The sequence below is a fragment of the Prionailurus bengalensis genome, chromosome B1, assembly GCF_016509475.1.
Source record: "Prionailurus bengalensis isolate Pbe53 chromosome B1, Fcat_Pben_1.1_paternal_pri, whole genome shotgun sequence".
NCBI classification, from domain to species: domain Eukaryota; kingdom Metazoa; phylum Chordata; class Mammalia; order Carnivora; family Felidae; genus Prionailurus; species Prionailurus bengalensis.
In genome coordinates this window covers 8743150-8815238 of record NC_057344.1, presented here as the reverse complement: position 1 = coordinate 8815238, position 72089 = coordinate 8743150, and the positions used below count along the sequence as shown (strand labels likewise).

The following is a 72089-nucleotide window of genomic DNA, read 5'->3' as shown; positions in this document are numbered from 1 at the left end:
CAGTTTAAGTGTCTTGATTTTATTTCGTCTAAAGACACCTTATTTCCTTTAAATATTTTACCTGAAAATATTTCAAGGTTTCAGTGAATAGGAGGAATGTCTCAAGCATTATGCTGCTGTAATAAATCACTTAAATTGCCAGGTTATATGTTACAGCTTTGGTGGTTTGAATATTTATTGTAAAGCACCCAGTCTCATGATTTCCATTTTTATAATTAAGAAGAAGACCCGGAAAAAATCATTCTAATTGCTAAGGCAAGAATGATAGCAATGTATTCTCAGAATTTTGTCAAAGTCCCTAGGTATTATCCTCTTTGGTGAACACACTTTAATTAGAAGATCAGAGGAAGAATGATTACAAGAAGCTAAGTCCCAGACACTTTAATGTGACGGGGGCTGGGTCCTATTAGGCAGGTCCTAACTTTCAATGCACAGCCATCTTCGTTGGTGCGTTTTTCTATAATTGTTAACATATTTCTCATTCTTAACCCACAAAATACTTCCTTCACGGGAGGCAAGGAAGCCTGGGTTTGGAGGTCCCGGTATAATTCTGATGTCACTATTGAACAAGAACACTGGTCTCAAACCTCTTCTATCTACCTCTTCTCTTTAGTTTGAATCTGTTACCTTCCTGAACTTTTACGTCAATCCACTCTTCACTCTTGAAAGACCGCAGTCCACCTACTAGTTATGCTAGACAGTAATTTGATTTTGCTTTTTCCCTCCAAAGTGTCTCATTTTATATTGCTCCCAAGACCCCAAACAGCTAAGTGAGCCTTGACGTGAACTCACCATTTTCTCCTCTGCCTTTCCATCTGTCATCCACTCCTGAACATCTCCAATATACGCCCTCACCAGAGTCGTGCCTACACTGGGGCTCTTACTTACATTTTAATCATTTTCTCTATCAAATCCTACGTCTACCCCATTTATAGCCTTCTTAAATCTTTAATCTGCGAGCTTCAGAAGATCCAGAATTCGGCTGCTACACTGTGTTACCTCTGCATTTTTCACAGCTCTATATTCTCGACCTTTTCCTATAACCTTTGATGGCTTCTTCATCAGAAACTCTCAGTTAGCAGCTCCTGTGCTCCATTCTTGCTGTCTTTTTAACTTCCTCACACCCTTCTATGGAAACAGCCCCATCAAAGAAATCACAGTGCAATGTACCTAATTTCATTGTGTTTCCGTGAAGCTTGTCTCACCGAATCACCCAACATAAAGCCCGAGTCTGTGCCAGAAATTGTATTGGAAACAGCATACAGAATGGTATACTGTAAACAGGACATCTACCATTAAATGTTTACTGAGTTGGTCACCCGAGGTTAATGTCGCGAACATGAATTACTATTCTATGCTGTAATAAGGGCTGACTTTAACACAGAATGAGACAGCAAGGCCCCCTACGTTTGGAAATCTTCATCTCTGCTTTTTGCAGTTCTGGCATTTACGTTTTCTTGCTTTTACCAGTGTGGATACCAAGAAGCTCCCTCCCACCCTATCTCTCATTTCTGCTTTTTTTTAAAATTTTAATTTTTTTAGTTTATTTCTTTTCGAGGGAGAGAGAGCAGAGGAAAGAGAGAGAGGGAAAGAGAGAATTCCAAGCAGGCTCTGCACTGTCAGCGTAGAGCCTGATGCAGGGCTCAAACTCAAACACCGAGAGATAATGACCTGAGCCACAAGCTCAACCGACTGGGCCACCCAGCTGCCACCCCCCCCACCCCGCCCCATCATTTCTGCTTTTGTCTCCTAAGGTCTGGAGCACTGGGCAACCAATTTTATGAAAATAATGTACAAAAAGTAAATAGGCTCAGAATCTGATCCTCATCTTTAGGGTAGTAGGAGTTCATCCTGAAGGCAAGTTGTAGAAACGTAGTGCCTGGATTTGGGGACCCATATTTTATCTCCTCAAAAGCACATTTTGTATTCATAGTGCACACCCTTTGTTTTCTGAATGCAGATGTTATTAAATCTGTCAGTGAGGTATCTAAAGATATACTAAAACTTTTTTAAACTTTTATTTTTGTTTTTGAGAGAGAGAGAGAGAGAGAGAGAGAGCACGCACATGAGTGAGATAGGGGCAGAGGGAGAGAGAATCCCAAGCAGGCTCTGCACAGAGCCCAAGGTGGGGCTCAATCCCATGACCCTGGGATCATGACATGACCTGAGCCAAAATCCAGAGTTGGTCGCTCAACCAACTGAGCCACCCAGGCGCCCCTAGATATGCTAAAACTCTATTCCACTTCTGAAATGCATGACCACTCATTTTGATAAAGAGAATAACTTGAAGCCTTTTGGGAATGGTGATATTCTATAACAAAAAAGTTATTTTTGAAATTTCAAACAACGGAGTTATTTGTATTTTTGTTTATCCCTTACAAGTAAAGTACTGTGGGCTATATGTCAAGAGATTACATTTCCTGTAGGCTAGAGATATTTGAGGAAATAAAACAAAAATGCGTTTTGTGCACACTTAACTTTGTAAACCTGTACTTCTCATCTCTTGAAAGCAATTAGAAGTAGGCCTGGAGCCAGAGCATAGGGGTGGACCTGAATGCACACATGGAAGGTTCCGGAAATTCTGGAAAACTAGGACTCCCAAGCATTAACTTTTTTTTTTTTTTCAATTTTAGAGAGAGAGAAAGAGAGAGCTCACCCAAGTGTGAGAGAGGAACAGAGGGAGAGGGAGACACAATCTTAAGCAGACTCCAAGCTCAGTGCAGAGCCTGACTTGGGTCTCAAGTCCCCAATCCTGGCATCATGACCTGAGCCAAAATCAAGAGTCAGACGCTCAACCGACTCAGCCACCCAGGCGCCCCAGGACTTCCAAGCATTAAATTAATTCCACAGTACACAAGGAATATAAAGCCAATGCATTCATTATTCACAGACTAAAAGAATGTCAATGTTTACCAGGAGATCCTTCACACTCTATTGAATCTTTTGGGGGAAACATGTGCTTTGACAACAGCTAGCTACACTATAATGTTTCTGGAGCTGCCATAGGGAAGTCTCTGATATTTGGTTTCCCTGAAAACCAAGAGAAGTCTTCTCATGACTCCTCCGAAGGAGAAATCTCTGTAAAGCCAAATATGTACACGAGCGTAGCCTACTCCGCTGCTGACCTCCTGGGACAACAAAGAGCCCAAGTTCTTCTAACTGGAGTGTTGCTGAGCCCCGGTGTCTCTGACCTGTCGTGGCCACTGTGAGGAAGGCTGGAAGGCGGTGTGGCTGGAACGGTCACCTGACCCCACTTCACCTTGCAAAACGTGAACCTGAGTATCAGTGCTTGGATACAAACTGAGTTGTGTTTCTTCAGAGCCTGTAACACTGAGCCATCAGAAACGTCTTATTATTACCAAACTGCTTCTGCCTGCTCTGTGCTCCTCTGAGATCTGGAAGGCATGAACATGAACTAACATTCTAGGCCCCCAGTGAAAAGTTCACGAAAAAGCTCTCCCACTCTTCGTCAGGAGCTATCTACGAGGAAGTCTCGGCCACCAGTCTCTCGAGACAAGAAACAGACAGCAGGAAAAGAAGAGAAAGCGGGGCTGGGGTTTGTCAGCTCCGGGAGGCCCAGGAGTTCGCGTGGTTAGTAGTGGCAAGGACAGGAGTCACCCCGGCAGTTTGAGATGAAGTCGCCCTCCAGGAAGAGAATCAGGAAGGTCCCAAACATGATGGATGAGATTAGTTATCTGTAGAAATGACATGCCCTAAGGACTAGCCAAAAAGACCGTGTGCAGAAATTTAGAAACACCCTGAGGAATTCGACAATAGCAGAAGCTTGATGGTATCCATATATTTCCGGCAACAATCTAATCAAAGTAAATGGATGAAGCCGTAACACAATCAAGCGGTAACTTAATCAGTTATAGTGAATAGATGAAGTACTCTAATCACAATCAATTGTATTGTAGAGCACCTGAAGAAAGAGCAGCCAGAAGGAAGTGGGAAGCCCGGGATTTGTCCGTGACTCCGGCTCCCTCCAGTGTGGGAAACGCAGCCTCAGCAGTCAGCTCAGGAAAACGGGTAGGACCAGGGGCTGTTTCCATGGTAATGTGGATTCCGAAGGCTGGGGCACCTGTCCTTTCGTCCGGGAAGAGAGAGCACTTGTCAGCAGAGCAAGGAGTCCTTAGCAGTTTTGAGGCCAAAGGAATCCAGTTTTAGAATTACAGGGACAGCTGAAGAACAGAATTAACAAGGTAACTGGATAATATTGGCTCAGTAACCCTTTATGGAATGCCAGCTGTATTCAAGCCGCTGGCCTAGGAGCTGGGGAGTTCGTGGGGAACAAGGAAATCCTTGCCCGCATGGAGCACGTGTCGTAAGGAAGACAGATCTGAAACAAGTGACTATACAATAAATTATTTTGTTAGAATTGTGACTACTTCTAGGAAGAAAATACACAGAATTTACTTGAACGGAAAAATATTACAGGCCTTTGAACGGACGGGACATCCAGAGATAGCTTTTATGAGGCTCCGTTAGGCCTATCTCACAAAGGGAAGGAGATGGACAAAGACAAGATAAATACAGGCCGAGGAGTAAAATCAGACTAACGGCGTGAGTAAAGAGGGCAACAGGAAGTAGCTCGAAAGTGATCTGTGGCGAAACAATTACTCACAGAGAGACCATTTAGGAAGACTATTGCTAATGTTCCCTTGAGAGTAATCCACGTCCCAAAGACGATCTACTATTTAGAAATGAACAGTTTCGCTATTTTTAGAGCTGGGAAGAGCTGGGAAGATTTTACACCCCTGGCATTGACCATGGATCAAAATTACCTGCATGCGCTCCAGAAACAAGAGTGCGGGAAACGTGTTGTGGCTCGAGTCCCAAATCGCAAAGAACTGGACAGTCACCTACAGCAGTTAGACCCGCATGGGGATGGAAGTCCATCAGGCATACGGTAGAATGACTGCAGAGCGACGCTGACTGACAGAGAGCGTTACCCTGTAATTCCGTATCTGAGGCAGAGAAGGGTTATGGAAAAGTTTTCGAAGCAGAAATTGGGCAAATCGAAACCCCGTACGTTCTCGCAAAAATACAAGTAAAATATTTTGGAGAGAAGCTCCAGGGATTGTAAAGAAAACCAATTCATTGACGGGGGCCAGTAAGCATCAGGCATTATAAGCCTTAAGTAAGCATTGATTCTTTAAGTCTGTGCTCCTTAAGCTTGTATTAATTATTTATTTAGGGTGTTATGCTAAATGTTATGGAGGGTTCTTACCAAATCTTGCCTTTTGGAAGTTTACGGTTTAACACATGCAAGATTTGGCGAGGAAGCAATTCAACCCAAAGAAAGTCTGCAAAAAAGGACTGTAAAAATGAGAAGGAAAGAAGGAGGGAAGGGGGGTGGGAGGGACAGGAGGGAGGGAGGGAGGGAGGGAGGGAGGGAAGGAGGGAGGGAGGGAGGAAGGAAGGAAGGAAGGAAGGAAGGAAGGAAGGAAGGAAGGAAAGAAGAAGGAAGGAGGGAGGGAGGGAAGGAAGGAAGGAAGGAAAGAAGAAGGAAGGAGGGAGGGAGGGAGGGAGGGAAGGAAGGAAGGAAGGAAGGAAGGAAGGAAGGAAGGAAGGAAGGAAATTCTAGGGCGCTGTGCACAAAAAAACCCAGCTAAATTCTTTTCCCTGGGTCTCTAGCTTCTGAAATCTTAACTTCAGTGAATGTTTTCTTCTTCATTCCCATCCCTTGTGAATTTCTCAATTTACATTCAAGACAGGATGTTTCACACTCTGAGGTGCTATTTGCTTTGTTTGCATCTAAAAGTCTATTAGGGAGTTTTAGACAAGGAGCCTTCGTGGGAGTTATGGAGAAAAGTAAGGGTATCTCATTTGAAACGACTGTGTAAGTGAACCCACGGCTGCCCCAAGGAGGGGGAAGCAGGAATAAAAGGAGGTCTAAAAGTGAGGGATGGAAACACAGCGGAGAGCAGGCTGGACGGCTTTCAAAAGGCACTAGAGGCGAAAACAATGGAAGGGAAGCTGCAAGGAGACCGCTGCGATTATATTATTCAGTTAGGCAAGTAAGTAATGTTGAAAACCATTCAGAGTCACAATGTTTTCGACTTGGAAAGGGGTTTTGGAGCTCTGCCCACACAAGCTCCTTGTTTTATGTCTGAAGACACTGAGGTCCAAGAGAGTTCAGTCTCTTACCCGGGTTGCACATTATTTAGCAGCAATTTTTATTATTATGTAGTGCAGGCCCAGCATTAGAAACCAGGTCGCCTGACCATTCATTGCTCTCTCCCCCGCCTCACATTCCCATTCTATTTCAAATTAAGTTATTATTACAGCACATTAAAAAAAAAAAAAAAAGCACGACACATTGATTCTAATATAGTAGATTAAAAAGTTTTCTAAAACACACGAAAATAGTCCATTCTGGAACAGTGGTTCACAAACTTGAGCTTGCTTAAGAGTTACCTGAGGGCTTCTTACAGCGAACATTCCTGGGCCTTGAACCTGGAAAGTCTCCCAAGCTTTCGGGTGATGCTGATGCGGCTGGCACTCATTTTTAGTAGTAGTTTGCTTAGCAGGGCTCCAAGAAATGGCTGGTATTTTCTTTTATAATTTAATGCCTATTTATATTTGAGAGAGAGGGAGACACAGACTCTGAAGCAGGTTCCAGGCTCTGAGCTCTCAGCACAGAGCCTGACCTGGGGCTTGAACTCAGGATCTGTGAGATCATGACCTGAGCCGAAGTCGGACACTTAACCAATTGAGCCACCCAGGCGCCCCTGGCTAGTGTTTATGAAATCGGGGTGAGAGTAACCAACAATTTGCAATGAATGAACAACATGAAAATAATTACCACGACCCAAGTTGGCTAACTTGGGCTGGAGTCACCTTCCATAGGTATAATACAGTAAATAGCCTCGCCCACGCCAAACACCTTGTACAAACTCTCCTGGGACTGCAGGCTCCTCTTAATCTCTCCCTACCTGTTTGCAGCTGGCAAACTCCTCACCTCCAGTGTTTCCTCCTACAGGAAGCCTTCCTGGCATCCCTCAGGTTTCCACGGGAGCTCTTTTTCCGAGTTTCTCTTTGCCCTTTCCATCTCTCTGCAACAGCTCTTGCCACACTGGACTATAACTATGATTGTTGCTTTGAATACCCACTTCCCCCCAAGACTTTAAACAACTTAGTCAAGCACAGCAACACACACATATTTGTTAAGATGTTACAAAAATGAGGATAACCAGACAGAAAATATAGAATATATACCATAGAACTAATTCTCTGTGAGTGAAATTTGTGGTTTTTAATTCAGTATTTATTACCTTCCATGTATTATGTATCTATGTATTTATATATCCATTCTATGTGCCTATCTCATCTATGTGCATATCTTTCTATCGATTATCTATCATCTATCTATCTATCTATCTATCTATCTATCTTCTCCTTGGTAGACTTGTAAATAAAATGAAAACCTCTGTCAACAAAGAATAATAAACATGTTAAATGTAATGTTACATGCATCTTCCATGCAAATATTCACAAAGTGCCACCCATAACTTTACCGCCATCAATGATCATTCATTTATTGCCAAATCATTTCCTTCAGAGGTTTAATTCCTAGGATTTTACAATGGGAAGGAGCCTTTGTTAGAACCTAAGGTCCTTTCTAACCAATCTGCCCTTGGAGGAGGTCAGTCACTGAATTTATTTGATGACATCCGGGCAGGACCTAAATATCTCACTGTACCCAGTTCAGTTTTAAGACCTCTAATTTTGGAAATTTTGTCCTTTCTATTAAATCCATAATCCCACATCCCTTAGTTCTGTTTTTTGGACCTGTGTGAAACAACATAATTCTTTGTCATATCAGTCCCTCAGAACTTTTTATTTTACTTTAGAGAGAGAGAGAGAGAAAGAGAGAGAGAGAGAGAGAGAGAGAGAGAGAGAGAGAGAGAGAGAGAAGCCCAAGCAGCTCCACAACTTTGGGCTGGATCTCACGACCCTGGGATCATGACCCGAGCCGAAATCAAGAGTTGGATGCCCACCGACTGAGCGACCGGGCACCCCAGTCCCTCAGATTTCTAAAGATAGTTATCATGTTCTGTTCAGCAGGGGTTTTTTTTAGTTAAAAAAAAAAAAAAAAGATCGAGAAAAAGGAAACTCATTTGTTAAGAAATACTTACCAAGTACATTTATTGATTCAAATGCAACTACATATTTACTGTAAAAATATGATCAGAGATAGATACCTGAATATAAGCTCATTCAGAAGGGACATGTGGGAGTGTGCAAATCAAGTGTGATGTAAAAGTAAAAAAAAAATACACACTCATTGAAGGAATTTTACTAACTGATTTCCCTATTCTATTTCATAAGTGCTTTTTGGTCATTGGTAATATCCTTGTTTGTATAGGTTTTTCACTTACGGAACTTTATTCATGTGAACATTAGCAGTACTATCAAAAGAAAATTAAAAACGGCAATATGCCATCAAATGTGAGAATCCCGTTCCTAATCTCGTTTCAGGGGGACATTCCCACCCAGTTCAGGACAGAGCTGATAAACCTCCCTTCCCCTGGAAGTCTCCATGTCTGATAAAAAATGGAATACTTGAGTTTGTGCAGCTGTTCACGAGCTAATTATCTGCAATCATTTCTGATTACTTAATAGGCCGTGGTAGGATGTGTGTTTGTTGCTATGTTGAGTTTAGACATTAGGCTTTAATGTGCTGATATGGTTAATTGTTGCACTCACTGCCGCCTGCTAATAGACCATTCCTGAAAATGAGACCATATCTCAATGGAATTTGCTTGTTTATTTTAAATAAGTCATAACTACAAACTCAGATCCTAGATCCAGTGTTTACCATTTTAAGAATGCACTTTTTAATGCTGTATCATTTCTAATGCATTTAAATTATTCAAGTTGGGAGAAAACGCGTTATTAAACTAATGAGTCAATAACCAACTCAAATACTTAGATTTCACATTCTTCCTGCTCCGTTCAGCTTCCTGAATTGTTTTCTGCCATTGATAGCTAAATAAATTCTTCTTAAATGCGGCCAAACAAGCTGAATGTAATAACACAATAATGAGGAAAATATGCCTATTAAAAGCCCACGAGTATTTATTAACATGGAAACCAAGATGCCAAAGCTAGTGGTTGGGTGTGACCCAGAGGCGTTAACACGGAAGGTAGATGAGGAATTGTGGCAAGGACAATGCTAATTTGCTTTGCAGTTTCCATTTCATGATGGAGTTTCGTCCAAAAAGCCAGTGTGTAGTGTTAAAAATTTAGAAGGCTGTTCTTTTGTTGACTATCCGTATATTTGTGTTTCTGATTGCCAACAATGGATGCAAAGGGCCCATGCAGATGCTTTTGGAGTCTCTTCCTCTTTGCCTTGCTGTTCACAAGCTCTACTTTTATTCCTATCATGTTTTCATTTCTTCATCTCTTTTAAACTTCTTTTTCTGTCTCTCGCTACTCTTTCATTAGAGAAGCCAACAGGATCCATATAACAAGTAGAAAGCGTTTCAACCCCCAAACCCTCGGCTTTCCTCCTGCATCTTCCAAGAACAGGGTCCTTCCATCCTGTGCCTGCCCCAGGCCTTGTTCAGCACCGGATTTACCCCTTTTAAAGTTGACTTCAAGGAACGGGACCCTGCGGACTGTGCGGATCCATCGCGCTGGGTGAAATGGTGCGATCCTATGACCTGCTTTCTCAGAAACACGACACACACAGAGCTTCAATGCACTTAAACCCAGGTCTCTTCTGCCATCAAAGAAACAGGGGGAGAAAAGACTAGAGTAATTGTACAGTGATTTATACTCCTTATTGGCATGTACGATTTCCATGTAGAAATAGAACACGTGGATTTTTCCAAACCTTTGCATCTCCTTCACAAATTAAGGTTCTTAGTTCTTTTGTGTTTTCTATGTCTAAATTTTTGGTGTGTCACTGGAAACATAAAACTCATCCCAGCATCTCCTTTCTAATACCTTTTTTTTTTTTTTTTTTTTTTTAAGTTCTGGGCTCTCTGTTCCCCAAACACAACATGTATTTCCTGAGGTGCCCACACAGGTCTCTGGTGAAATCAAATCCTTCGGGCCACTGCCATTGCTGTTTCCCCTCTGAAACCTCCCACAATAGTTGCAGGGACACTAGTAAGAGCATCACTATAAATAATGACAGTGGAATGAACTTGCGTCTTTCACTGCCAGGTGCTGTGCCAAGCCCATTAAATGGATGCAGCACTTTATCTTCAAAACAGCGTTGTGCGGTGGGCCCTTTCGTCCCGAGACTCATCCGATGAGTGAACCGGGGATTAGCACTCAGGAGCCAAAGCTTCAAATGTGTTCAGAGTCACATGGTCAAGGTCTAGGTAAGGGAGAGGGCAGGTCTTTAAATCGGCAGTCTTGAAGAACTCCATCTAATTCCAGACTCTGCGTAATTAAACACTGTAGCTACCCTTTCTCATCACACCCACAGAATAGATTCCTTACGTGTTCAAAACGCCCTCTGTTTGCATCGCTAATCTAGCACGGGTCCCAGGGTACCCTGGCTTGCTCGCTGCCTGTGGGCTCCTTCAGGGGAGAGAGCGACTTCTCTATTTTCACATCCTCAGGACAAAGAACTGGCCCTTCTCAGAAAATCCATTTGTAGCGGTGAAATGGAATTAATTCTCCCTTTACAGATTTCTCTTCCTGTACGTGCCCTATGTCCATTTTTTTTCCCTGTACATACCGTTCCTTCACATACACGATTTCAAGCCAAATGGGACGATTTGCTATTCCCCGCACACCCTGTGCCGTTGCTGTTAGATACCTCTGTGTGTGCTGTGCTCACGCCTGAAATGCCCTTCTACTTATGCAAATCTTCACCAAGGAGGAAATCCAATCGTCCGCTCTTTCCTGGAGCGCGTCTAGCTCCTGAATCGGATGGGAGCTCTCCTTCACTGTGCTTTCTGCACCTGACTTGTGGGGCTCTCATTCCTTTCAATTTCCCACCTCACCTACAGATGGGCAGGTGCTCCTTTCAGCCCACCTACTCTTGAGTTTTCTCCATCGTAGGTGCATGATAGAGATTAAATGAATTCAAAACTAACAAGGTATTTAAACCAGTCGACTTAGTTTCCTATAAAATGAAGAGGTTCAAACTCATGGCGCGTAGTTACATTTTTTCATCTTTATGTTATTAAATACAGTGTTGGAGTAAGACAGCATTACCTTTACCTTTTTTTTCCTTCTCAATGAATGCATACTCTTTGATCTGATTAGTTTTGGCCTGTCCATTTGTAAGCAACTATCTATGGAATGATAAAAAAGAAAGAGACAGAGACAGAGACGGGGGGGGGGGGGGGGGAGAGAGAGAGGAGACTTTCATTTAAATTGCTGCAAAGATTTAACAGCTTTTAGACACTGAGGAATTTCTCTTTTATGATAAACCTGCAACACTCTTGTCAATGACATTTAAGTGCACTCGTGTTTGAGTAGCAGTAACAAGGTTAAAAATGTTTAACAGACTGACATTATATTAAACTTTTATCCATTAAATTCAACAGATGTTTACCAAGTTTCTACCGTGCACAAGGCACAATACTTGGTAAGATTCTGTGGGGAAGAAAAAAGAGGTATATATAATCCCTTAAAGAGGTGAACATCAGGAATGCTGCCAGGACAGGTAACTGAGCCTGAGACACAGTATAAGCTCCAGAAGAGACAGCAAGTACTGTGCAACCCACGAAGGAAAAAGAGGTTACGTCTTTTGGAAACTCATTAGAACATCTATTCTTTGATTTCACATGCCAACCTGCGGGCCACGGTGACTTGGAACATGTAGCGACAGGTGCCTTGACCAAGTACACGAAAACAATGGGTTTAAAAAAAATTAATGGAAATTAAATAAATGAAAACAACAGAAGGCAGTGGCAATTTAACGTAAGTTTATAGACATTTTCTCTTTTTCAAGTTTATTTATTTTGACAGGGAAAGAGAACGCATGTGTGTGGGTGAGCAGGGGAGGGGCAGAGAGAGAGAGAGAGAGAGAGAGAGAGAGAGAGAATCCCAAGCAGGCTCTACACTCCCCTCTGACTTGGGGCTCCACTCTCATGACATGAGACCATGGCCTGAGCTGAAATCAAGAGTCAGACGCTTAACTGAGCCCCAAGGCGCTTCATAAATTTGTAGACATTTTAATATTGCACATTTAACAAGATAGGTTTTAGGGAAAACATTAGCATAATTTTATCATCATACCACAGTTGTTTCCATTTGTGTATCTTAGGTATTTGTACATATTTAAGATGCGCAATTCTGAGAAGAGCACTTTTCTTCAATGCATAGAAAGGAGAAGAGTTTATCTCAGAGTGTGCACATGAGCACGGCCTGTGTGACACACGCACATCTCCTACTTAACCTACGTTAACCAGGTTTCCTAAACTGGGAAATGAGAAATAACAATGAGTAATAAAGCCTATTTCATGGGTGGTTGAGAGGATAAAGTGAAACGCTCTAGGGAAATGACAGCAGCTGTCACAAAGTAAGGGCTCAAGAAACAGTGGCTCTTTTTTTTAATTTTTTTTTTTTAACGTTTATTTATTTTTGAGACAGAGACAGAACATGAACGGGGGAGAATCAGAGAAAGAGAGGGAGACACAGAATCTGAAACAGGCTCCAGGCTCTGAGCTGTCAGCACAGAGCCTGACGCGGGGCTTGAACTCACGAACCGCAAGATCATGACCTGAGCCGAAGTTGGACGCTTAACCGACTGAGCCACCCAGGAGCCCCAAGAAACAGCGGCTTTTAAAACCATCTTCCTCATTTCGCTTCCTACCTCATCCCCAGTTCTCCCCCATCTCCAAAAGCCTTTATATTCATACGATATTGGTTTGAAAGACCAAGAAACAGACAGACGAACTCCAAAGACACGAAAACCGGGAGACCACACAGCATCTCCTGAAAGTCTGGCACGAGGATGAGCAGACACCGGCTCTGAAGGCTGACAGCCGTGTCCCGGTCCTGCTGCTGCGGGCATCAGAGCCACTGATGTGGGACAACAACGGAACCTGCTTCCCTCGACCTGGAAGCATCAGAAGTCAGAGACACAATGGCTTCTGCCCTCGCTCCCCCTGCGGAAGATGGCCTAGGAGCACCGGGCAGCCTAGGGAGTCACCTCTTTGCCCGACCAGAAGCATGGAGCAGGGGCCACGGCAGGAATAGCATGAAGTGGACCGGAATCGCATCGCAAGGGCTCTGTAACCTACACTGTCCCCGGGACTGAAGCCCGAAGTGTAAGGCAGAACCTGCACATTCAGTCGAAGTGGAGCAGTAGCAGGCTCGGGCAGACAGGCTCCAGGGATTCCTCACCTAATCACCAAACACCCAGGAGACAACAAAAACATCACCTCTCGTGCCCCAAACCAGGAGAGGCCCAATGGAAAGAAGACAAGACACTCAACCGGTGGCAATAATGAGGTGAACCAGATGTTCGGGTTATCCAACAAGGATACCAAAAGTGCTTCCGGAATCAGTGATAAATTCTCTCGAAAACAATGGAAAAAATGGAAAATCTCCGCAGACAGAAGTTTCGCAAGAGAACCAGGTACAAGTTCCACGACTGAAAAAGCACATTCACCAAAATAAAAAAGCTTGCTGGAGAGTCTCCCTAGTGACGAACACAGAAGAGACTCGGGGACAACAGCAATCTAACGAGCTAACTAACATCTGTATCATCGCAATCTCCAAAGGAGATGGGGGGAGCGTGGGGGATTGAGAAAATACTGGAGGAGTGATTGAAAATCCGTCGGTATTACAGCTATCGCCTCTGACAACAGAGATAAAATGGCACCACTTTGCATAAAATGTAGGCAACCTGCATCTTAGCGTTCCTTCGACACCTCTCTCTTCATGATACGGTCATTGTAATCTACCTGCATACAGTACGACTCTTGCAGGACAATGTTATATTGCTTTCAACAGTCCCATGTAAAGAAACCACAAGAAAATACGAAATACTTTGTGTTCTAGGTATTTGCCTTTTCAGGTTCTTAACGATTTGCATTTCCGTCTGGCATCATGTCAACAACCAAGGGCACAGTTACTCTCGCTGCTCTAAAGTCCTCGTTTGCTAATTCCCACATCTCAGTCATTGTGGCATCGGTCTTGGTTGGTTGTCTTCTCTCTGAAACTGGGTCATGTTATTCTGGTTCCTCTTAGGTTGCATAATTTGGATAGAATCCTAAATATTACATGGAGGCGGGTCTGGATTTGGAATATTCCTCTGGAGAGGGGTGATGTGTTGGTCTCAGCAGGCCACTAATTTGGTCAGACTCAAACTGCAAATTCTCTTAGGCAATGGATTAAATCTTGGTTGGGTTCTTGTATGCTCAGCTGTTCTGTGTTCAGTCGGCCCCCACACACGAGTGCGGTTCAGGGGTCAGGCGAGGACAAGGGCAGAGCTGAAGCACAAAACTTGGGGCTCGCCATCTCAGATCTCTCCTATTCCCCCCTTTTCCAGCGGCCGTGGTTGGCCAGAATGACCGTGGCCTCTTCAGGCCCCCTTTCTGCCAGACTTTGGCGTGCCCACTGGGTACTGATTTTGTTCTGCCCTCAGGAAAAAAAACTAAAAAAGAAAAACAGGAGGTTACCTCCAGCTGGTCTCTCCTTCCAAGTCTTACATCAATCCAGAATCTGCCTGCTTTCGTTCACTCTCCAGTGTTGTCTGATTGTGGGCGGAATCTATTGACCAGGTTGTCCAGAATCTAGAGCTGGGCTCAGTTACAGCTTGCTCCACAATGGAAACATAAACCTCCTCGAGGTTTTGAGGGGAAATTTAGTCAAAACCCAAAATGAGGTTTGAATGAGTGCCATTTTTCAAGCATTCTTTCCAAAGAAGACCCTGTTCTGCTTATCCATTTGGTTCATTGATGCTTCCCGGTACCATTTTCTTCATATACATCCTGTATATCTCTTATTAGATAAGTATCAAATTGTATCAGACTGAAATTGATTATCATTAAAAAGTTTCCTTTGTAATGTTTATTTTTGAGAGAGAGAGACAGAGCGTGAGTGGGGTAGGGGCTGAGAGAGAGGGAGACACAGAATCTGAAGACGGCTCCAGGCTCCCAGCTGTCAGCACAGAGCCCGATGGGGGGGCTCAAACTCGCAGACCTTGAGATCATGACCTGAGCTGAAGTTGGACGAAGTCTGAGCACCCAGGCGCCCCTGGTTGTGTTTCGTTTGCCTAGATTTCCTTGGCATTAATTTGCTAATTTATGGAAGCCTCATTTGAGAGGTGCCTTTCCCTCCCTGTGGCACAAAGAATCCAGTTTTTTTCTGAATGCACAACACTGTGTATTTCACTTCAGATCAGCTGAGATCACCCGTGGTCCAGCTCAGTTCCCGGTCTGCCTTGTGGTCACTGTCCTGTTCAGTTCTTCAGGTAGGATCACTGATTTTAGGTTGGTTCCAAATCTGTGTCTTCAGCATAGAGCTCAAACGCTGGCAAGATGATACCTTATGTTCTGCCCTTGCTGATTTCATATGCTGATGATTCTCAAAATTCTGCACGGACAATTTAGTGACAGAATGGGAGACAGGTTCAAGCTATCTTCTCTGCTGTCCTTTTTTTTTTTTTTTTTAATGTTTCAGAGAGAGACACAGAGACAGAGACAGAGAATCCCAAGCAGGCTCTGTGATGTCAGCCCAGAGCCCAACAAAGGGCTGGATCCCATTAACCATGAGATCATGACCTGAGCCAAAATCAAGAGTCAGATGCTTAGCCAACTGAGCCACCCAGGAGCCCGTTTTTTTTTGTGTGTTTTTTTTTTTAAGTAGGCTTCACACCCGATGTGGGGCTTGAACTCACAACCCTGAGATCAAAACCAAAGCTGAGATCAACAGTCAATTAACTGACTGAGCCACCCAGGCGCCCTTGTCCTTTTCTTTATAAAAAATCTTTTTACTAGACTGAATCAGCTCTGAATGGAATTTTGCACAAACATGCAGAAATAACCTAACATTGAAGTTTTCTTTAATTATATAGTTACCTGCACTAAATTTGGGGGGATAAAATAAGGGAGAGAAACTAAAATGAGAAATAAAAAAATAAAAGCACAGTATTAAGCTTTATAAATGGACTTATTTTTAAAAATTAATTTCAGATATTAAAATCAATCAGAAACATTTAAATCAACTTCTCTTTTAAAGATACAGACTACTTCTTCTGTTCTTAAATGTTACTTTTATATTCTGAATCTCCATAAGTTTCCATGAAAATGTATTAAGCTATCCAAGTATTTGGCTTATCTCTAATGTCTAAGAGGAACTTGATGCTACTGAAAAGAATACAAAAATATTCTTTTCCAGAGGTGATCTCATCTTAAATTTCATTTACGAAAACAAGTACCTTTAATCATATGCTATGAAGAGTGGCAATCCCTGAGAAAATGACTCATTGCAGACAAAATAATTAGCTATTTCACTGGACTACATAATCCTCTCCAAAAAAAAAAAAAACAATCACTGCTTCCCCAAAGAAGTTACAAGAGGCCAAGAGCACACTAAAAATTCTTTATTGTCATTATTAAATGCATTATATAAACATGATAATTGGAATATACTATACATTCGATGGAACACATATAGCCTTTATCAGGGTAAAAAAAATACATAGCCAAGAATGGAAAGGAGCATACATTAAAAAAAAAGTGAACAGCTCTCATATATTACTGTCACTATACAATGTGCCAGGATGTTCTACAACCTTTCTATTAAACAAAAGGGAACAAACTTTATGTATGGTTTAAAGGAGTTAAATGCCAGATATTCCACAGAAGGAGAAAATATTAGCATCCTGGAATGATCTTTATTCCTGGTCCATTTTCTGCCCACTGGAAAAAATTGCACTGTTTTGCCTTCCCAAGAGGACACACGAAAAAATTCTTTCCGTTATTGGGTCCAATCTTCAACACCGTTCTCATGATAGCGCGTCTGCCATGGTTGCAGAATGGGAAGGACAGATCTGCCCACTACAGGGTTAAAACAGAAGGATTGGGAAGTTTGGATGCAGGTTAGAAACACGTACAGCCTAAGCCTCGGTGCATCTGGTTAGCGCATCCCGTGTTCCCTGCAACTGTTAATCTGACATTGGAAAATAGACAGAAGTCATTAGTGCTTGCCCTTGAAAAAAGCTCACATCCTGTACGAAGCATCTCTCCTGCAAATTTGCTTGAATGACACAAAAAACTGCCAAAACGCTCAGCTTCTCTTTGTCTACAGACATGTTTACAGGGGTTCTCTTGCTTTACTGAAAATAATTGAGAACGATCAGCATCTTGCTGCAAAGCCATCACCAGTGCTTCTGCTATGTTAAACCAATTAAGATCAAAGATTTGTTATGATTTTAATACTCAACTTCCTTCCTTCATCTCTTAGGAATAAAAAGAATCCAATACAGAATTACATGGATGAATTTAGGCAGATTCCATTGTATTACTCTTATAAACGTTGGCCTCAAGGGAACTATAAAGCAGGCTATAATATTATTAATTTTCTACCTAGTATTTTTTCCATTATGTCTACGAAAGCTCCTTGAGGGAATGTTGTCAGTTCAGTAGGATGCAGTCACTGCTCATGCAGGGGTTCAGACCCAGTCATTATCCAGTTTTCCTTGGAAAATTCCTTAGGAAGGTACCACACTGAAGACAGAGGTTTTCAAGCTCAGTAAGCCCAATCAGAAAATTTTTGCTCCAGCACTGAGACAGATCAGTATTTGCTGTTATGCACCAGATGTAGCAGTTGGTTGGAGAAATATGTATTTAAACATTGAAACCACAGTCAGCATAGTGAGAGACTCACATTCTGAGAAACACAGAAGGTGAGTCGGAGGAAGACGGACTCCAGACTCTAGTGTCCTGTCCTGTCTTCACTTCCAGGGACACGCTCCCAGAACGGCAAGGGGGGAGGAATCGCCCTACATCTAAATTGTTATTGTGCAAGCTTGTGTGATAGGATTCACTACGTTTACTGTAAATCCACGGTTTGTCTGTGATTTTTCCCCGTGTACTTCTCCCCAGGGCATACACCAAAGGTTCTGTGGAAGGGAGGAAAAACACGTTTGTGTCCTGAATTATTTGCCACCTGTGTAAATCACTCAGTCCCTTTCTACCCTTATAAACCAAGGACCACACATCTGCACCTGTGGTTACACACGGGCTACACCAGAATCATCTAACGGCTATTATTTGATTAGTTTTTCAGTTTCTGATGAAGCTCCTTGAGTTTTATGTTCTTCAACGTTCAGGCTTTAGACTGAATGTCAGTGTGGCTCTTTAAAATTTAAAGGTGAACAAATTAAATAAATAAAACTTAAAGGTGAAAGCGGAAAACAAGATCGCTACTCATTACATCCTAATAATGGAAGCATGTGATGACAGTAGAGCGAGCTTGAAAAAATCTTACACGTACTTGGAAAAATCCGCACTGCGCTTGTCTGGGTAGAGGACAAGCGTAAAACTGCCTGCCCTTGTTTTCGCCATCCTTCTGCACAACTCGTAGAACACACAGGCGCTTGTGTTTACCGCAGCGAGGACTGCCAGCATTTAATGCACAGGTACCATCTGTCATGTTAATTCCAAGTTCACTGTAACGACAGGTTACAAAGTTACTACAGCCCAACAGCGCTAAAGGGATAATCCCCACCGCCTTCCCCTGCATTAGAATTCTGCTTGTACAGGGGGTACCCGACTGCCTCCATCGGTTAAGTGTCAGACTTCGGCTCAGGTCATGATCTCATGGTCTGTGGGTTCGAGCCCCACATGGGGCTCTGTGTTGTCATGACAGCTCAGAGCTTGGAGCCTGTTTCAGAATCTGTCTTCTTCTCTCTGTGCCCCTCCTGGGCTCACGCTCTCTTTCTCTCTCTCTCTCTCTCTCTCTCTCTCTCTCAAAAAATAAACATTAAAAAAAAAAAAAAAAAAAAGAATTCTGCTTGTACAAAGACGAGGTGCCAAAAAGGGGGCCAGGGTCAATGGCAGGTCATTCCACACACTGCTACCACATCTGTTTAATTCCTGTTTTTTCTCAGGTAATCCTAACCTACCTCCAAAGCCACCTGTGCACCCAAAGCATGCAATTAAAATTTCTGAAGTACAAAAACAGCTGAAATGTGTACCCCGCACACCTACTTTCCTTAGTGTTCATTTGTGATAGCTGGTTCTTCCCTTACTCAGTAGTATAGGGTGGCCAATTTCATTTCCTCTAAAATATTCTCAAGTTCAGTAGCTCCCCAGCCCCCAAAGTAACTAGAATGACAGTCTTCTCTAATTATTTCCTCATCGGTAGCAAGCTCTCGTGGATGGCTGTGACAAGGCCAAAAAGATCACTCTTTCTATCGTCCATTTTAAAGACAATTTTCTACGCTTTTCTTTGATCAAGGCTACTATAATAGTTGCAGTCATATTTCAGCAAGGCCTGGGCTGCCTGGCAGAGAAGAAATGTGTATTTTGTCAAGCCAGTAGGGAAGCTTTATTCTCCCCCACAATTAGGATCAACTGTATCTGGAGGTTATTCCTGCATTCAGGGGACGAAGGTCAGAAGCCGGACTTGTACTGGTATCGTAGAAGCAAATTTTCTCTTAGAAAAAGAGCTTCATGGGTATTTTAACCTTTTTATATTCTGCATATTTTTATAATGCCTTTATGAGAGTTAGTCTCTTTAATAAACCAGTTGAAGAGAAACAGAGCTCACATTAATTGAAGAAGTCCTTTTTTTTTTCAATTTTTTTTTCAACATTTATTTATTTTTGGGACAGAGAGAGACAGAGCATGAACGGGGGAGGGGCAGAGAGAGAGGGAGACACAGAATCGGAAACAGGCTCCAGGCTCCGAGCCATCAGCCCAGAGCCTGACGCGGGGCTCGAACTCACGGACCGTGAGATCGTGACCTGGCTGAAGTCGGACGCTAAACCGACTGCGCCACCCAGGCGCCCCCAGAAGTCCTTCTTAATATCACTATTTTAAAACTTTTTAATGATAAAAAAAATTCATCCTTTTTTATTTTTTTGGTTAAAATATCATCCTTAAATAATCTTTAGAAATACTTAAAAATTATAAACAGTTCTCATTTCTTGCTTCCTAAACTACATACTTTATTTATTTATTTATTTTGAGTTCATTTATTTATTTTGAGAGAGAGAAAGAGAGAGGAAGCACAGGCAAGGGAGGGGCACAGAGAGGGAGAGACAGAATCTCAAGCAGGATCTGCACTGTCGGCTCAGAGCCTGACACAGGGTTCGAACTCACGAACCACAAGATCATGACCTGGGCTGAGACAGAGTCGGACGCTTAACCGACTGAGCCACCCAGGCACCCCCTAAAGTACATTCTTCATATACGTGTTCCAGTAATGATGCTTCAAGGCCTATGTAAGTGAAATGTTCACAGTTTGAGGTATTTTTTCTTTCCATTTTCATTGAGACACAGTTGACATAGAAGAGATATTTTATTTGTGATGAAACTGGCTTAAACTCTTTTATAAGATAGATGCTTAAGTAAATTGCTTTAAATTGAGTCAAATATTCTGAGGGTAGTCTCCAAAGCTGTTCATGCAGTAGGCATTGCTAAGGAAATCATTACTGTTAAGTGTTTTGCCAGCAACTGTTTTGTTTGTACGTCTGTTGGGGTGGAGGACAGTTGCTTCTACTTTAGAATCCTAGGTATTAACATCCAGAAAGAGCAAAGCTGGAAGGCAACAGGATCTTCTTTTCCAGACTCCGTTTTTCCGATGCCCCTTCCAAAAGAGGATATATTAAAATTTTAACTTCAAGAGAAGCTAAATATCTAGGTGGTTGCAGAGAAGTCAAGAAACATCAAAAATGTGGGGCCGCATGGGTGGCTCAGGCGGTTAAGCGTCTGACTTTGGCTCAGGTCGTGATCTCACGACTCATGAGTTCAAGCCCTGAGTCGGGCTCTGCGCTGATGGCTCAGAGCCTGGGGCCTGCTTGGAATTGTGTCTCCCTCTCTCTCTCTGCCCCTCTCCCACTCACGCTCAGTCTCTGTCTCTCAAAAATAAATACATTAAAAAAAATTAAAAAAAAAATACTGAAACCAAAGTAGATCATAAATGTGCTTTTAAAGAAACTGTCAAGAGAAAGAAAAAAAAGGTAAAGAATATTGATAGGAGTGAAGTGATGCTCTCTTATAAAAAAAAATACACACTTGCAAACAGTTTTCTACATTATTATGGAAATGGCTGTCTTAGATAACAATTAGTTGAACACTTCCAAGCCATCTGCTTCAACCTAGAAATCTCCAGAGTTCCACATAGCCAAGAGAGGTTTAAACTCTCTTTCCTAGTAAAGCTTTCCTGGGGAGGGGCAAAGTGGAAGGGTGGAAGGTAGGATTCAATTGGGGATAAAAGACTCCAGGGGTCCCCTCTGGCTCCTCATTTCTGTCTTTCATTCCATTTTCTTCCTTGTTATAAAGCTAAAGAAAAACAGCAGCCATAAGCTCTCTTATCCCTGGCACTCAGAGTATGGGCTGCTGACTAGAAGCATCGGCATCACCTGGGAGAGCCTGAGAAACACAGAATTAGGGAGCCTGGGGGGCTCAGTCTGTGAAGCCTCCGACTCTTGGTTTCAGCTCAGGTCATGATCTCACAGTTCGTGGAATCGAGCCCCTTGTCAGGCTCAGTACTGGCAGTGTGGCAGAGTCTGCTTGTGATTCTCTCTCTCTCTCTCTCTCTCTCTCTCTCTGCTCCTCCCCCCTTCTTTCTCTCTCTCAAAATAAATAAATAAATAAACTTAAAAAAGAAAAAGTAAAAGAAATACAAAATTATCCACCCTGCTCCAGATCGCCTGCTGAATTAGAATCTGCATGTTAACAAGATTCCCAGGTGATTCATATGCACATTGAGTCGCGAAGCTGAGTGAACATAACTGAGATATTGATGCCACCTGTGATCGCATCAACTCTAAATATGCACAGCTAATCTTAATTTTATGATAGAAAACATTATCCAGGATAATTAAATGTTCTGACGAATCGAGGACTTCCTGGTTCCTCTTTGTTTCCATCATTATTTAAGAACTTTGTAAACTGTAGCAGAACATTTTCTCAGGTAAACTTAGCATAAGAATAGTTTAACTTATTTTATAATTAGGACCATCACTTTGAACATTAATAGACTATAAATGGTCTGTTAATGGATCGGGGTTGACAAATGTTTTCAGATAGCACATATTTTCGGCCTGTGGGTCTTAACAGTCTCCGTTGCGACTACTCAATTCCGTCTGATATTGTAGCATGAAAAGCGGCCATGGAAACTATGGAAACCAACGGGAATGGAATGTGTTCCAATAAAACTTTATTTATAAAAACAGGTGGGAGGCTGGATTTGGCTCTGCCAACCATAGTTTCCTAAAGTAAATGTCATTTGAACTGAGCAGCGCTTGATGCATAACAGGTTTTCAATAAATATTTGTTAATGAATACATAAATAACACTGAACACAGATCAGATAAAAACTCTTCTCAAGAGAGAATACATCACCACGCACAACTGTGTAATTTTAAAACGGATAGGTTTTCAATGCTCAATTCATCATGGCTTAACTCATTTTACAGATAGGGTGATTCTTTATAATAAAACCACTGTCTACATTTTTTTGAACCCTTCAGTCTCACCGAATGTAGATTCTGTAGCTCAGTGGCATTTCAAGAATGAAAACAAACACAGGGAGGTAAAATGACTCATCCTAGCTGGCCCCAGGTGGTTCTCTTGGGGATCGAATACCCTGAAGGTTACAGGAAGCATGAACAAGGGGTGTTTCCCTGGTGTTAGAGGCGGCACTGCCAACCTTGATGTAGCAGACGTGAGAAAATGGTAGTGATGCTGCCAGTTTTATTTCCTCACCCAAGCAAACCTCTGCACCAGCTCAGGAGAAACCTTCACCCAAACAAACACATGGATTCTCTGAATTTGTACCACTGTGTTTTGCTCTGTATTTACACTAATTGGATCAAAGACTTTAAACTGTTTCTAGCAGGTACTCTGAACTGCTAAAAAACTGGTTCGACCATCTAATTCATAATCCGGTCACTGGATAAAACTCCGGTATATCCAAAGACCAATCCGAAAATATGCCTCGTCAACAGAGCATGTATCATGTAGTGATGGGATCAGTAATTAAGAGAACAAAAGGCGAATTAATTACCATATAATTATTAAAGAAAAAAAATAAACTGCCTATAAATTCTCTGAGTGGACCACCTGTTTTCACGTATTATGTTGTGAGCTTCTGCTGGGCATCTTGTCCACAAGATGAACACTGAAGCTGCCAGACAAGGAGAAAAATGAAATAAATGACAGTAATTTGCAATTTATTCCTTGTAAAGTAGCTGGGTGCAGAAGGGCTGCTGGGTGAATGTATTTCATCACTTGACATTTATTCTGCTAGTTGATCTTGATTGATTTTAGAGTCTCAGTCCTGGGGTTCTTATATTCAACACATACATAGGCTGCGGCGTTTCTAAGTAATGTTATGCACTGTGATTAATCATATGACCCTATTACTAATGGCTTATGAAGAAATCATTTAAATTTAAGGTTACAGTAATGTTTTTTTAAATCCCTAATTCATTAGTTAAATTGTCTAAGATTTTCTACAAAGCACTAAGGAAACAAAAATATGCCAAGATATTTCATCTGAGTACAAAGAATGCCACAACACTAAAATGATCACATCTACATCTTTGCTCTTAAGCTACAGGAAAGACTTAACAAATGACTTTCTTACAGGATGGTCTCCCAACTCAGATGCTCCAGACCCTACCTCCGTCGTGACCTCTAATTAGGGCTCGTTAGATGTTAATTGGGATTAAAATGTAAAGTTAGTCCTGATCCAGTCATTTAAATGCTTGGCCTCCATAGCTTAATTCAAACATCTGTCATTTCTTAGTATTATGGACACAAGTTAAAACAGATATTATAAATGACTGTGAATGAGATTTTTTGAGAGACGGTCAAGGAGAAATCATCAAGACTAACCTATGGCAAATTTAGTGTCGGGAGAGGAAACTGGAGACAAAATCATGTACTGACCACACACCGCCTCGGAAATCTGTTAGCAAGTAAGCTCGAACGAAGGGTTCCCAGAGCCTGGTCTGGGCCTGCACATCAAGTGGCCCCTGGTGGTGCGGCCCAAGGGAAGAACCTTCCCCTCAGCCAGGACACAGCCCATCGGTGGAGAAGCCAGTAACGCAAATCCCGCCTGCAATCGAATGAAATCCCACGCACACCAACTCTCCCTCCACCTCTCTCCCACTGGCAAGACAACACCCATGGGAAGGAAATGCTCCAACTTCACTTTATTTAAAAACGCAGGATGTACGGCACCTGCTTTCTGAAGGAAAAAGGAAAACACAGCTTGAAAAAGAAAACTGTGGAGACATGTCTCTCTCTGATGGAGGCCCAAGAGCAGGTGGCCAGAGTAGAGAAGCCCCAGATAAAGACCTACACGAGAGAGTGTGGACAGGTAGTTCTAGGTGCTGCCGTAATCACAGAAAGGGGACATCGTTTTAGTAAAATTTCTCTACCTCCAGCGACAGCCATCGGGAGGCTGCTTCTAGATGGGAAGGTCAGAGTCTCAAAACATACCTGGTCTGCCTGTATTCACGAATTTGCAATGACAACTTTTCAAGTTCAGCTACAACTATGGCACACACGCTCTCTGGGCCTTCGTGGCTGAAACACACACCATCCCACACGGCTGGAATACAGCCACCTTCTTCGGCAGCAATGCTGCTGAAAGTATCTCCTCTCTCTCTCTCTTTAGAAGACACATACTAAACTCTCATGACTAATAGTCTCCCTTTCGGAAGAACTATCTTTCTTTGGAAGGAAATATAAAAAAAATGCAGGGGCACCTGGGTGGCTCAGTTGGCTAAGTTTCTGACTTTGGCTCAGGTCATGATCTCACAGCGTGTGAGTTCTAGCCCCGCTTTGGGCTCTGTGTTGACAGCTCGGAGCCCAGAGCCTGCTTCGGATTCTGTGTCCCCCTCTCTCTCTGCCCTCCACTTTGCATTCTGTCTCTCTCTCTCAAACATTAAAAATTTTTTTTAAATAATGCTAACAGTGGTAATTGCTATCGGGTGATATTTTTCTTTATCCTTACCAGTATTTTCCAAATATTCTGTATTGAACACATACATGGTTACAGTCAGAATAAAGCAACTTTGGGGGTGCCTGGGTGGCTGAGTTGGTTAAGAGTCAGACCCCTGATTTTGGCTGAGGTCGTCATTTTGCGGTTTTGTGAGTTTGAGCCCCACGTCGGGCTCTGCACTGACAACTAGGAGCCTACTTGAGATTCTCTCCGTCTCTCTGCCCCTCCCCAACTCGTGCTGTCTCTCTCTCTCTCTCAAAATGAATAAACTTAAAAAAAAAGAAAATAACTTTTTACAGATAGATGCAGAAGATTCTGTTTTTCATTCTCTTCCCTTCCCTAACATCATAAGCTAGAGAAAACATGGGAAGGAGATGGCTATAGTCATCTTTCTGGGTTTGATTGACCTTACCAAAATCAATACAGCTTCCTTAGCAGGGGCCGACTCTTCTGCCTTCTCAAAACTTAATGCAAATACCTTCAAGATCAAGGTTAGAGGTATCATACCTGTTAGAAAATCCAGGGCTACGGCTTTTGAGGTCTGGTGATGAGGAGTGGGTTGTTTTTAACTTTTTATAGGCTGGACTAAATAATTTGGACTGAGAACAGGCCGTAGGTGATCCGTTTACTCCGTTAGATGGTTGAGCTCTATGGTTTGCTCTCTCCTTGGAGGGGTGCAGTGGATCCCTAAAACACACGTCAGTCGGAGGAGAGTTTTGAAATTCTCTATCTAGCATCCCACTTTGGCTTGTTTCTCCTTCCAAAGCACTGGATTTATTGCTGAAATCAGTCAAGACAAGGGTTGTAGTTCCAAATACTGTTCTCCTGTTGACCTTCACCTCTGTACTTGGTTTTCCAAAACTATTACAAGGATACTTCACTAAGCTGTCAAACGCAATAGAATTGTCTTCATTGCTGATTACTGAATCTGGAAGGAGAGAGAAGTGATACTTCAGAGTTCCTAGAAGTGTGATAATATATTGACTATTTGAAACATCTTTTAAAAAAAAAAATTTTTTTTACATTTATTTATTTTTGAGAAACAGAGTGAGACAAAGCGTGAGTGGGGGAGGGGCAGAGAGAGAAGGAGACACAGAATCCCAAGCAGGCTCCAGGCTCCGAGCTGTCAGTGCAGAGCCGGATGCGGGGCTCGAACCCACAAACCGCAAGATCATGTCCTGAGCCGAAGTCGGACGCTCAACCGACTGAGCCACCCAGGTGCCCCGAAACATCTTTTTATATCGTTAAAACTTTTAGTTCACTTATGATGGTGAATGCATAGAACTATCAACACAGTTAGTTTGGACAATTCAGGATTAACTGTCTTCTCGTTAGGAAATAAAGTGTCATAGAAAGGGCAATTTTTCACCAACTCCTAGCAGCACAGAGGTGGCTTTAACAGAGATTTATATTTGCTTATTATTTTTTACCATCTAAAAGTCATCCAGCTACCAATTTTGTTCCTATTAGGCAACACAATAAAGCAGTGGTAATTAAGGGATGGTATATAGATCAGCAGTTAGAGGCCTGTCTCTGGATTATCAGGAATGTCTCTGTGAATGACACATAATGGGAAAGGCTTACTGAAATTAAACAAAGATGAATTACAAAGATGACATTAATTAAAAATGTTTCTTTTTTAAAAATATAATTTATTGTCACATTGGCTAACATACAGCGTGCTCTTAGTTTTGGGGACAGATTTCCGTGATTCATCACTTACATACAACACCCAGTGCTGATCCCAACAAGGGCCCTCCTCAGTGCCCATCACCCATTTTCCCCTTTCTGTGAATGGCACATAATGGGAAAGCCTTATTAAAATTGGACAAAGATGAATTACAAAGACTTGACACTAATTAAAAATGCTTCAACAAAGCATCCTAGCATTTTGGAATCCATACTATGTTCTAAATTGTAGTCTTTCGTACTCAGAAAAATAACAAGAAAATAGTTAATGGGATGCAGAGAGGCGTTTCAGAATGTTGGAATGAATGAGGAGGCCTCAGACTGTGGTCTTCTGAGGGCTCTGTGATCAAAGATACCAAACGGAGGGTGGGGGGGGAGTGGATAGAAAGAGGAGGCGTGGTCCCTTCCAGCAACGCTGTGCAAGGGGTGGGGCCCACCCTTCTCGCCCAGAGAACAAAACACCCTGTGACAGCGACCACAATGTGGGGTCCGTAAGTCAAGAATGAACTTTCTCATCTCTAATTGAAGGGAGAGAGAACACTTTGAGAACACAATAGAAACTGCATCAATGAGCTGGTTCCTAATCACGGGTTCGCTCTGAGGTTTTACATTCTCTGAACACATGAAATTGTGAGCTGTAAAGAGTTATTTTGAAGGATTTCAATGAAATCAGTACAATTGTCTGGGTAAAGATTTTAATAACAAGGGGTAGGAAGGATAAAGAAGAGAAAAAATTCAGCATTTTTCTGTTCCACCTGCAAAGATATTCTTACAGAAATCCTCCCTTTCAGTTTATGAAGTGCTTGGACTGAATAACAAACTCAAAAGTTGCTGAAATCTGCATAAAACAAAGCTTTATTGAATAATTCATTAGAAATAGTAGAGAACAGATGTGATCATCTCAGTTTTTTGAGATACAAAGGCACAAACTCTTTTAGCACAAGCATGTTTTCACTCCTCGTTTAAGAAAAAAAAAAAGGACTGAACAGAATATTAGCATGGTTTACATGCAAAGGCTGGCAATTCCTTTAAACCTTGCAGAAAGAAAGCATTTTACTTAGGAAATATCAAGATGGAACAAGATATATAGCTTTGTATAATTAGCCGCCTTTGAACTCAAAATCAAAATTCAGTCTTACCGATAGGTCTTGAAGTCAGGCAAGCATCACAAGCCTTCGAAGACGGCCTGTTTATGAGCGTGCAGACCACACACGTCCACTGCTCTTCGGATTTCCGAGCCACATGGTCCCCTCTGCTGGATGGCCAGGTGACCGTAGTGTTTCTCCTTGGCAGAGTGCTACCAGAGAATTTTGTAATGTTAACCATTACCACTCTTACGGTTGCCTTGTTCCTATACATTCAGGGTATTTTAGAAACTCTTACAGAAACATTAACACCCAAATGTGTACAAGCCCTAACTATCTCAGAATAAAATGTTTCCGCTTGCGTCCCGCTGACTGCTATTAAAGACAGAAATAACAAATAAATGTTTTTGTTTACAGTCAGAGCTGTGGTTTTGTTTAAAACCCTCTAAAAAACATTTGACATAACCACTAGAAAGCATTTCTCAAATAATGTTTTAAGTAAGCGGCACTCTTCCCAAAGCCAACCTAAGATATCTCTGTTCAACCCAATTGGCGGGTGGGGATGAAGCAAAGACTTGGGCAGAAATTAGAACATGGAAAGCAGAACGAGAAACATTTTACACTTCCTTCATGTCCAGATCTCTCCAGAATTTCTCAACACTATCCACTAAGCACTACACCAAATAGCTGATCTGTAATGAAGAAAAAGATCCCCAGCCTCGGTGTACTTTCCTTCGGGTAAATCTGTTTCATGTTAGATATCTAATAATAGATTAGTAAGAAAACAGTAAAACCAACCCTGATTTTTGGACACAAAAGTGAATCATCATTTTCCAACTGGAGTTCCTGACTGGTTATTTGTCGTTACACAAAATGCCTTCAAAAGCTCTGATAAAGTCCTACTCTTAAATACATCGTGCAGGGACGCCTGAGGGGCTCAGTCGGTTGAGCGTCCGACTTGGGCTCAGGTCACCATCTCATGGTTCACGACCTCGGGCCCCACGTCACGCTCTCTGCTGTCAGCTCAGAGCCCGCTTCAGATCCTCTGTCCCCCTCTGTCTCTCCCCCTCTCCCGCTCACTCTCTTTCTCAGTCTCTTGCTTTCTAAATAAATGAATAAATACACTTACAAAACAACAGCACCCCATTCTGTAGAGCATGTCACGTGGGTAAGCACCATGGCAGCATCACAGGTCCCTTTATTCCCAACATTAATAAAGAAAAAGTTCTTTTGGTAAAAGCCACGGTGCCTTACATCTCACAACATGAGTTCTTTGACTCCCAGAGGTACCTGGTCTCCTGTAACATTTTGCTCCTTACATATAATTACACCAGTTGTTGAATTCACCCTTGTCTGGTGAAAGAACAAACAACATAAGCAAGTCTGGAAATCAGACACATGTCACTGTGGCCCTTTGATGTTTACTGACTTTTTTCTTATTCCTATGGAATACCAGACCTTCCACAGAATTTGCTTGACCTAACTCCTGCCCTCCTCCCAACTTACTCTGAAAGGCAGCAAGATGTATTTATTCATAACTAAATAAACACAATTTAAGTAATCCTCAGATTTTCAACAAGCTCCAATTTTTCACCTCTCTTATCTTCTAGCCTATAGATTTCACTAACCATAAGCATATATTCACTGTGACCTACATACGGCAGCTTTGGAAGTATTTTTCCCCTTACTGCTCCACTGTCAATCACTACCGAGAAATTCTTTCCAATCCCCACTTGGATGTGCAACAGGAATTTCCAATTTCATGTAGTAGCGGACTGCGGAACGGTGTCCTGAAGGCATCGCATCATAATGCCAGGAACCTGTAAAGGTGAATTTACAAAGAGGACCTTTGCAGACGTCCTCTTGACATGGGGGAGATTACCCTGGATTATCTGGGTGGTCCCTTACTCCAAACACAAGTGTCCTTGGAAGAGAGAGGCAGAGGGAATCTGATGCCCATGCAACAGAAGGCGATGTGACCAGAGAGGCAGAGACTGGAGTGACGCAAACCACAAGCGAAGGAAGCCGGGCAACCATCGGAGGCTGGAAAAGGCAGTGGGTTCTCCTCTAGTGCCTCTGGAGGGAACACAGCCCTGCCCACACCTTTGGCCCCAGTGAAACTGCTGTTGAACTTCTGGCATCCACAACTGTGCGAGAATACATTTCAGTTGCTTTAAACTATCAGGTTTGTGGTAGTTTGTTATGGCAACCACAGGAAGCTAGTGCAAATAAAACGCATGATCACTTCCCCAGCCCCAACACACACACACACACACACACACACACACACACACACACACACACACTCCTTTGCAACTGCCAGTCTGTCTCATCTCAGTAAATGCCATCACTGTGCACTCCACCCGTCAGGCCAAACACCCACAAGAAGTCATTCCTAACACTTCTTACCCTCACATCCCACATCCAGTGCACCAGCAAATAGCGTAGGCTCTGCTCCAGGGGCAAATGTACCCTGACGCTCAAGAAGCTTCTGCAGCTCAGTGTGTTCTCCTCTAAGGACCGGGAACAACGGAAGCAGGAACCCCAGCCGCCTGCCGGGGGCCAAAAGCACCCTCGGCGGTGTCCGCCCCGGGATTCTTGGTAGGCAAGGCCCGTGCCCCGCCAGCACTATCCTGCACCTGCCCGGTGCCAGGGACCACGTGCCCTGGTGGCATTGGGAGCCGCTGCACCGTCTCGACTTTCAGGAGAAGGACGTGAGACAGCCCGCCCATCCTTCGCTCAAGGGCCAGGGTGACCCAGGCTGCGAGGCCATTCACCACACGCACCCCCCTACCACCAGCCCAGGACCAGCCTGGAAGAGGTGAGATGTCAGAGGCAGCCGAGGGAGAGCCGAGGGCTGGCTGTCTCCTCCAAGGTGGTAGCTGTCACACTAAGGTCCTCGGGCCACCAGCATCAGCATCGTGTGGAAACTTGTCCGACACCCAGACTCTCAGGCCAGGCCCTCCCCGGGCCTTCGACTTTGGGGCCGAGGCCCAGCCATCTGTGCGGACAGCCCTCCACAAAACTGTGGTGCACACGGACGTTTTAGGAACCGTCGCTCCGAGGGCCTCCCCACAGACAGCAAGTAGCACTTGAGCAAAACGGTACAGGGCAAGCGAGAGATGTGCCACCACTGAGAGCCGATTGTGAAGCCAAAGGACGATCTGCTCGTCTATCGATAATGAAAAAATACGATGCTGTTGATGGTGAAACTACAAGGCAAGAAGTAGGCAAGGAGGCAAAACATGGAAGAAGGTAATCACCCAGCCGCGGCAGGTAGCTGAGAGAGTCTTACTTGTCTGATGTCTGCGGTGTTCAAAAACTAAAATTTGTTATCTATTTCTTATTCTAAATATTCATGGTAGGAGCAAACTTTGCATTCATACTTTTTAATATATTTTTTTTTCATAAAGAAGTCCCCTAAATTGTTTAAGTTTCAGTCCTTAACCCTACCTGAACTTCTAAATATAGCCTAAGGGGCGCCTGGGTGGCTCAGTCAGTTAAGCGTCTGACTTTGGCTCAGGCTGTAATCCCACAGTTCATGGGTTCGAGCCCCACATCAGGCTCTGTGCTGACAGCTCAGAGCCTGGAGCCTGCTTCGGATTCTGTGTCTCCCTCTCTCTCTCTGCCCCTCCCCCACTCGCACTGTCTCTCTCTCTCTCAAAATAAATAAATAAAAATGAAACCATTAAAAAAAATAAAATAAAAAGAGCCTAAACTGAACCATTTTTTACCACCCCACCCCACCCCACCCCAGCCAAGCTGCCATCATTTACCACTGGCACTCGTGAGGGCACCCAGATGTCATTCCTTCACTCTGGTCACACCACAGTCCCTTTTCCACACAGTGGCCGCACGATCCTCGTAAAACACAAGTCAGTTTACGTCATCCGTCTGCTCAAAACCTTCCAGTGGCTTCCCGGCTAACTCAAAGTCAGTGGACCCCACGCTGCCCACGGTGATCACTTGACATATGAATCGGTTACTTCTCTCCTGTTCCACACCTCCGATGGCATCCGAGCATACTCAGAATAAAACCGCAACTTCTTCTCATGGCCGGGCGGGCCCTGCGAAGTGGAGCAGCCCTGCGCCCACATTCACTCTGCTCCGCTCAGTCACGCCTGCCTTCCTTCTCTCCGTGACACCAGAGACTTCTTCATGGTTCTCCAGTCGCCTTCTCCTCCACCCCGATCTTTATAAGACATCAGACCTTCTCAAAGTCTCCTGAGGGACTTCATCCACCCAACCTATTGAAAATGAGCTTCCCTGTCGCCATGTGTCCCCTCACTGAGGCTGATGCTTCTTCCGAGCACTGCGTGTCATTATCTGACATCTTACACATACACGGACATAGAGCCTTTTCTTAAGAAGATCTCCTCCCACTGCAATATAGAGTTCCACAGATATGCCACAAAGAGAGGTTTAATGAACGAATTTTGTCCTACGATATCTACTGAATTTGCTTTCTGGAAGATCACCATTTCTTGCTTGTCATCCGTCAAGCCCCACCTGCTCTAACGGCCTGGATGTCCCTCTCTAAATCACTTCCCAGGGCTCTTCCAAAGTGCTCCTTTTCTTCTTCTCATCAGCCAAGGGAAGGCAACCGCAAGGCTTTCTCCGGGACTTTCCCTGCTTCTCTTAGGACATACTCTCACTGACTGCAAACACTAGCGGGTTCAACTATGATCTCAGGTTATCAGGTAGTGGGGAGGGGCTGTGTTCTCAGAAACCAAAGACTTAAGATACAGGTGGAGGATGAGGGTGTCGCCAAGGAAATCTTTGCACTTCTCAATGGAAACTACGTACAAGTATGGGAAACAACTCATTTTGCTTTGTCGAAACAAAACAGACTATTTTTTTCAAAGGTAGAAATGCACACATTAATTAAAAAAGAAAGTGAGGCAAAATAAAGCACCATTTAAAGAACGTTTGAATAAAAAGAACACCCAGGGGCGCCTGGGTGGCTCAGTCAGTTACACGTCTGACTTCGGCTCAGGTCGTGATCTCACAGCTTGTGGGTTTGAGTCCCAGGTCTGGTTCTGTGCTGACAGCTCAGAGCCTGAAGCCTGCTTCAGATTCTGTGTCTCTCTCTCTCTCTCTCTCTACCCTCCCCTGCTCACACACCCTCTATCTCTCTCTCTCTCTTGAAAAATAAACATTGAATAAAAAGAACATCCATGCTGCTGCCCAACTGCTATTTCAATGGAACCAACTGCTACTCCATTCTAATCGGGACCCTCCCTCATGGGGCACGGGGCCTTCCTGGGAGCCCTCCAGAACATGCTTCTTCTGCTGAAAGGAATTTACTATCATGAGTCTTGAGAGAAGAGGCTTAAGCAGGAAGCACCTTAGATCTGCCTTTATTCTTTCCACCTGTTCTGTCTGTGGAGTGCCCAGCCAAGGGCGCCTTGGTGGGTTCCGGTTTTCCCGAGACTGGAGCTTTTACACCTTTTTACTAATCCCATGAATTACACCAATGTTCGTTTTGGCTACAAGACCCACAGATTCCCATGCTAGTGTAAGATAATTTGAGCTGGGTTTCTTTCCTTGTACTCAGAAGAATCCCTTTTAAATTATGTTTTGAAACATGACAATTGTGTGATCAAACTCGCTTCCCAAAACAAGGCTGTCCTATCAAGACTAACCCGTTAGAGATTTTCCTCATTCATGTCTCCTAAGTGCCTTGTGATTGCTCCGTTTCCCCTCAGACATCTCTGCCAGCTCAGACCTGCCTTAAGAATTGGCTCGTAGGGGCCTCTGGGTGGCTCAGTCGGTTAAGTGTCTGACTTGGGCTCAGGTCATGATCTCGTGGTCGCTGAGTTCGAGCCCCTTGTCGGACTCTGCTGACAGCTCGGAGCCTGGAGCCTGCTTCGGGTTCTGTGTCTCCCTCTCTCTCTGCCCTTCCCCCCTCACACTCTCTCTCAAAAATAAATAAACATTAGAAAAAAAAAAAAAAAGAACTGGCTTGTGAACATCAGTAACTTCTCATTAACTAGCAACCAATTCTCAATACTTTCCAAATTAGATGGTTTTCAGAGACCTGAACGTGTCTCCTGGTAGGAACAAACACCCCCCCACCCCCCCAGCAGCTCTCCACATGCATGTTCCTGCCTCATGTCTTGGAGGAATTCCTTCCACAGATCTCAAAGGCCACGTTCTTCACCTTTCCTTGCCCTCCCCAAAGTGGAAGAACGACTCCACTGCTATTGGTACAAAAGTGCCCTCTGCAGCACCTCCATTCCAAACCCGGGGCGGGTACAAAAGTGCCCTCTGCAGCACCTCCATTCCAAACCCGGGGCGGGGGGGGGGGGGGGGTTAATGATCTACTTACTCATTCACTCCCCACCTTAGGCTCTGACGGGCTAAATTTTAACTGTTTTTTTGTATTTATTAATTTTGAGAAAGAGAGAAAGAGCATGCACACACGTGTGAGCAGGGAGGGGCAGAGAGAGAGGGAAAGAGAGAATCCCAAGCAGACACAGAGCAGACCCTGACACAGGGCTTGCTCCCACGAACCGGGAAATCGTGACACTGAGCCGAAACCAAGAGTCGGACGCTGACTGACTGAGCCACCCAAGCACCCCTAAACTTTGTCTATGTATTTGCAGTACCTGAATTATAAGACACTAATTAAGACAGTAGTAACACATTTTCAAACATTTGTAAAACAAAGACTAGCACAGAAAAGGAAAAGACAGCAGTTACCTCATAAGGAAAAAACACTCACCTGTATATATTACGCTAGCTCGTATACAAAGAGCCAACAATAAATGGTGTAAGTATTCAGTGTGGCGTAATCCATAAACACTAAAATTGGGGGAGGGCTTCATGAAGGAGTTAAATAAACTTTGTGTGATTCAAAGAATAAAAGGGATCAATGCTGTTGGGCTTTTGTGTTTCTTCAACTAAATTTGAGATGACTTTAACTTAGGATGAGAAAATGGAATCAACATTAAAAATGTTCAAAAACTCATCCAGAAAATGAACATCGGTATAGAAATCTCTAAGAATAGGACAAATGCTACTAGTTTTCAAAAGTCTTATTATACACACATGTGTTTGTCAATATACAGTTGCTCTTCCAAATGATGTCTTAAGCTGAATGCCAATGCGTAAGTCAGAAGTAGCTTAGGAGAGAGGACGGATTGCAGGGCTCAGAATATTTGCAGCAGAGCAAGGCCTCCCCTAGCTCACAGATGCCCCTATGTCTGTTGCAGGGGCATCTTTAAAACCTTTTTTCCTTCAGTCTTTAAAACCTAGTTTCCAACAACCTTTGGAATCAACATTTACATGATAATCAACATATTTCTTTGATCATGTGGAAGAATACTTTTTTTTTAAACCCCCAAAACTATCAATTCACAGAAAACAAATATAGAACATCAATCATTTATTCAGGAGACAAACATTTATCCAATGTCCTTCTGCCAGATACTGCGTCATACACATTTGGTCAGATAAGAGTACACCTATAACATTAAAACTAAGAAAGCCATAAATCTGCACAATAAATATATTATCTAAATATACCTCAGATCTTGGTGGCCGTACGCTGGGGTGAAGAAGCCGAGAGGAAGAAGCTGTGAGTGGTTGGGGAGCTTAGAACAAGAGAAGGGGGGATGAAAAGGAAACCACAGGGGCAGGGAGGGCGGGGAGACTGCCGCAGACACACGGGGGAAGGCGCAGATGGGGGCCTCCCCCATAGATCGCCTCCGGCCCATCACCTCCAGCCCGTGGGCCTAAGCCTGCCATTGGGCAAGATGGCGCCTCCCTCCCCAGGGTCCACAGCTGCTTCCTTCCCTGCTTGGGCACTTATTCCTCAGCACATCACTGTGTCTTCCTGGCTCACTCTTTTGCTCTTACTCTGGATATTCCCTGAAGCTCAGACCTTGGTTCCTGCCTCTCTACATTCCCTGTGAACTGATTTCCTTTGAGTATTTCACTTAGTAAGGGCACCTGGGTGGCTCAGCCGGTTGAGCGTTGGACTCCTTCCTGGTTTGGGCTCAGGTCATGATCCAGAGTCATGAGATCCAGCCCCCAGTCAGGCTCCTCACTGAGGATGGAACCTGCTTAAGATTCTCTCTCTCCCTCTGTGCCTCTCCCCTGCTGGTGCTCCCTCTCCCTCTCTCCAACATGAATAAATAAATAACCAAAACGAAGACTTGCCCGTAATAACCATCAAGCCACGACCTGCCAACTGTGACAGGGCCCATAACACATCTCTTCAGACAGTCCACTGTTGCTTTACATGGACAAAATTCATCTTTTCTCCTCTATCCCAACTCTCCCAGACCCTCTGAGTGAACATTTCTATTATTTGGTCTGAAACTTCTTACATCACCTTACATATCAAACCTGTCAAAATTCTTACTGACTTTTTAAGATTTTTAACCCAAGTCCCGCTCCTCTTCTCCGTTCCCAGGGTCCTGGCCTCAGGCCCGGCAACCGTCACTGCACCAGCTTCTTGGCCTCCCCCCCCCCCCCCCGCCCCCAATGAAGAGTCCTTAATCTCCTGAGTTAGGCAATACGTCAACCATTCCCAGAACAGCTAATAATTCCTAGTCTTTGATCCCATTCTACCTGTAAAACTGGCTTTTATGATCCACCAACCCAGAGCCTCCTGTGGCTTGGCCCTTGTTACTGCCATCCCTTGACCATGTCGTGATTATTCATTAAAGGTCAGGGTCTCTCTGCTCCACCTTCCCAATGGTGTTTGTTTTCTCAGTTCACCGAAGTGCTAACTGTCTTTTAAAAGTAAACTTCAGGGGCGCCTGGCGGGCTCAGTCGGTTAAGCATCAGACTTCGGCTCAGGTCATGATCTCGCGGTTTGTGAGTTCAAGTCCTGCGTTGGGCTCTGTGCTGATGGCTCAGAGCCTGGAGCCTGCGTCAGATTCTGTGTCTCCCTCTCTCTCTCTCTGCCCCTTCCTTGCTCATGCTCTGTCTCTCGCTCAAAAATAAAACATTTTAAAAAAAAAGAAAAGCAAACTTCACACTTGTTCTATGACATCTTTCCAGCTTTGTGTGTACATATAAACACTTAACATCCCTGAACTCTTACAGCATTTCATGTTCTTTGTGTCTGTACTGGTTATTTTGGCTTATGATCACATACACTCCTTTATTATTACTTTTTAAATGTTTATTTATTTTGAGAGACAGAGAGAGGAAGTGTGAGCAGAAGAAGAGCAGAAACAGAGGGACAGAAAGAAAATCCCAAGCAGACTCATGCTCAGGGCAGAGCTCAACATGGGGCTCGATGCCACGGACTGTGAGATCATGACCAGAGCTGAAATCAAGAGTGAGACACCTGGGTCAGCCACCCAGGCGCCCAACACTCCTTTATATTATTGATATTTGTCCCAGCCTTTCCCAAAGGGACCTAAAGCCTTTTACCAGGGTAACTGCGCACTGGGAAAGAGGAAGTAATCAGACCTTTTGGGGACCACTGGACACTGGCTCCAAACAGAGGCTAATTCAAAGAGACTCAAAACAGCACTGCGCTCCACTGACAAAGTAGGGGCTTAGAGAGGTCAGGTGATCAATGGAGTCGTAGCTCAGACCCATCTCAGTGGGTCCCTGAACCTATCCTGTGGTTATTTCCCTAGTTCTGGAAGGCGTAATTGGAATAGACATATTCAGCAGCCGGAAGAGTCACCGCGTTCTTGTTTAGCAAGCAGCCAATTATATAACCAATAAGACAAGAATTTTGCAAAGAGATGTGGCTTAGGTTTTTTAATATTATTTCTAACTAAAGCAAAAACCTTTGAAGAGAGTTGCATTTGTCCAATTATTGACCTATCTACACCTCCTGGTAATCATTTTACAGACAAGATAAAAACCAAACGCTGGATATTAACATCTGAACTGCATTTGTTCTACTGAATCCAGAAGTGGTCCATTTATCGTCTTCAGCTTATCCTGTTTTCTGTTGTTGTTGTTGTTTTAATTTGAGAGGGGGGGGGATGGGGGAGAGAGAGAGTGAGTGGGGGATGGGGGAGAGAGAGAGGGAGGGAGAGAGAGGGAGGGAGAGGGAGGGAGAGGGAGGGAGAGGGAGGGAGGGAGAGGGAGGGAGAGGGAGGGAGGGAGAGGGAGGGAGAGGGAGGGAGAGGGGGAGGGAGAGGGAGAGGGAGGGAGAGGGGGAGGGAGAGGGAGGGAGAGGGGGAGGGAGAGGGAGGGAGAGGGAGGGAGGGAGAGGGAGGGAGAGGGAGGGAGAGGGAGGGAGAGGGAGGGAGAGGGAGGGAGGGAGAGGGAGGGAGAGGGGGAGGGAGAGGGAGGGAGAGGGAGGGAGAGGGGGAGGGAGAGGGAGGGAGAGGGAGGGAGGGAGAGGGAGGAGTGGAGGGAGAGGGAGGGAGGGAGAGGGGGAGGGAGAGGGAGGGAGAGGGAGGGAGAGGGAGGGAGAGGGAGAGAGAAGACTGAGAATCTTAAGCAGGCTCCATACTCAGGGCGGAGTCCGACTCGGGGCTCGATCCCACGACCCTGGGATCATTACCTGAGCTGAAATCAAGAGTCGGGCGCTCAACTGAGTCACTCAGGAGCCCTATCCTGGTGTTTTGATAATGTTATTTACCATTTCCTTCCAAGAGTTCAAATGTCTTTGAATTAGGTTCTTACTAATAGCTTTTGAGTTAGCCAATTAGGGCAAATGGTATATACGTTTACATTAGGTAACTCACCATATGTCAACATGTTGAGGATTTTCTTTTTGACAGCGAGGACAGAAATATGTCATCCTGTTATTCTCTCCCAAGCGACACACAGTTATTTTGCAACAGCACTGACAACAGTTAGGACGCTTGTAAACCTTATAGTGTTTAGAGATAACAGATCCAGTTTTCCGGCACTAAAAACAAACAAACAAAAAACCAAACATTATAATATTTCTATAAGACAGTGTTGCTAAGGAGCCAAAGACACGTTCTTGAAAGTCATTTCTGAAAATAATTTGGTTAAAATTTACATGCTTGTACATATGTCCATATAATCTCTTCTTTTCATCTGAGAAAAAGGTATTGACAAGATTCAGCAATATTTGTCAAACAACATTTGTGTGAAATAATTAAGTCATTATTTTACAACTTATTAGTATTCAAAATTATCCTTTGCATAGCATTATCTTTTTATTTAAATGGGACATAAAAGTTCTACAATGTAAAATGTCTCTCATGCTTTTAAGGTTTTTTTTTTAAATTAAACATAATTATGTGGTTATAAGAAAAAGACTAGATTAGCTTGAAATCTGATTTATTTTTAGAACACTAAAGCTGCTCACTTTCTTTCAACAGACAAAAACAAAACATTATTTCTAGGGCCAAAAACTTGAGATCATCTTCTTTGTTGATCTGACAATGCTTTTTCACCTTTCATCTTACAAATTCACTAAAAAAGAAAATAAAAATTCAAATGCCTCCCTAGCCAAGAACATGTTCCATTTGGTATACATTCCAACTCAAAAGACATTTTGATATTCCCTGTCACAGTTTTATTCTACTCACATATATATACTTAAAGCTCCTAAAAAGAGGATGTTTTGGGTTTACATCAGCACTGCGAAAATCTCAAGACCCAGAAATATGACTCACCATATGTAAGATGAAAATTACACAAACAACCTCTATCGATTTAAACGAAGTATTAAAATACCCAACTTAACAGGGGCAGAAAATGGATAGTTCTCTATAATCACCTTCCCCTGGAAGAATAAGTAAGCATACAGAATATTAAAATAGTTATGGGGTGGGGCTCCTGGGTGGCTCAGTCAGTTAAGCGTCCGACTTCGGCTCAGGCCATGATCTCGTGGTTTTTGAGTTCAAGCCCCGCGTTGGGCTCTGTACTGATATTTCAGAGTCTGGAGCTTGCTTCAGATTCTGTGTCTCCTTTTCTCTCTGCCTCTCCTCTGCTCCCACTCTATGTCTCTCAAAAATAAACATTTAAAAAAACTAAAAAAAAAAAAAAAAGTTATGGGGCGCCTGGGTGACTCAGTAGGTTAAGCGTCCAACTCTTGATTTTGGCTAAGGTTACGATCTCGTGGTTCATGAGATCGAGCCCTACATCAGGGTCTACACTGACAGTGCAGAGCCTGCTTGGGATTCTCTCTTTCCCTCTCCCTTTGCCCCTCCCCCACTCACCTCATTCTCTCTCTCTCTCTCTCTCAAGAAGTAAAATAGTCATAATACTCAAGGCACACACGTAAAGCAGGAGGTTCAGTAACACTCCAGGCCAATTAATGAAGACTCCTATCATAGCTGCCTTTCTGAACAGAGTGAAAATAAAAATTTTGAATACAGAAAATGGACAGTGGAGAAAAAAAAAATGACACATTCATGATACCTTGTTTAAAAGATAAAATTTGTTTTTTGAACACTATATGCACATGTATACGCATATTTACAACTTCCAAATTTACAGGTTAGCAAGTACTTATTTCATTCTCAAAATAGTCCTTCTGGTAGATGGAGAAAATTTATTATCCCATTTTACAGATGAGGAAACTAAACCTAAATTACCTACATGATGCAAAACACAAAGACAGCAAGTGGCAAAATCTGACTGAACGGAGGACTATTTATTCCAAAGAATTGAGTTCTCTCTCTAGAGTTCTTACATTACTTTTATATACCCCAAAACAGAAGGAGACTGTAAGTAAAATGCTAACATGGCTGTTTCCCCACCTTAGTCTACATTTAAAATAATTACCGTGAGACAAGTTTGGACTGAGCCATGACATAAAATTTCCAGATGTTCATTATGCCCACACATCACTCTCCCTTATTGTACCTCTACACACTGGCCACTAGATGGCTACATGCAGCCAAAACATTTTTGGTGCAATGAAAAGGGAAGCGGTTGACATTTCACAAGTAGAAAAAATTTTGCTCTTACCCTGTAAAAAAGAACACTGAAGTCACGTATCATTTTCACAAGGTGATGGGTGTGTTCATCTGTTAACTGACAAGCCTTCAAATAGAAAAACAAGTGAGGGCAGTTTCATAATTTGCTCATTACTCTACAAAAATAATACCAGTTGCCAGTTTTAAGAGAACTCTCAACAGATTTCAAATACATGCATGCTTTCCAGAACTCTATTTCTCGCACATTTATTTAGCGTCAGTAACGATGGTTTTATTTTTACGTGATAGGACTACGGATTAAAAACTGCCACTCTAATTTATAAATTTTATATCTAAATTCAAGTATTTATTGAATATCTCTTCTGTTTCAGACATCTTCAAAGTCCCAGCATTGTTTATCAGCCACGTGGAAGAGTCCTGCTGGATTTGCAAAAAGAAAACAATGAAAGAAAGAAACAAAGGGAAAAAGAAGGAAGGGGAAGGAAGGGGAAGGAAGGGGAAGGGAGGGAAAAATCATCACAGGAATAGATGACCATCAAGGACACTATTCGGCCTAAAAAAGATATGAATTTACATACATGCATTAATATCAGAGCACTTATTAACACATGGAAGAACTCAGAAATAGACCTTCCTGAAGAAATTTTTGTGACACAGCCTGGCATAAATCTGTTATCCTTGTAGAATTATTCACCATGTGCATTTGGTTTCAATGGTGAGGCCAGGAAAAATTCTGATGACTTATCCTTGTTTATGTACGTCAATGTATACATACATCTATACACAACAGAAACTCATTTATCAGTGACCTTAAAACCTAAAATCATCTAATCGACATAAACAGTATGAAAGTATTCTGTATATTTTTCATTTACTTAAAGCTTAAAACATATACGCTTCTACAACACACTTGTCTCTTCCCATATCTTATATAACAGATTCACTCATACGTTGCAATGTTAAACTGTACTTTTTCAATAACCGTGCATGTGCTCTTAAGGGGCGAATAGCTAAACTTGAGAACTGCCGTTAATTTTTAAACTCCCAGACATTACGGGCAGATGCTCCTTTACTAGATGAATGGCTGGCTGGATATACAAGTAAGAAGTGAATTCTTAGATTATTAGAGATAATAACAATACTCTGGGTTCTTTTTTTCAAAAACGTTTTCCATAGACGTCTGGGTAATTTTAAAAAGCTCATTCTTATTAAAAATCTGTTTTATTAATTACTCCCATGTTACAGAAATTTAAGTAACCTGTTCCAAGAGTCAAAAAGCAGAATCTAATCTAGAAAAGTCATTAACTGGTTTCTTTTAAGACTTACCTCTTACTGGACTGGATTTAATAAAAACTACGAAATAATTACACAAAAATCAAAAGGTACCTTTGGATTCATGTAGAAGATGATTTAGTTTAAAGAGACTAGTTGGATATAGGTAAAAGCCCTCAGGTAGGTTTCTTCCCTAGAAACTAAAATATACATAGCCTTCTACCTGGGTCTGAGTTGTAAGCTCTCTGACTTTCTTACAACTTTGCCCTATAAATCACCATTCTCTTTCCTACAGATTTAACCTGCCCTTCTTTACCATTTTTTTTTCTCATTTAAATAAGTCTGTGTCTCTTCTGTTGAAGAACAAGGAAAAAACAACCAAACCCGGTCCTTGTCCTGAAAACGCGCCCCTCCCCAGAAATCTGTATTTTCCCTTCATTCCAGTCTAAGCTAGTTAACAAATGCTCCAAATTTTGTTTCCATCCCCCCACTAACCTCTTACTCCTCAACCTCTTCCTTGCTTATCCCACCAACAAAGCATTTGCTAACATCAGAACAGCTACACGCAGGAATACGTGTGTGGAGTGTGAATTTAATAGGCCGGGTTCAAAAAGCAAGCTGTGAGCTTACTTCATTCATACCCCCCAACAGGTATTTCTTTGATGCCTTCCATGTGCTAGACGCTGCATTCTAGATGCTTGGCTACCTCAATGCGCAAAATGGACACCTTCCTCCTAAGAGACTGCATGGCCGCAGGGGGCGGGGGCAGATTTTAAGTAGTAAGTATAACAAGTGAAAGTTAGGTTGATCAAAAAGTGATCCATGGCATGGGGATAATAAAAACCAAGGCAAGTTAGGGACGATGGGGGACATGAGGTGGGGACAAAGGGATGCACAGGGCAATTTTAAACAGAGTGGTCGGGGGACACCTGTGCGGCTCAGTCGCGCAAGAGTCCGACTCTTCATCTCGGCTCAGGTCACACATGATCTCACAGCTGTGGGTTTAAGCCCTGCGTCTGGCTCGTCGCTGACCGCTAGCATGCTTGGGATTCTCTGTCTCCCTTCCTGTCTGTCCCTTCCTCACCCACTCTCTCTCAAAATAAATAAATAAACTTAAAAACAATAGAGTGGTCTGTGTTGGCCTCATTAAGAAGCTGACGACAGGGGCGCCTGGGTGGCGCAGTCGGTTAAGCGTCCGACTTCAGCCAGGTCACGATCTCGCGGTCCGGGAGTTCGAGCCCCGCGTCGGGCTCTGGGCTGATGGCTCAGAGCCTGGAGCCTGCTTCCGATTCTGTGTCTCCCTCTCTCTCTGCCCCTCCCCCGTTCATGCTCTGTCTCTCTCTGTCCCAAAAATAAATAAACGTTGAAAAAAAAAAATTAAAAAAAAAAAAAAAAAAGAAGCTGACGACAACAAACACCCTCAAAGTCTCTGTTTGGGGAGAATGTTTTACTGCAACACGGACTCGAGTGTCACACATTGGTCCCTTAACAGTATTTAAAAATACAGAAATCATTTAAAAAAAAAAAAAAAAACTTCTATCACCTACTTTGACAGCTGGGTTGAGGCCACTGTCAAAGAGAGCTTCATTTTTGATGATGTTCCCCACCCCAGGCAATACTTTCTGGTCCATTAACACGTCACACAACATCCGTCCTTTTTGCTTTTTAACTTCACTCTCTGCTCTTGAGAAACTAAATTTAGGCGAACATACATCTAATTCTTCCATCATTCTTATTCTCTGCTGGCTTTCTGTAGAGTTTCTGTAGAAAGGAAATATAAAAGACATTCATCATAAGCCTTCACACAGTGTCATTTAAAATGATCTCGGATACACACACCTTCCGTTAATCAGGGCAGAAGAGTTCTAGAGCCCAACAATAAAGACCCTAACAAACTAGATTATCCGACGCCTCTTCCAAAATGAGTGTTTATCAGTTATAAACCATTTTTAAAACATCTACCTGTCTCCACACTTCAAACCGCAGCTCTAACTCTGCACTTTTCCAGCTGAAGTACTTTTCTTTTCTTCTCCTTTTTACCTGAATTCTACCGATGAGTCAAAGAAACAAATGAGATCTTCGGTGAGCTGGACTTCAAGAACAGGAGAAACTCCATTTTTATTTTTACACTCCAGTGGATTAATCATGATGGAGCCTTTCATTCCAAAATGAATCCTGAAACAACATCAGACCCATTTTTGAGTGGCAGAAAGTATACCGTGTATCTAGTTTTTCTTCCTTCGTTTCACGTTTTGGATTATAAGAAAACAAATGATAGTCAAGACAGGCGCTTTCAGAGGGCAAACAATGTAGTTCGTATTGTATATTCTTCTGTTAGGGCATTGTATCCTTATAAAACTAGGTGTGACAATCAGTTTTTCAAACCACAAATAAAATAAATTCCTAGGAAAATAACAGGGCCCCACAATAAGCTCAGGAACACATACCCTGTTCTTCTTTTCTTGTCAGATGAAGTACTTTTATTCACAGAACAATCTAGCATCTCCGCTTTCTCTCAGATTCAAAGGCTTTGGATGAGATGAGGCTAGATTTAAATTGCCTCTAGTTGTTTCTGTTTTGTTTTTTATACAAATTCTATAAAGCCACTAACGTTCAAATTCTGTATTTCTAGCCACAATGGATGGCAAGTGTTTACCGACTCCAAAATGGTATCTACGGTTTAAGACCCTGTTTTGTTCCCCCATGCTCCGGGATGCACAATGAAGCAATTTTTTTTTTGCAAAATCGTTCGTTATCAAAAGAGGACGAGTCAAAATGCTATTGTCTTCAGTTCTTTTAGTTTTCTTTTACCTTTATACGTATTGGGAAGAGGGGATTTATAAATATTTACGGTTAGCTTGAAAGCCACAATGCAGTGATGAAAACCTTGGAACCTTTCAGTTTTTATAGGACTGATTAGCATGTCCAGTAAAAACACGCATGCACGCACACATGAAAGAAAGCAAGAGAAAAAGTGGTTTGGTGAGGCCTCTGATGATGGAGATGGCAAATGATTCTCGAGATGAAATACTGTGTTCCGCCTTTCTGATCCTTCTCCTTACAGCTTTGTTGAGTTAATAAATATGGCTCTTTTGGCAGCAAATGTTACCGCACGGTGCTTCTAATTCCGAGGCACCGTGTTACAGTATTGTACAAGGTTAACCAGTCTAACTTTAAAAATGTGGGTTTTAAACTCTGTGTGCCCTACTATCAATCACAAATGCATTTTACATGCCCCATAGTTCCTGACAGGAAAAATGTGTGCCTGTAAGTACTCCATAATTTAGCTTCTGGAGGTTCAACCCCAGCGAAAGGTATACAGCTGTCATGCCCAGAAGCCATCACATCTAAAATCTTTTTTAGTTGCATGGCTCATAAAGTGGGTTCTAAATCACCTTCTGTAATGAAACTGCATCCACATAAAATATCTCAAAGGTTAAGACCCAAACGAATTGCCGCAGTAGCCCCAATAAGAGCCCTGAATCAAATTAAGTAGGCTTCTTTTTTTGTGTGTGGTCTTATACATCTATTCAATTTAGAAGAAAATGTGTGTACAAAAGTGTATTTAGTTTATTTTTATTTCTTTTAATTGAACACCAGAACGTTGTCACTACTGAGTCCCAACGCACCACATTTTGTGTTAAGTACCCTTGACACTAAACTAAGAAAAGCAGACCAGCATCGTGAAAATTTCTGAGGCACACTACACATCTGTACTGTTTTTTAAAATTGCCATACTGATCCTTTATAGACCAGGACATAGGCTCATTATCACATTTACATTCAAGAGTTAGATATGTTTTTTAAGACTCATTATCATCAACCCGTTAGGAAAATTTTATTAGATCTTTGCTTCTATCTCCTGATCCTGTCAAGCCCCTTCCACCCCCAGTCAGACTGGTTACCCAAGATCATTTACTCTGCGCAGTATGGCTGCCTGCCAACAGGGGGCCTTAGGCCCAACTTTGAGTTCACCTCTTGTCCCTTCCTCAAGATCTCATGCCTTGACATAGCCGATTCAGAAATGCACAGCTGAGTCAAGCTGGGTCCATGAGTATCCAGTATCTGGATTCATCAGCATTCTCCTGACGAATTTATGGATTCGGGATGCAGAGAGATCAGTTTCTTGTGAGTACTAGGAGATCTAATGTGGGAACGGTCTCTGGGAATATTACCCAACATGGGCAGCAGAGAAGCCAAGAGAGGCCTGTCTGCAGAAAGGAAGATTGCAGCAGATGACAGCGAGAGAATCAAAAACTGCAGAGTCCTCAGAGCATTTAGTCTTTGCTTCCAGTTCTCCCTGAAACCCGACTGTTCTATCTTCAGGTACGATACTCCGTATTCTTACAATAAATAATCACTGAACTCAGTGGAGTTTGGCTTCTGTCACCTGCAGCCAAAGTTCTGATATAAAAGAATTATGTCCAAACTAAAAACTGAAGTGATACTGGGAAAATTCCTCTAGTTAGAAATAACCTCCTAACACAGACCAGTAAGTAATACCTGATCCTGTTTTCAACAGCAGCCACATTCCATCAGAAAGATCGGAATATCCTTACACAAACATAAACAGCATCAGCGACGGTGTCAGAGGTTCATCTTAGTGACAACTGTACATTGCTAACAAGACAATTGCTTATGAAGATTAGCAAGTAGTCAGAAGTGACCTAGGGATAATAACAAGTGTAAAATAGTTGAATACAATTATCGTAAAGCTTATGGTACGGATTTAAAGAAAGAAGTTCTAAAACAATCTGGACTTAACGATGTGAAAGCAGCAGCAGGGAGTTCTGAATCTGCTTAGGCTATGCAAGCTGAAAGCACATAGAGCTCGTCTCCCAATACGGAGAGAAAACTGCTATTATTGACAAAATGCTAAGTTCTCTTGAGCCCGTCAGAGACATGGGGCTGCAGGCAGCCAGGTAGGCCAAATTCCGAAGAGTCCCGAGTCCCTCCATGTGGAAACACAGACACACAAATTACTTAACTGCAGAAATGGGTAAGAAGGAAACTGCTGAATCCAAGAACCTCTCACTCCTGAGTGTGGCTGCTGGAACAGCTGAGAATTCCTGGAGTCCCAGATACAGAGAGCACGGGCTCGTGTGTGAGGGCTGGTGTGTGAGCTCTGTCGCACGGCGTGCAGCAGTTGGGCGGGAGAAAGGGGAGTCCTGGGAGGGGACTGAAGGAGGCCCCCCGGTGGCACGGCACCTGTCTGTAGCCGAGGGAGAGGTACAAACAAAAAGCCCGGGGCCCTCAGGGGTAACGGGAACCCCCCGCACCCACAGGAAGTCCTCTCCTTGGAGCTAAAACAGGCAGGCTGCCACCGGGGAGGGCAGGAAGCTCTTCGCCAGCGGGCTCAGGCCAAACGCACCGCGTCTGAGGACAAGCAGAGCAAAAGCCGTCAGTCTTTAGGGGAGAGACTGGGAATCAGCTTTGTCAAGGATTCCTGCACGGATACGATACGACGAGACATCTGTTCCACTTAGAAGAAAGAAATGCCCTTTGACTAGAGATCACCCCCACATGGAAGTAAGAATGTGGCTGCCTTGGGGGAAGAGAGGGTCAGCAGCTCTGGGCAAAGTGCAACCCTGAGGTCCAAATGCACGGTGGCCTAGAAGAACCACTTTCCCCATCATGCACCTCTCACTGCACGACAGGCAACAGCAGTGGTGGGGGTGGGGGTGGGGAGGAGAAGCGTGTGGAGGAATCCCCTGATACTAATACGCAGGGTCTGTAAAAGCTGAGAGCAGGCCAGAAACACAGAGAACCAGCCACAGCCATACCAGGCCATGCTCGAGGCATAAGGCTTGAGCAGCAGCTCAAGTTTTCGATGTCACTGTCCCCAGAGCCAATGACAACACAACAGGATCCAAACCAAGCTCAACTCCTCAATCTCCCACATGACCTGATGGAGTCCTATAAGTCACAAGCTGGAAATGGCGAAGTGCTTTGGAAAGAGAGAATATTTGAGCTCAAATATTATTTACTTGTCTCTACTGTTGCTCTCAACAGGGTTATCTGGGATCCAAAAAAATTATGGCACATAAAAATAGGAGATAAAGAACAAAAAACAAGAAAGAAAAACAAAGGGACTCAATGTCAAGAGATAAAGCAGTCAACAGAACCAGATCCAAAGATGTGCGAGATGTTGAATTATGAAGCAGGTATATTTAAATCATTTTAACAATTAAAATTACAGTTATCAGTTGAGAATAGCAGGCCAGGTCAATCTGTTATGATAAGGTCCCTAACCTTACACAATTTTTTTAAAATTTTTTAATGCTTATTTTTGAAAGAGAGAGAGAGAGAGAGAGAGAGAGAGAGAGAGAGCGCATGAGTGTGGGAGGGGTAGAGAGCTCTGAGATGTCAGCACAGAGCCCAACGCAGGGCTCGAACTCACGAACCACGAGCGAGATCATGACCTGAGCTTAAGTCGGACGCTCAACCGACTGAGCCACCCAGGTGCCCCCCATTCCACAGCTATTATGGTGCTGCACATGGGTTTTATATTAACACATTTCTGGGCTTTTATAACCTCACACAGAGATTTGGATAAATACTACACAATCAGAGCCAAGGCAGGCCACGCACGGGCCGTTCTCTACTGTATGACCAGGTGCAGACGCCTGTGCTTTCTGCTCATGATAGATTTCCATACGCTTTCAAAAGGGATATAAAAAAGCACCAGTAGGGGCATCAAGGTGGCTCAGTCAGTTGAGCGACTTTGGCTCAGGTCACGATCTCACAGTCTGTGGGTTTGAGCCCCGCGCCGGGCTCTGTGCTGACAGCTCAGAGCCTGGAGCCTGCTTTGGATTCTGTGTCTCCCTCTCTCTCTCTGCCCCTCCCCTGCTCGTGCTCCATCTCTTTCTCTCTCAAAAATAAACATTAAAATATTTTTTAAAAAATGAATAAATGTTGAAAAATTAAAAAAAAAAAAAAAAAAGCACCAGTAACCAAGATCCAGCAAATCCACATCTAGGAATTTATCCTAAGGAAACATCACAATGGTAAAAGATACATGCTCAAGGATGTTCACTACAGAGGTATTAGAGTGAAAAATGGGGTGAAATGCTAGTCAGCAGTGAGATATACACGATCTAGTGGAATACTATGCAAAATAACAAGGCACACGTCTATTTTGACACCAATATGCATACTGTGTAAAACAAAAGCCTCACATAATTAAAATTCCCATTTATATAAAGATTGTAATACATAAATATCATATGATCTGTGCACATGTGATATAAACTGTGTATGAATATATGGTATATATACAATTTGTATTTTACCTATGATGTGTACAAACATTGTTAAGAGTGCCCTTTTTCGGTGATTGTAATTATGGGTGGTATTTACTTTTGCCGTTACACTTTTTGGAACTCTCTTAATGTTTTATAATCGACTTACGCATTACTTTTAAAATAAGGAAAAAAATTGCAATAAGATGGCATGTATTATTAAGTGAAACAGGAAAAGGCAGGCAGGACTGGTAATCACGCAGGCCATCAGGTGCAGGAGGGAAAGGGAGCGAAAGAGGTGAAGATTTCCAGATTTTCTCCAGTTGCGCCTGACAGGACCATCACAACCGAAATAGAAAATAAAAATGTCAACAATTTATCATCTCACGAACTAAAGATGCTTAATTTTCTGCCCACAGATTACTTTTAATGGTGAGTGCTCTTATTTTCTCTTCCGCTCTTTCCTCCTTCCTTCCTTCTTTCCTTCGTTTAAGTCGGAGGTACAACTGACAGAGAGCATTATATTAGTTCCACTTGTACAACAGAATGACTCAGTATCTGTATACATTGCAAAACGATCACAGTGAGTCTAGTTAACATAGGTCACCAAACGTAGTTAAGAAAATGTTTTTCCTGTGATGAGAACTTTTAGGATCTACTCTCTTAGCAACTTTCAAACATGCAATACAGTGTTATTAAACGCTGTAGTCCCCATGCTGTATGTTATATCGCAGGATGTATTTAGAGAAAATACACGGTAAACTGGAAGTCTGTACCTTTGGATAATGGTCAGTTTTCTTAACTTGCAGGTAACAGAAACCCAATTGAAACAGGTTTAGGAATACTGAGCTCACGGAATCAGAGGGGAAGTCTGAAGAATCAAGCACAGGAAAGGCAGGAAAGCAGCCGGATCGCAGGAACGGATGGAAGGAGGGGCTAAAGCCTTTGTGCAGGCTGGTTTTATCCTGCACCACCTCACAAGCCCGGGAACATGGCCACCGACAGGTCCTGAGGCCTCATATCCCAGCTTGCCTACATCACAGAGCCTTCAGATGAGAAAGTCTCACAGAAGAACCCACACTGACCCAACCCACTGTGTGAGAGAGAAGGTTCAGTAACACTGTCAGAGTCAACAGGAACTCTGCAGTTAGTGTGGCCAGACGACCAGTTTCGAGAAGAAGTGCTATCTTTAAGAGACAAGTCAGCAAGTGAGGCAGACACATCGTAGGAGTGACTCCTCTTAAAGTACATGATTTCATTTAGAATCTCTCCCCACGCTTCGGTTTTTCTAACATGTTAAGCGACAGATCGCAAGAACCACGTCTAAGCTGTAAAACCCTTTTGTGAGTAGCGTAGGACAGATTCCTTAAAGGCTGTTCAGCAAACATGTTGTCTCATGCAAATCTGTTTAGAGGATGGTATCACTTAAACTCCAATAAATTACAAAATCGATAATGTATAAAGGTTCTCTAAAATGGCAAAGCCTCCGAAACGTTTCAGATAACAGTTTCCGAACACGATACAAGCCACCGGAGTCCTATAAGTCACAAGCTGGAAATGGCGAAGTGCTTTGGAAAGAGAGATTCATTAAAAAAATATCTTTCGAATGTTGGTCCAGGATGTAACAGCTGGGTTCAGTTTGATGGAAAATGGCAGCTTGGAGGGTGTGTGTGTCTGTGTGCCCACACAGTACCGTGTGCTGGCGCATGCACCCACAGTTAAGGGAGGTGATACTTGGGAGCGAGACCGCCAACGTATACATTTATTCCTGCTTGCTCTTTACGGCTCGGCCTCCTCTAATGAGTATTTGCCACGTGTATAGCCAAAAACTTAAAATGATTTTCGTTTTGTTATAGGTGACAAGCTTCTTTAAAGTGTTCAGAAGGAGTGCAGGTATTAGTCACACAGGACGCCACAACTGGGCTCCAAAAAATAAACGCGTAGCAAGTAAGTTCAGTCTTCTATGGCACTCACAGGAACGCTTGAGCACTTTGATAATCTTTTAGTAACAGAAATACTCACTCTAATTTGTATCCCTCTGAAGTGTGGTTGTTTGGAAGGCAGATCCTCTTACAGAGCGCCGGGCCACATTCTACTTCCATTATGAGTGAATACCAGGAATTTTCATGGCCTGCCCTGTAAGATGTATTAAAGCCCAGGGCACTTTTAACTGTAAAAAGCTGCGCATTAAGGGATAAATGGAAGCGATCACTAAGTGGGTTTCCTGCTACCTGCTCTCTAAGATGCAGAGCAGCCCGGTGGGTAGCAAAACGAGGTCAGAAATGAACGCTCCATTTCTATCTCGCGCCCACAGACTCGCAACCTCACGCAGCGACCCCACGTCTTTGACAGTCACCCATTCTAAGAAGCGCAGGTTGGGAGTGTATATATGCATATGTGTGTGTATTTTTAACTTATATTAAATTGCGAAGGGGGATACAGTTGATTTTAGGTTACTCGGCTCGTATTCAAATAGCTGATCTGCCACTGACCTTGAAGTATTACATCAAATGGTCGTTAGGGCTGTAGGAAATTGAAAGGAAGCCAGACACTGCACTTTTCTCCACCCATACGTGGAGACACGTAGTCCCCAGGGATGGTACCAGTTCAGTTCGTTTAAAGAGGTGATTGCCCTTGTTTAGAACTTCAGGGAACACTTACTGACAGCCGAGCACTGAGAAATGATTCCCCCTTTCTCAGTCTGCTGGAGAATGCCTGATAAAAACGTCCCTCTCATCCTACAGAAATAAATCTGCACCTAACACCAGAGAATCAATAACATATCAGTGTTTCAACCACCTTACGTGGGCTCAGTAAGAGTCACGTCGTGTCCCGCTCAGTTCAGAGTCAAGAGTTTTCAATCACATCCATCTACCAAAACGATAATGCAGCCTTCCGTGGGTCATTACTGCGTGAACCGGTAAGCATATGCTGATGCGATCATTTCCAGACTAAGACAAAACCATGAAGTGATACTCGTCCAAGGACAGCAGCTGCTGACAACAAAGAGAGCCCATTTCAAAGGAAAAGCCATGTCATCAACTCCGAAGTTCTCTAAACGTGTGGGAGACGAGGTGCAGTAAATAACCATCATCCAGTCATATGATCTCCTCGTGACCATCAGTCGCCTTCAGTTAGAACCACGAGGTCTCTAGGAACAGGACTCTTCTGTTAAGGTGAAATCGCTCAGTATCTTAAAGACACGCTGAAAGAGATTCAAGGAGGCGCTACCATTCTTTACAGTTTGCGATACCTTAGGCTAAACTCTGAGAAGACAAAGATACAAATCCACAGGCCTCTCTCATTTTCCTGCAAACGTTAAACAGGGGATCACGCTCTGGCAGGTACAAACATTGTGACATTTTGGGAGTTAAGTCAACCAAGGTAGCGGACTGCTCGTCGTTCACTGCCAACACATTAGCAATGACTTTGCAAAAGCGCTGTGGAAGAATGGAGAATTTGTGACTTCTGTGCACGGTTTTGGAATTCTAGAAGTAAGTTTCTGATTGCATACAAGACTTCGGAAAAAGAAGGGAGATGGAAAAATATAAAAATCTACAGACAGGCTTAAACCAAACTAGGAGCTGTTAGAAATGCAGAGAAACTGCTGTCACTGATACGAGAAATGCCTGGTGAAAACAGGAGGGGAGAAGAGCCGTGTGGGGAATCTGCAAAGAGCAGCGCCCCGCTGCGCCCCTCCAGCATCTCCCAGAAGCCCGTCCAGCCTATCGGTTTTTCTTAAAAGAAATAAATTGACTAGCCTTCCAAGTAACGATGACATCACAATTTATTCTGCTGCTGCTTATGGCTTTCCATGATAGAATCTCAACCTCTTATATGAGAGCCCTCTTAAAAACGGAGTACTTTCTACATGATTAAATGTGACACCCGGCGAACTACAAGAAAAGCCTCCTACACATCTTTAAACGGGGAGAGATAAGATGCATTGTACAGGTTTATCTTACCGTAAAGCTTTTGGTCCAAAGTACATAAAGAGCTCTTTCCCCAAAGTTTGTACACCACTGTAGACGTGTCCGTTAAACAGTCGCGAGAAGTTCTGGCTGGAATCTTTATTATTATTCAGTGCAGCAGCCTGGTAGAGAATACATACACACATGTAAACACACATACAAACTCTAAACAAAATTACAATTCCATTCTTCAATGTACTTAAAATACTTCCTACCCAGGTGCATCCCAATGAAAAAAATAATCTCCAGCAAGTCAAGCAATGTAATCAGCTGTTTACATACATCTTGTCAAATTACTAGGTAGTCATTTAAAAGAGGGATGCCGGGGCACCTGGGTGGCGCAGTCGGTTAAGCGTCTGACTTCAGCCAGGTCATGATCTCGCGGTCGGTGAGTTGGAGCCCCGCGTCGGGCTCTGGGCTGATGGCTCAGAGCCTGGAGCCTGTTTCCGATTCTGTGTCTCCCTCTCTCTCTGCCCCTCCCCCGTTCATGCTCTGTCTCTCTCTGTCCCAAAAATAAAATAAACGTTGGAAAAAAAAAAAAAAAAAAGAGGGATGCCAAAATAAATAAATAAATGAATAAATAAATAAATAAATAAATAAGTGGAAAAGAAAGTAATTGGCTCACAATCAAAATGAGTTTCTTCCAGGACCATATGGCTCTCTGAAAAGAAAGCACAGAAAAATGATGGGAGTGTTTTAAAACTAAAAATAGGATAGAGCCTTCCATTGACCAGAAGCCTAGTCAATGTCCCAGAAGAGCATTCGGATGGAAACAGCTAAAAATAGTGGATAAAATATGAAAACAAAGTATTTTTACCTGTCATGATGAACTCAGAAGGCAGGAAGGCACAACAAAAGGTTGCAAAGCAAGAAGTGGGAGGAGGGGTGCCTGGGTGGCGCAGTCGGTTAAGCGTCCGACTTCAGTCAGGTCACGATCTCGTGGTCCGGGAGTTCGAGCCCCGCGTCGGGCTCTGGGCTGATGGCTCAGAGCCTGGAGCCTGTTTCCGATTCTGTGTCTCCCTCTCTCTCTGCCACCCCCCCCCCCCCCCCCGTTCATGCTCTGTCTCTCTCTGTCCCAAAAATAAATAAAAACGTTGGGGAAAAAAAAAAATTAAAAAAAAAAAGAAGTGGGAGGTACCCCCAAAGACAAGAAGCTGCTGGCAGCAGGTTTTTATCAGAAGGGCACTGCTGGGCCCCAAGGACTGAGAGTGGCCGTTTCCCTGGTCTTGTCGGGGGGAGGGCATCCGTGGTGACGCCTGGGGCTCCCCCAAGAAAGGGATCGAATGCAAGACCTGCTCTTCTCTTCCTCCCCAACCACAATGTTAACAATAAAGGAAAAAGAAACCCACTTCCTCCCATCACCCTGCAAAACCAAACAATCTATTATTAGGATCACAATCCATGTACTCAACAGGGAAAGGATGGAGGAAGTTATAAACAAAGTATCAGCCCTTCTGTGCAGAAGGGACAGGAATGCAACTGTTTAGACATTAGTAAGGCTCTTTTTCTCTGTGGGCAGTGGGTATCCTGGTATGGTTCGTATCCTTACTCTTCCTTCTTGAGATATGCTTTGGAAGTTATCATTTAAATTTGCCCTCAAAATATAGTAAAAAAAATTAAAACTAAGGTCTAACTATAAGATACCATAAGTACATATAATTGTATTTACACATTAACCCTTAATCTCCTATCTTCACACACTTCTTTCTTTGCTTTTTCTCAAAAGGACCTCAGCATTCTCAGAAGGTCCAGGGTAAAATCTTGGTTGCGGGAGACGTAGTGGTGGTGGGGGTGACAGGGAGATAATTACAAAACAACTTTAGATAGAGTCGAGGAGCAAATCCCAACTTGCCCTCCACTTATGGTTGAAGGATACTGTTCAGTGATTCTCAAACTTGTGGTTTACAGACATCTGTCATTCTAAATATTTAAGATGATATGTCCACTCTATTCTTTAGTTTATGAAATTAGCCCTTGTGAAAAAAGACACATAGTATTTAGTTCAAAGGAACAGAGGGATAATGGATTTACAAATAAATAAAAATAAAAAAGACTGAAAACATCTAGGGACTGAGTTTTGTCCCCTCCAATGACGCTCTAACCTCCAGTTAGAGCGTTCGACTGCGTTTGACAAGAGGGCCTTTATGAGGTGCTTAAGGTTTCATGAAGTCATAAGGGTGAGGGCCCTGATCCAGCAGGATTAGGATCCTTACAAGGAGAGAGAGCGGAGTTTGTGCTCAGTCCCCTGTGCTCAGAGGAGACAACACGTGAGAAGGAAGCCAGGAAGACAGCTTGTACCAGAAACCCAACTGGCCTGAACCTTGCTTGAGCTTGGACTTCTGGCCTCCAGAACTGTAAGAAAATAAATGTCCGCAAGCCTCCCGGTCTATGGCATTCGTCATGGTGGCCCAAGCCGACTGGGGCAGGAGCAGACACCGCCCTCCCACCCAGGCCACGTTCAGTGATCATGGCGACAGCGGGCTGCAGATCCCCCCCAACTGCCCGAAGCTCGGGAACGGGCTTCACATCCCTCCTTCACGCAGTAAGAACAGGGGGTCATCATAGGCTCAGAGCAGCCAACCAACAGATGCACAGGGGTAATTACAAGTGGCAGCCTTCCAGTTCTGCCCAAACCACAAAAGAACCGGTGGGAGGTGGGGCATCCGGGTGGCCCAGTGGGTTAAGCGTCTGACTGCGGCTCAGGTCATGATCTCAAGGTTCAAGAGTTCGAGCCCCGCGTTGGGCTCTGAGCTGACAGCGCGGAGCCCAGAGCCTGTGTCTCCCTCTCTCTCTCTCTCTGTCTCTGTCTCTCTCTCTCTCTCTCAAAAATAATAACAAAAAATAAACGTTAAAAAAAAAAAGTACCCGTGGGAGGTTCTAGCTACGGAGGCGCATGTCACATCCTCGGAACATCTGCCTCTCAGTCCCCTTCTCTTTCTTGGTTGAACCCCGGGACCCAGGTGATGACCAAGCCCTGTCCCGGCAGGCTTGCGTTCTCGGTGGGAGAAAAATACACTTGCGCGTCTGCCTCGTTTTGGTAAGTGAACCTGTTACGGCCCCGAACTGAGAAGGCACGGGAGTCTGCCTAAGAGAAGACTTGCCCTCCTCACATCTACGTGCTTGGAGCCAGGTGCCGATTGCGACAGCCTGTCTCAGTGCAGGTTCCCAAGACAAGCAATCAGGAGGTAAAAAGCGCTTCTAAACCAGCCAGGACACCTCTGACATGACGATACGCAGAGCAGATACAGATCTGTTAGGGGTGGCCTTTGCCTCAACATAGATTAGGTTTTGCACATTTTTGGACCTTGGATTTAAGGTCCTGGAGACATTTAAAAAACCTTCATTTCTAAACTCATGTTTTCCCCACCACCTCCCATGTCAACAATCCCTTATTCTCGCCCAATACCCGTTGCTAGCAAGTGGTTTCAGCCATGCCCTCTGAAGTCCTCTGGCTTCCGTTAAGCTTCCGGCAGAGGCTGGGTGATCAACGTGAGCCCATTTCACACACACAGCCCTAGACACCACCGGGGTTTTCCAGGCCTCTTGGCCAAGAGGGAATTGGTGGCCACTGCCGCCACAGTGCTTTAATCTCCTTGAACCCTGCAAGTTTTACAAGCGCGTCTCTAACTCAGCCTCTCTCCAGTGTGCTGGGAAGGCAATGGTCTGTCCTTCCCCCACCCCCCTGGGCGGCGTAGGAACGGCCCTCGGGCCTGGAACGTCTCCTGGCTAGAGACAGACGGCCCGCGCAGCCTGTGCTCCCCTTGTTGCCTTGGGGGGCAGGATCCTTCCCTCTTCCAGGCCTGATGTACAGGCCCGTGTGCATCAGTGGCTCTCGGGCACGACCCCAGCTTTCTGCATTGCACCCCCGAGGGGGACAGAGAGGGGTCCTTCCAGCTCAGCACAACGTGGGGTGCGCGCACAGGCACAGTGTGCGTGTCAACTGCACGGCGGACCCACTGGCCCTGGGGACCCAGGCATTGCAGGGGACGCGATCCTGTCTGGCCTCAGGCTCTGAGCACCTACCGTACCACCTGACCCTGGTGTACAAGGTGTCTTTTCTCAGCAACCTGGAATCAGGCACCGGTACCTTCCAGCGGCACCTAACCTCGCTTACGCTCCTGTTAATACAATCTATCCTGCGGGGGCGCAGACTGATGCCCTAGTGAACAGTGAAACACAGCAGCTCACTGGCCAGCACAAGATTTTCCTGCTCACTTGCACATCACTGTTTCACGCTGTGCTTCCCGGAAGCTAATTGTGCCCCGTTTTGCTGCCCCACCCGCAACGGGAAACCCCATGACTGAGCTCGTCCACCACTTCCCCGTGCCCTGCCCAGAGCTCCTTTCCTCTACTTAATCCCAACTTTACCAGGTTTTATGATGGCTCCTGGCAAAGGGACAGACACGGTAACCTTGAAACAGACAGGTTGTCACAACACCTAATAAAACAGTAAATGAGTCCCAACTGTCTCGTGTCAAGTCTGCTCATGTCGCTAAATGAACGGCTTTGACGAGAACTTACTCCATTCAGGTTAACGCGCTCACAGATAACTGCTACCACAGGTCAGCTATTCACTTGGCTGTGTCTTCAATTTGACACCCTCTGGCAACAACAAAGGTGGCACGTGACATTGGAAAGACGTCCCCCGCCACCAAAAATGCGCCCCTCGTGGCTGCTCATGGGATTCATTCGTTGTAGAAAAGCTAACTGACCCTCCACTATGTATTACACCTTGTTCTAGATCCTGAGGAAGCATCGGTGAAAAACAAAAACAAAAAAACAAACAAACCAAAAATTAAAAACCTCCTGCCTTCACGGAGTTTACAGTCTTCTGGGCAAGGAAGAGTGAACAATGAATATAATGACAGTGCATTCGAACATTTGGAAAAGAAATTGAGATGGGAAAGAGAGATCAAGACTAGGGGAACGTGTCACAGGTTACAATTCTAGATGAGGCAGTCATAATCTCATGAAGAAAATGACATCTGAACAGGTCTGAAAGGGGTTTCGAGTGAATCATGATCTGGACATAGGGAACGGTGATGCAAATGTCCTGCGGCAAGGTGTTTCTGATGTATGAGGGACAGTGAGCAGGTCAGGATGGCTGGCGCACAGAGAACAGGGGAAGGTGTAGAGGGACAAAGCCTGACACTGTGAGAATCAGAACATGTGGCCCACAGGGTCCATTCTACGGTCTGGCGGTTTCTCTGACAAAAATGAGAGAGAAGAAAAATATGATCTAACGTTACTTTTTAAAATGCTCCCTCTGGGGGCACCTGGGTGGCTTAGGCAGTTAAGGGTCTGACTCTTGATTTTGGCTCGAGTCACGATCTCACGGTTCGGAGATCAAGCCCCGTGTCAGGCTCTATGCTGACAGCACAGAGCCTGCTTGGGATTCTCTCTCCCTACCCCTCCCCTACTCACTCCCTCAATCTCAAAATAAATAAATAAATACTAAAAAAAAAAAGTTCTCTCTGGGTGCTGGGCGGGATCTCTGGCTAAGGGGATCAGGGTAGAAGCTGGAAAAGATCTCAGAAGAACAGTTGCAACGATCCAGACAAGAGATGAAGGAAATCTGGGCAATGTCATAGCAGCAGAGGTGCTGCAAAGTGGCCAGAGTTTTGGATGTATTTTTGGATGTATTTTGAAGGTGGAAGGGAGACGATTTGCTGGTACATTGAACAGGGGAGAGTTTGGGCCTGGATTATTGGAAAGACAGCAGAGCTATCAACTGAGATGAAGATTTGGGCAGAAGGGGATGGCAGAGGAAGGTGAGGGTTAGGCTTTTGGTAAGTTAAGGTGAGATGTCGAGCAGGCAGTCGGGTATGAGTCTGGAGGTCAGGGAAGAGGTCGAGGCTACAGATGTAAATATGTTCAGTCGTCAGCACTGCAGCGGCTTCTCAAGCTTTGAGACTGGATGAAATCAGCAAGAGAAGGAGTCCGGCTCAAGAAGAGAAGGGGCCCAAGAGCTGAGGGCTAGGGCACGCCTATGGCATGGTGGTGGGGAGAGGAGGAGGGGCCAGCAAACCGTCAGAGGAAAGCGGGCCAAAAAACGGCACAGGAGAGAAGATGGCCAGCAAGGCAGGAACAAAAGCAAGCCAGGGTGGTGTCCCAGAAGCCACGGATGAAACACCGCCGAGAAGACACGTGCCCGGGACGGCCAACACATCAAGCAGGATGGAGACTGCGACCCGACCACCGGATTTAGCAATACGGAAGTGATCCGTGACAAGGGTTTTGGAGAAGTGACAGGAAGCAAACGCCTGGCTGAAGCGGGTTTAAGAGGCTACGCGCAGAGGCATCTGAAGCGGCGAGGTAGCGTGAACACAGGACGCCGTAAAGGGCAAACAGAAACGCGGTGACGGCTGAGGGCAAGCAGAGGCGAGAGGGTCTGTTTGCTTGCAGACGGGCCATCTCAGCGGAGCGGAACGCAGTGACAACGGGGGACAGGATGGCTGGAGCAACGTCTCCACCGGGAAGGAGGGTCACACAGGACGCATGGCACCTGTTGGTCTTGACAGGAACAAGGACAGCCCATCCACAGCATCAGGAAGGAAGGCATATTACACAGGTCCGGGTGCTGGCAGGGGCCTGTGGTTGCACACATTCTCTCGTGGTGATGAATTTTCTCAGTAAAATGGGAACCAAGGTACCAGCTAAGAGACAGGCAGGCCCCAAGGCCCTTGTTTCTCTACAGTCACACGTAGCACCTAATGGTAAGACTCAATTTTGCCCGATTCTGACATTATGTCTCCAGCGTCATCACTCGCGGGGAGAAGCCAATGGCTTCACACAAATGTGCCGCTCACTGCCCCTGGAGACAGCCATGAAAAAATGTCATTCACACCTCACTGTCAGGACCACAGTAGGTATCCTTAATTACTGACACCAACCTAAAGCTCATCAGTTGACGGTGTTGCTATTAAAAGTACGTACCTGTTTGTATTTGTCTACATAATCTTGCACTTACCAGGATCATAATTCCCCCCGATTTTTATTTTACTCCATGCGTTCTGAAAACCTAGATTATTCTCTAGGAAGCTTCCCACTCCCCAAGGACTGCTGCTCACTGTTCAATGACTAGACTGGACCATCCACAGCTGCCCCATTATCAAAACATCGACATCTAATTCAGCAGTAATACATCACTGGGCTCTGTTGTAGCTGGTTAAACACTTAAGCACAATTCTTACGAAATTCGTGCCACTCATTCTTCTTCAACCACTCCGTAACACATATTTCAGCAGAGACCAACTGAAAGAAACAATAAAAATCTGATTAAAAAATAATAATAAATAAGGGTTTCTAATAAAAAACCTCTACCTTTTTCATCCAAATAGTCAAATGCCTCAGAGCTCCTAATAATGTCTATTAAGAAGAAATTCAAGCCCAGTTTATCCTGATTTCTATCCCAATTCCCCACCCGCCGCCCTGCCAGGGAACATCTAACTATGTGCTAATGGGGTCTGTAAGGTCCTGTCTCTGGACTGCACAGAGCCTGCCTGCACTGTGGGAAACTGAGTTCCATATACAGCTTAGGGAGAGCAGAGCTGAAACATCCTTTATAACCAGTGTTAAAGGGTAGGTTAAAAAAAAGTTTTTACTGCCAGGATTAATTCCTCAAGGCACCAGAGAATGTCCTGGTGCAGACATCTATATGCTCTTCAAATTACTGTCAACTATCAGAGATTTTAGAACACATAATAGATCCAACCATGGGAAAATTGGTTATTTAGCAAAATAAAGTCTCAGCGGATGGCCCTCCAAAATTTTACAGATACTAGACCACCTATTTAATAGACAAAGGGGAGTACATGCCCTTGTAAATAAATTCTGTTGTGCATAGGAGGATGAATCCAAAAATATAAAGGCCAATATACTTAAAATGCACGAGGCCATTAAATCTCTTTGCACAGCTGTCAGTGAAAAGCGAAGTATGTCGTTCTGGCTGAAAGAGCCTCAAAGAGAACCGCAAACCAAATCCTTCAAGGTGTAACCCAGGGCTCACTTTACTGATGTTTTGTCCTATTCCCCATGATTAAAAATAACACACAACATGACATCGAGAAAAGAAATGTTCTAACAGTTATGATACTAAGGTCTCTACAAACACTGAAAAAAGACGGTTACGGGCTGACGACGGGGAGCATCACAACACAGATGTCAGCAGAAGGGCAAGCGGAGGAATGATGGCAGGTAGGGAAACAGTCGCCGTGGAAACAGATCTGCAACTGTCAAATGACTTCGGTTCAGCACAAACTCTTCCAGCTACAGATGCCGTGTGACCTTGGCTTGAATACATTCCAGAATCCGTTTTTTAATACTTGATGAGGTGCTTGGGAGTTAAAATGAAATGTGAGCGTACCTTCTTCCTTGCTCACATACACAGACTGTATTTCTCTCTGGTGCTAGAATTTTCCCACCTGGGAAGCAGAATAATCTTGAGGCTTCTACCTGCCAAACCCGGTAACCACTATCATGGTACTTACGATGCACAAGGATTATTTGCATTATTGCTGTGATTTGCATTTCTCCATTGTTTGTCTCTAGGCTCCTTGGGGACAGAGACTACAGCGTTTAACTAATATTCGTGAGCCCATCACAAGCTGCCTGGAGTTAAGTAAACATCTGGGGGATCCATCAGATCCTTCCTCCTAAAACTAAGCGTGGCTTTAAACTACAGGCTTGCCCCAATCACTGTGTGGTACACCTAAAACTAATGTAACATTGTGCATCAACTATACTTCAATGATTAAAAAAAAAAAAAAAAAATACAGGCTCACTGTCTCTCCACCTACCATCGCCATCCTTGCTTAACCTTTCCCAAGATTTCTTGGCAAAAACTTCCACTCTACCATTGAACATGATGAACACTCCAGTCTCTTGTTTTCTAATTTTCTGCAATGGAGTGAGGTTTAAATATTAGAGAACCAAATTCTTGTAAGGACCAAAAACTAGATGGGAGTAAAGTACTAATGCTTACCAGAACTGGCCATAAAGTAAGAAAAACTTTATGGGAAGGTTTAGGAATTCTGTTTAGTAATTCTTTATGGGGAGGGATTTAGGAAGGGACTGATGTATTTTCAGCAACCAGTCCTAGCACACCCTAGCTTTTATTGGAGATGTTTACTCAGCATTTCAATGGTTGCTTTAAAAACACCCATTCTAATACTTCATTTGGGTTTTGAGGGAAATGATAAAGATCTTTTAGTTCAGTTGTCCATCATGTGGGCGTTGGACCCAAGTTAACTGTTTCCTGGTACACTATCATTTATAAAATAATCAGCTTTGGATAATATACTTGGGACATAATAAAATTTTCCACTTGTGACTGACCATCTCAAGCACCTGCATATGTTTTTAACTGTTTTTTCTTTTTTTCTAATTCCATTTTAAGAGGTAATTCTGGTATACCAGTGATAGTTTGTGCCACTTATTCTGAAATCTATTGTGTATGAACTGGCCAAGGCTTTTGCAATAAATCTAAGATTTGCAAGATATCCACTCATCCTACTGTAGAATGTGGGGTTATCACCTCTTTGTACAAGCTCCAGCTGGCCAGACAAATTCAAAAATTAATGTCCACAAGCCTATTATCTCTGCTATAACCATACACAATTGCCCAATATATGTTTGACTTTCTCACATTGACCCTTACAATCCTGTTACTGCGTTATTTGAACATTTCATCCTTTTCCTCCCCCTGAAATAGAGATGAAATTCTCCTTTGCCACAATTTTAAGTATGATTGAGAAGGGTTCACCTTCTCATTTTCAAGTGGCTTAATAATATGAAATCATCAAAACAACATACATCTTCAGAGACAGCACATGATTTATTGTGCTGATTACCATTTATCCTGCCTATCCATGGGTGAACAAGGAAGATGAACTTTTCAGAACAGAGCAAGACTTTTCCATAGATAAGTGTTTCAACACCTTGCAACTATATATTTTCCCCACAGAGAAAATACCATATTTACTTTCATAGTCTCTCCTTTTTTTTCCCCACATGACTTTTTTCCACCTAATACAACAACATTTTTCTTAATCAGAGGTCACTTACCTACCAATTTAAACCATCTAAGAACCTAACTTTAAAATGGTCTCTAAATTCCAAAAGAGAGGTCTTTAGGTTCATATATCAAAACACATTCTACAGTTTTTTTAAAAGCAGAGCTTTCAAGCATTTACCTAAAGGCTAAATGCTTTGTGCACAATGTGAAGGCCCCAAATGATTACAAACCCTGCATTAGGGAATAGGGCGTTCCTCCAATATATGGGTCTAGTGAGAAAGCCCTGATCTGGGGGGGAAAAAAGGAGCAAACATTGGGGCGCCTGGTGCCTCAGTCAGTTAAGTGTCCAACTTCAGCCTAGGTCATGATCTCACCATTCCTGAGTTCGAGCCCCACATCAGGCTCTGTGCTGACAGCTCAGACCCTGGAGACTGCTTCAGCTTCTGTGTGTCTCTCTCTCTGCCCCTTCCCCACTCACACTCTGTCTCTCTCAAAACTAAACATTAAAAAAAAAAAAAAAAAAAAAAAAAAAGGAGCAAACATTTACCAGGATATTTACCAGGGCATCTAAGATTACTTTGTTAGACACTAAGCTAAGAGTTTCATGCATCCTCTCATCTAATCCTGACCAAATAAGCAAAGGTTCAGTATAAGCATTTCTATAGGAGGAAGTAACACAAGAGCTAGAATTCAAAATCAAGATGGTCAGATGTTCTTTTCTCTACCTCAAACCAAATACTTCAGTGTCGGATTGCACTGATTAAGCCACAATGGTCACTGACAATCACCTTCCTTAGCCTGCTCACCTGTAAGATTGTTACCTGTTCTCCATTATCTTTGATTCCATGACTCCACATAATGCTGAATATGCTGATAATAATGATCCTCAGTCATTAAGCAACCATTAGTATGCACTTAAGGTAAGGAATCATATCATGCATGTTCCCGATCATGGTATCTCCCCGGCCAGCTAAGTACTACGTCGCATGTTCTATAAAATTTTAAAACCCTTTTGGACTTAAAGGAATAAGCTCGTCTAACTAGGAAATGAATCTCTGTGGATTAGCTCATCCCTTCATACAATGACAATAAAACGAGCTATGATTTCTTTTCTCCCCACTATGAACAAAAGGAAGAAGGAAATCTTTTAGTCAACATCTCCAGTATTTTCTTGTGGTAGGAATTTCCAAGTAACAAACATAACAAGATACACATACTCATAACAAAAGATTCCGAACTAAATTTAGTTTTGTTTTTTTTTTTTCAACGTTTATTTATTTTTGGGACAGAGAGAGACAGAGCATGAACAGGGGAGGGGCAGAGAGAGAGGGAGACACAGAATCGGAAACAGGCTCCAGGCTCTGAGCCATCAGCCCAGAGCCTGACACGGGGCTCGAACTCACGGACCGCGAGATCATGACCTGGCTGAAGTCGGACGCTTAACCGACTGCGCCACCCAGGCGCCCCAGATTCCGAACTAAATTTAGTTTTAAATCCTTATGCATTTTGGACTATTCAAAACTTTGCTCTTCTCCATCCATGTAAATGTTTACTAAATGCCTACTCTCTTCACAACACTGTGAAGGACACAAAAAAAGATGAACAACATTCACCAGCATACTGAATACATGTATCAAATCATAAGGAGTGACAGAACAGCCAGAGGATCACGTTTCAAATGAAAGGAATGCTTGCAAATAAACTGGGTTCCAGATCCAGTTTCGGGAAAGGAGATTAAAAACATATGCAGATTACATACCGATTTCACTAAAATATTGTACCCACCCAACAATTAAAATCGGAGGATTGACTCTTCACAGCTCCTCAAGCAGAAATGGTCATTGATATTCCAACACGGTTTCTTACCATACGGTTCCAGGAGCTCCAGCACAGTTTTTATGCAACGTGCTTATACAGTCGCCTAATTTTATGCTGACAAGACAGTGGATCAAAATTCGGAAAAATAATCTAATGCGTACACGAATTGCAGATGCTGAGATCTTGTATGGCTAGGCTTTCTTCTTCAAAATGAGGATGGGCTGTCACAAGGAGACACACATTAAAGTGTGTTCTCTGTGAACTCCAAACTGAAGCAAGGAGGAGGGAACATCATACGACAGGCTTAACTGGTTCAAAAAGGCAGTAGCTACATAGGTGGGGGGTTGGGGGTGGTTTTTCAGTACAACGATTATCTGAATTCTTTTAAATGCCCATTATTTTAAATGCCCGGTTAATATTTAACTCTCCTTTGTATTTTCGCATGCTTAGTACAATGTAAAGAATACACAAGGCCGTTGTTAACTTATTTTTAAACTCTGCCTTGCGAAAACTAGTAGCATCTGAATACCTTTAATACCTTTAATTCCATGTCATCAATGCCTGGGAAACGTGGGATCATCTGTAATGGTAATGAGCATTCTGGAAGTCTGGGGACAACCTACCACGTTTTGATTAAATTTACCATGGATCCAACAACCCTCTAAAATGCAGGAGACTTTTGATGTTTATAAAGATTATTATCGTTGCTATTATTAAATATATGATCAAAGGCCCAGCAAGTGAAACAATGGCAAAATATTTACAACTCTCCCAATAACCACAAAGAGATTATCATTAATTCCATATTAATTTTCAAATCCAGCTCCCATCAAACCAGATTTTTGATCCCAATCATAATGATGTATTCCAACTTTTAACACCTCCTTATGTCAAGATATGTTTAACAGCTTTACGTGCACAGCTTTTTAAGAGGTATCGCTTATTTCATATTGCTGCCAACTGATGTTAACAAATGCCCAACAATTCATGAAGCATTCGTGTTATAGTATGAGGCTGCACTCTCTTGTTCGATCTAGATGTAGGACGGGAAGCCCTCAGAAGAGAATTATCAGTGTAGGTAAATCGAAGGTAAACAAAACTAGCTAAACAAAACAGCATAGGTAAACAAAACTAAAAATTGTGGGGAGATGCCACCAAAAACCCAAGGTCTCACTTTCCTAGTTAATTAGTCAGTACTACATTTTAAGAAATATGGTGTTCCTGCCGCAGCATTGGCCACTTTCCCTACTGAATCTTTTACAACGGAGAAAAGCTAGAGCTAAGAGAATCAGCTGTGGAGGGAAAGAGGGAGATCAAACCCTGAGGTTCAACCCCTTACCAGTCATGTGATCTTGTGCCATTTAATTAAACTCACTCTGAATCTCACATCCCTCAACTGTAGAATCATAGGGTTATTATTTCTCTCAGCTACATGAAACGTAAACGTTCTTCAAAGGCACTTTATGCCTTGCCACTAGAGATAATCACAACAAACTTAAAGGAAATGTTCATGCTATTTTGGCCTAAATACCAAAGAGGTGATATCTATTTAAAACATTAAGCTGGATTCTCACAGGAGGGACTTTATCTTACTCGTCTTTGCATCCCCAGGAGCTAGCATAAAACCTAACATGAAATACATTACTGTTGAATATGTAAATCATGATACCCATACACAATTCATGTTACCGCCTTTACTTGTGAAATAGTGACTCTGTCCCTTCCTCTTCACCTCTACCACCAGCCCCACCCCCACCCCCCGCGCCCCTGGATTCCTGTGGCCCTCTCCTAAGGGAGGCTGCAGGATCTACTTGGGCTTTCCTCCAGTCTTTCGTTTTTCCTTTTCAAGGCTGAGTGATCTTTCCAAAGTGTGAGTGGATCTCACCACACCCTGAAGACCCCCATTACTCCTAAGATAAATACAAAGTCCCTAACCAAGTCTACGAACATCTCCATGGTCTGGTCCTGCCCAGCAACTCCAACTGTTTTATTTCAAATGGCCTTCCTTCTAGCTCTTTCTCCCTTCTCCAGTCACAATGGCTTTCTTCCAATCTCTCCAATGTCTGAAGCTCTCTTCCTTTGCGAACGCTCTGCCTGAAGTTGTTCTCCCCGCCAAACTTCCACACCTGAGTGTAACTGTACTTCCCCACCCAAGCCTTTCCTGACTTTCCTGAGCTCTTACAGAACCATGCAAGAAAGCCCTCAGGGAATTTACCAATTTATATTTACGTTCTTCCTTAACGACTGCCCGTGTATCTTCCCAACTAAAGTGTAGGCTCCACAAGGGGAAGCGTTTGTTTTTTGTTCCCCAGGTGATTTTCATATTCGGAATTTTGTGGAATGCGTGATTTTTATAAACCTTGATATTATTGAGAGTTCAACCAAGATGAACCCGAGTTACCCTGACATGATTTTGAGAAACACTACACTAAAAACAATAAAAGCACTTAATGCTTAATGCGGAGCACTTAAGGACGTATAAAGTTAAAAGGAATAAAATACAAGGACACATGGAAGAACATACAAAACTTATTCTTTTTCCAAGTTTGAAAATGTATTTCCCCAGACCGAGAGCCTCATTTCTTTCAAGTTCTAAGCGTATGCTAATTTCATAGCAAGCAACTTTTCTTCCTGGACCAAAGGCTAGGAGGAAGCTTTGCAGGAGAAACTGAAGTGCACTATAATATTGCATACATCCGTGAAATACAATCATCCACACATCTAAAGGGCTTTTAAAGCATGACGGCTTAATCAGAATATTTTTAGTACAAGTTATAAATTCTTACCAAATGAATATCACACCATCTGCAATGAATGCCTTGAGTGGCCAGAAGCTGTGCTACAATTTATTTGAAAAAGAAAGAAATTCACTTAAGGGAACCAGAATTGGGTTTCACAGCCCCTTCATTAGATGGCAATATTAAGTTGAGTGGGAGGGTCAGGGCTAAATTTTCTATACGCAATTTTAGAATTATATGTTAGTTGTGATACACTTCTCAACTGCAGAATAGCAGGCAAGCGAGAAGCGAGAGTTTCGTGCTAGAAGCTTATTGTTTTAACCACGCGAAAAAAAATGTAGAGATCTGATAATACTAACAGCAGAAAACGCACCTATAGCTATACAGAGACCATCTTTTGGAGGGTTGTAAAAAGTTAAGCAAGGTGATTCTTAATGAAATATCTCCATCACTTCTTGCCTGGGCATCTCTCTCTGGTGGCCTTCGCGCAGCGGTCCAGTAGTCCCTACTACGCAGGCGCGCGAGCACGGCCTTCCACCAGCAAAATCAAGTTAAAGTCTGGGAAACGCGGAGCCCCAGCGAGTCTGTTCCAGAGCAAAGATATGACACTTTGGGCCCTGGAAACCTAATGGGGTCTTTATGCCATTTCCCCCTGCTGGCCCCATAGCAAATTACACTAACGGCTCACCTGGGAAGAGCCCACACCCAGGCTCTGCAGGGCGCTTCCCCGCAAGTCCGTCACCGCCTGGCCCGGGCGCACTCGCGCCCGAATTTTCTCTCCATTTAGAGTACAGCCTGGTCCTTCCACCATCTCCCGCTCGGCACTGTAGCTCACTAGCTGCAGGGCCCTGCGGAGAAAGCCGCTGTGCACCTCAAGCTCTGCGCGGGCCCTCGCTGGCGCAGAGAGGAAGTTCAAATCTCCCGCGCATCCGGCCCCGCCCAAGCCCGCTTGGCCCCGCCCCTGTCACGCCCGCCGAGATCCGCCAGGCCCCGCCCCGTGCCCGCCCCCGTCACGCCCCCTGAGATCCTCCTTGCTCCGCCCCGGCCCCGCGGCGCTCAGCTCTGCCAGGCCCCTCCCCGTCCAGGGTGCACCAAGCCCACCCAACGCCGCTAAACTCTAAGAGCCCAGGCAACTGGGACGTCAGAAACTCCAACTTTTTGTTTTGAGGTTTTTGCTCTTGTCCTTGAACTACTCCATACACACATGTTTTGTGACCTTGTCCTCTTAGTCTGCTCTAAAATTCAAGGTCGTCACAGCCTTGCAGGCTTTAGCTTTTGTATGCCCTCTTCAGATGTGGGTAAGGAGGAGGGTTTTTAGAACAAGCAGCTTGTATTTTTTCTCGGATAGAGTTAGCATGCTTTCGAAAATGTGGCTTTATATACCAAATATATTTCAGTGTCTCATATTAAAAACCCTTTCATTTTTTAGATGGCTAAGCTAAGTAAGTTGTACCCAAATTCATCAACCCTGTTACGGGTTGCTGCATGAATGCCATATGAAATCACTTTGTAAAAGCCAGGGGTCTATACAAATATGAGGGCAATGAATAGCTTTTCAAATTTATACGAAGATCTTCCATATAAATACATGAAGCTAATGGCTCCATACAATTTTGTAAATAATGAAAAATCGTAAATCTTTTTTGAAAATTAAAATACAGCGCATTAAAACAAAATGTTACTTTGTATGTGATTCAGTAAGCCTATCACTGTGCTGCACTTAAACCAGAAGAATATATATTAGAGACTTGAATTCAAACATTTGAGAAGAATTCAACCTTTTTCTTTGTGGGGAGAGATGAGTGGTCAAGGTAGCGTAATCACCTTCGAGATTCTTTGTACGTTAGTTCCTTGTTTAATTGTGTTTACTCTTCTAGATCCTGTTCATTACAGGCCAAATTCAGTCATCATCTCTGCCCCTTTGGTGCAGGAAAGTGCTATTTGCTTATCTGCTTCTCCCTTTTCATTAACTATTTATTGCTACCTTGTAAATTATCCCATTTGTTATGTCAAAGTTTCTGCAGGTCTGGAATTGGGCAGTGGTCTGGCTGGTTGGTTCCGCCTCCGCGTTTCTCAAGCATTTGCAGTGAAGACGTTGGCCACAGCTGCCATCGTCAAAGGCTTGACTTTAGCTGGAAAATCCACTTCTGAGGTGGCTCACTTGCGCAGCTATTGACAGGAGGCCTTGGTTTCTCATCTTCTGAGGGTTGCCTGGCTGTCTTCCTGACGTGGCAGCCGGTTCCCCCGGAGATGTGATCTACAAGAAAAGCCAAGGAGAGAGCTTGCAAGGATCTTTATTACCTAGTCTCCGAGGTGACACAACCACACCTTCACGATTTCTATTCCTTAGAATCCAGTCAGTCAGTATGGCCCATAAGGGTTTAGAGGTGGGGAATGAAGCTTTATCTCTTGAAGGGAGGAGTATTAAATAATTTGTGAACATATTTAAAAACCATCGCAATGATCATTAATCTGAATGCTCCATCATGGACTTCTCATTTCTCTTTAGGTTGTGCTGGGTGAACATTTAGATCAAATATAATCTTTAGTTAGAATTAAGTTTACCATTCCCCACAGAGCTCAGTAAGAGTTGGGCAGGAACACTGAAAATACTAAGAGACGTCACTGATGTGTCCCAAACAGCCAAGCCAGATTTTGTTTATACGTGACTAGCCTCTGAGTCTTTTGATGCTTCTTTCTTATCCTTCCAAATCGGGGGTGGGGGGTGGGGAAGGGGCACCTGGGTGGCTCAGTAGGTAAAGCGTCCGACTTGGGCTTAGGTCATGACCTCACGGTTCGTGGGTTCAAGCCCCACACCAGGCTCTGTGCTGACAGCTCGGAGCCTGGAGCCTGCTTTGGATTCTGTGGCTCCCTCTCTCTCTGTCCCTCCCCTGCTCACTCTGTCTCTGTCTCTCTATCTCAAGAATAAATAAACATTTAAAAAATTAAAAAGAACAGTAAAATCACATGGTAGTGCATCTGCAGTAGCTATAAAGAGCTGCTTCACCACTGCAAACAAACCAACCTTGGTTTACAGTCTCAGTGTTTCTCTCAAAACCGTCAGAAACCTCCTAAGTGCCATCCTTCCTGCACTTACCCTGTCACATTCTTATCAGAGTAATCTTAAGCAGGATCTATTCACTGATGACTTCATAAAAATCATTTGTTTTCTTTAAACCTCACTTTCTTCATAGGTAAAATCAAATACAACTTTACTATAAGCATCCACATGATTGTTCTAATTCTCAAACATCACATACGAAAGCACTTTGAGAAATAGAAGACACTCTACAAATTGAAGGAATTAAGATAAATTCGACTTGCTACTCTTAGAGTATTTTCTGTACTTTTTGTTTCTTGGCCTGTGCTGTTATGCTTACATTTTTTTTTTTTTTATATTTTAGAAAGAGTGAGTGAGCAGGGAAGAGAGGCAGAGACAGAGAGAGAATCTCAAGCAGGCTCCAAGCACAGTACAGAGCCCACAGAAAGGATTGATGCCACGACCCTGGGATCATGATCTAAGCCAAATAAAAAACCAGATACTCGGGACACCTGGGTGGTTCAGTCGGTTAAGCATCTGACTCTTGGTTTCTGCTCAGGTCATGATCTGACGGTTCATGAGTTTGAGCCCCGCATCAGGTTCTGTGCTTGGTATTCCCTCTCTCAATCTCTCTCTCTCTCTCTCTCTCTCTCTCTCTCTCTCTGCCCCTCCTCCATTCATGCACACTCTTTCTCTCTCATAAATGAATAAATAAACTTAAAAAAAAAAAAACAGACACTCAACCTACTGAGCTACCCAGGCACCCCATACCTTTTATTCCCCTTTGAACTCTTCAACCCAGCTCACTGAAATCCGCCCAACTTTGAAGTCCTAGTTGAATGCATCTCCTCTAAAAAATCTTCCAGGTATGGTCAGAACTAATCTCTTGTCTTTTGAAGTTGGTTCTTCCACAGATTGTACCAAACTTCCCTTGTGTTAAAGTTAATTGGGTACCTACAAGTCTCCTACTAGCTTTGTCCTTGAAGACAGTAGAGTGGGTGTCCTGTTGATACTTCGTATAACACCCAGGATGCTCTTTTGCACAGAATAGACATTCAACAAATATTTGTTGAATTGGATTAGCATTATTAACTTATAAATGAAAATACTGGACTTCTCTGCCCCCAAATACCTTTCCTTATATCTTTAGTGTCATTCTCATGAATTGAGGTTTTATGTTTTCAGAAGTCCTTGTTAGAGGGGCGCCTGGGTGGCGCAGTCGGTTAAGCGTCCGACTTCAGCCAGGTCACGATCTCGCG

General features: G+C 43.5%; 1 protein-coding gene across 1 annotated transcript; it reads right to left on the bottom strand.

The window, feature by feature from the left end:
* Nucleotides 1-16512: 16512 nt before the first annotated feature.
* On the bottom strand, nucleotides 16513-68707 carry NEIL3 (nei like DNA glycosylase 3). Its single transcript, XM_043557922.1, has 10 exons — nucleotides 68479-68707; nucleotides 53214-53341; nucleotides 44048-44182; nucleotides 43555-43768; nucleotides 40767-40841; nucleotides 38561-38727; nucleotides 27942-28099; nucleotides 25621-26041; nucleotides 18424-18598; nucleotides 16513-16985 (listed from the first exon to the last, which is right to left on the bottom strand). Exons 1-10 carry the CDS (start codon nucleotides 68599-68601, stop codon nucleotides 16803-16805), a joined length of 1779 nt encoding a protein of 592 aa, XP_043413857.1. The 5' UTR covers nucleotides 68602-68707; the 3' UTR covers nucleotides 16513-16802.
* Between the last annotated feature and the right edge of the window lie 3382 nt (nucleotides 68708-72089).

Coding starts and splice junctions, on each gene's coding strand:
- NEIL3 (XM_043557922.1), bottom strand. CDS start 68,601: ATGGTGGAAGGACCAGGCTGTACTCTAAATGGAGAGAAAATTCGGGCG. Junction 43,769..44,047: donor GACTCATCGGTAGAATTCAG/GTAAAAAGGAGA, acceptor TCCTTTCTACAG/AAACTCTACAGAAAGCCAGC. Junction 28,100..38,560: donor CCTCAACATGTTGACATATG/GTGAGTTACCTA, acceptor ATTCTCTGGTAG/CACTCTGCCAAGGAGAAACA.